General features: G+C 38.5%; 2 long non-coding RNA genes across 2 annotated transcripts; one reads left to right on the top strand and one right to left on the bottom strand.

Moving 5' to 3' along the window:
• Window positions 1–23,827: 23,827 nt before the first annotated feature.
• On the bottom strand, window positions 23,828–28,169 carry LOC112204180 (uncharacterized). Its single transcript, XR_002937682.2, has 2 exons — window positions 28,095–28,169; window positions 23,828–24,572 (listed from the first exon to the last, which is right to left on the bottom strand). It is a non-coding gene; the product is annotated as an uncharacterized LOC112204180 (long non-coding RNA).
• Window positions 28,170–45,000: 16,831 nt separating this feature from the next.
• LOC107976270 (uncharacterized) lies at window positions 45,001–70,188 on the top strand. The gene is made up of 3 exons (XR_001720104.4): window positions 45,001–45,647; window positions 67,637–67,733; window positions 70,004–70,188. It is a non-coding gene; the product is annotated as an uncharacterized LOC107976270 (long non-coding RNA).
• Window positions 70,189–72,089: the final 1,901 nt, after the last annotated feature.

Raw genomic sequence — 72,089 nt, 5'->3', positions numbered from 1 at the left:
CAAAACCCTTTGAAAGTTGCTGCCTTAGAATCAACATGGAGACAGAGCCAGGACATCCAGGCTGCAGCCCAGGAGGCTTTAGGAAGCTGCTGTGGTTGAGAAAGCAAGAGAGGCTGTGGCCTTTCCATCAAGAATCAACTTTTTCTGAGCAAACAGAGACAAGCATATGGATGGCCTCAAGAGTCTATTTTCACAAATTTACCCATAGCATCTGCATTTCCCCACTGGAATACCCAGAGCCAAGAGGAAGCCTTGTTCCCAGCACTCTCTCTCATCCATCTCCTGCCCATAAACCACATTGACTGACACTCCCATCCTTTGCCCATGCATTTCCCTTGCTAGGCTTGCTCTTCACTGCCTGGTTGAATTAATTACTATTCATTCTTTTTAAACTCAGCCCAGATATTAAGTTTCCCGACTCTGCCAGTGTTTCTATATTTCTTATATGCTTAGATTATGGTGTAATTGTTTATGTACCTATCCCTCTCATCTCTTAGACTTGATGTCCCTTGAAAACAGAAATCAGGTTTATTAATCTCCATGTCCAGGCAGTGACTACTCCAGAATTACCATATAGGATGGGATTAGGAGCAGCATTTCTGTTGAAAGAGAGGTCGGGGGTCTTACCTGGAAGCTTCATTTGTGAGGACTTTACTGCAGCACTGAATGTAAGACTGAAAATGGAGATGGCTGATGAAGATTATACAGGAGACTAAAACCCACATCCAAGACAGCCCCAGAATTGGAATAATCCCCAGCTCCTGACACTAAAAACTGAAAACTCTAATTATGTGCTCAGCATGGGGCTAGCTTCCAAGCATTAAAAAGCGATTCTTGCACTGAAAGAGTTTACAAATCAGTTGAGACACACGTGAAAGTACCAAAGCCATGGCTCTTAAAATTTCAGTTTACTTCAGAATCCCTCTGAGGGCTTGTTAAAGTGTAGATTTCTTTGCTTTGGGTGTTCGGGAATGGAAATAATCACCCAGAGTTACAGTATCCTTTGAGGGTGTTGCCCTGGACACTACATTTTAGCAAGTCATTCCCTGGGTTTTTTTTCTTTTTTTCTTTTTTTTTTTTTTTTAAAGATTTAATAAGCTTTAACCTCATTTTCAATTATTTTTGGTCATTGGCAGAATTTATGTCAAGTTGGTATGTGCCAGGGTCGGCAAACTAGTGGTTTACAGCTATTGTGGGTCTTGATTCATCCAATGTCCCTTCTGCTTGGCTGGTGACCTTGCCATTCCAGCTGTGCAGCTCCTCCCCTGGGAGTCTCTGTGCCTCCCCACAATCCAGAAAGACTACAGGATTCAAGCTTGGTGCTACAGGGCCCCCCAAACCCTCACTTCATGGTTGCCATAGTACAGTGGGTTCTTCTTGCCTGCTGCACAGATAAAGCCAATACACTGAGACAGCAGGCGTGTTGCAGCAGAGAAAAGATTTAATTATCACAAGGCAGCCCAGAAGCAGGATGGGAGATAGTTCTCAAATTCACCTCCCCAGGAGCTTGGAGGCTAGGGTTTTTTGGTGGGCAGGTGGCTAGGGAAGGGATGCTGCAAACTGGATGGGGGATGAAATCATAGGAGTGTTGGAATTGTCTTCACGCATTGAGTCAGCTTCTGGGTGGGGGGTCACAGGCCCTGTTGAGTCAGCTGTTTGGTACGAGTCTCAGGTTCAGGTTGGGGTGGTGTCTGTTGGTCTGCCTGAATGCAAAAGTCTGGAAAATGTTTCAAAGACCAGTCTTAGGTTTTACAATAGTGATGTTATCTACAGGGTCAAGTCGGGAAGTCACAAATCCTGTGACCTCCAGCTACTTGACTTCTGAGCAGTCAGCAAGCCAGGGAACAATGGCTGGTTATAACTTAACTATGCAGAGTTCAGGCTCCTATCATGATTCTAACGTTGTGGCCCTTCATTAGTTTCACAAAGGCAGTTTTGGTCCTGAACAAGGAGGGGGTTAGTTTCAGGAAGGAACTATTATCATTCTTGCTTTAAAAGTTAAACTCTAAACTGAATCCCTCCCATAGTTTGGCCTACACCCAGGGCAGTTAGCTTATGAAGTTAAAAGCAAAATGGAGTTAGCGATGATAGATTTCTCTCACTGCCGTAATCTTTGCGAAGGCAGTTTCACTATGGCGGTCATCCATTCCAATTGGTTGTTAAACATCTTATTTATATATGAACATTGGCAGATAAAATTATACATATGTATTGTGTATGACATGATGCTTTCACATAGATATACATTGTGGAATGACTAAATCTAATCACAGGTTTTTGGAGGCCCATCATGACCACAGTTTGATGAGTTCTGTACAATTAAGAACTAAGCCTTAGGCAGTGTCTCCAGGGGCAAGAGGAGGGACAGGTCAATGTCAGCTGAAATCCTTGGAGGAGGCTTAGGGGAGTAGGCAGAATCTGAACTGGGCCTTGGAGGATGAGCAGATTTTGAATAGGCACAAAGGGAGAGGCAGGGCTGGAGACGAAGGAGTGGACGTCGGAACGGGCATTAAGGCAGTGGCTGCAGCCACAGGAGTGAGTGAACTCATCATCCAGGAAGAATGTATACAGAAAAGGGCCCTTGGATTTCCCTGATGATGCAGCAGGATGAGGAATTAGGGACAATGAAGGGCAAAATAAGAGAGGCATATTTTAAATCCTTTGTTCCTACACCAGTGGCTTTCAGTGGGGGTGTAATGCTTCCCACAGGGGGCACTTTGGAAATGTGTGGCAATAATTTTGGTGGACACAAGGAGCAGGCAGGCACAGTGCTTCCAGTGAGTGGGTGGAGGCCAAGAATGCTAGATGTGCACCAAGAGAATGTCTCATGTTACTCTTCACTTCTGAATGTAAATGAGAAACCTGTTTATGATGAGCTAATCCCAGAACCTAGCTCAGTTTTACATATAAACACAAAGTTTTTCTGCAGTTTAAATATACACTGGCTTTTCCAGGAATGCAAGTCTTCAGCTCTGCTAGTCTCCGATCTTTGCTCTGATTTGGTTTATTGCTCTGTGCCCTCTCCATGGCTTGAGACCTTTTTCTCTTGGTTCACTTTCTGTCCTTGGATTTAACTCTATTCTCCTACTCAGTGCCTTCCCCCAGCAAAAAGCTACTTTGGAGTCACCCCAACAAAGCTTAAAAGTGAGCCTCGAAAGAATCAAAGTCTGTGATGGTTGATTTGGGGTGTCAAGTTGACTGGATTAAGGGATGCCCAGAGAGCTGGTAAAATATCATTTATTCTCAGTTTTTGCACTAATTATTCTCAAAGCTTCAGTAGGCACTGAACCCATCCTCTTTCTGTTGAAAGAAAAACCCAGGTGGTTTTGCTTCTGATTAGAATGATTGGGCTGCTCTGGGTGTGTCTGTGAAGCTGTTTCTGAAGGAGATTGTGTGTGAATTGGTGGACTGGGTGGGAAAGATCCACCCTGAGCATGGGTGGGCACTATTCAATTGGCTGGGTGCCTGGATAGAACAAGAGGGTGTAGGAAGGACAAATGCTTGTTCTGTCTCTTTTGGAGCCTGGATGCCTTTCTTCTCTTGCCCTGGGACATCAAAATTCTAGGTTTTCTGTTCTTTAGACTTCAGGATACATACCAGCGGGCACCTCTGCTTGCCCCACTGGCTCTCAGGCCTTTGGCATCGCACTAAGAGATACACCATCAGCTTCCTTGGTCCTAAGGCCTTTGAATTTGGACCAAGCCATGCTACAGGGATCCCTGGGTCTCCAGCTTGCAGATGGATTATCTTGGGACTTAGCCTCCATAATGGAGTGAGTCAATTCTCCTAATAAATCCCTTCTTATCTTTCTGCCTATATATGTAGCTCTGATGAATTTTGTCTCTCTGGAGGTCTGACTAGAACAAAGTCCAAATCAATGTAAAATAATCTAACAAAACCCAACACCCAACAATGTAAAAATCAGAATATCGGGCATCCAGTAAACATCTATTACATATACAAAGAAGCAGAACAATGTTACATACAATTAGGAGAAAAACCCATGGAAACAGATATAGAAATTACAGATAAAATGGAGTTTGCAGACAAAGATTCTAAAACAGCCCTTAAAAAGATGATACAACTGTTCACGGAAGTACTGGAAAACATAAAAGAAATGGAAGACATGAAAAAGAGCCAACTGGAACTTCTAGAATAAGAAATACAGTATTTGGAAGAAAGTGCACTGGATGAGATTTACAACAGGTTAGCTACCACAAAAGAAAACTTGAAGACAAAACAATAGCAATGATCCAAACAAAGCGGACAGGGAAAAAGACTACAGAAATGAAGAAGGCATAGTAGCTGCCCAGTGGGTTTACCTTACCTGCTGCACAGACAGAGCCAATTTATCGAGACAGGGGAACTGCAATAGAGAAAAAGTAATTCATGCATAGTCAACTGTGTGGGAGATGGGAGTTTTATTATTACTCAAATCAGTTTCCCCAGGCATTCGGGGATCAGAGTTTTTATGGACAATTTGGTGGGTGGGGGAAAAGTCAGAGAGCCAAGACTGCTGACTGGTTAGGTAGGAGATGAAGTCATGGGAAGTTGAAGCTGTCCTCTTGTGGTGGTCTGGGTGGTTTCAGCTGATCCATCAAGTGCAGGGTCTGCAAAATATCTCAAGTACTGATCTTAGGAGCAGTTTAGGGAGGGTCAGAATCTTGTAGCCTCCCGCTGCATGACCCCTAAACCAAGGTTTTTAATTTTGTGGCTAATTTGTTAATCCTACAAAGGCAGTCTAGTCCCCAGGCAAGAAGGAGGTTTGTTTTGGGAAAGGGCTGTTACTGTCTTTGTTTTAAACTATAAATTATAAACTAAGTTCCTCCCAAAGTTAGTTCAGCCTACACTCAGGAAGGAACAAGGACAGCTTGGAGGTTAAAAGCAAGATGGAATTGGTTAGGTTAGATCTCTTTCACTGTCTCAGTCACAATTTTGCAAAGGTGGTTTCAGCATTGGTGACCTGAGGAATAAGACAGAATGTTTTAATAGATGTGAAATTTGAGTTCCAGAGGTGAGAACCCTGGGGTGGGGGTCAGAAAAATATTTGAAGTAATGGCTTATTCAAATATTCAAAATTTACAAAAAGTATAAAGCATCAGATTTTAAAATTCTAACAAAAAGAATAAACACAGAAAAGAAAAACACAAAAAAAACCATACTAAAGAACATCCCAACCAAACTGTTGAAAAACAGTGATAAAAAGAATCCCAAAAGCAGCAAGAGAAAAAAGACATTACACAGAGGATTAAAGCTAAGAGTCACAGCACATTATTATCAGAAATAAATTGTTATAGGTTGGATGTATATCTCCAAAATGCATATGTTTAAGCCTTAACTCTCAGTACCTCAGAATGTGACTATATTTGGATGTAGGGTGTGTTAGTCCATTCTCATGCTGCTAATAAAGACATACCCGAGACTGGGTAATTTATAAAGAAAGAGGTTTGCGTGACTAAGGAGGTCATCAGGAAGGGCTAAAAAGTATCAGAACAAAGTCATCATACAAAGGGCTAAAAAGTATCAGAAATCATAAATATTCGGGCAGATATAAAAACATTTCTTCTTATTTTTTAAATGTTTAAAGTAAAGTTAATGACAATGCACAGTGGGGTTTAAAATGTACTATTATAAGGCATAAAAGGAGAAGAGGAACATATAATGTATAATTTGTGTACATATATAAATATAGCATATAACTTCCATATACTGTTGTAAAGTCTCTCACTATAGGTGAAGTGGTGCAATGTTAAAAGATAGACTGAAATAAGTTGAAGATGTATATTGCAAACGTTGGAGCAATAATGAAAACAACAATAACATCAATAAGGAAGATGAAAACAAAAACAAAAAGTTATAGTTGATAAGCCAAGACTGGAGATAAAGTGGAATACTAAAAAAATTACCCAAACCAAAACAAGGCAAGAGAAACAGTGAAATAAAAGGAAACAAAGAACAACTGGAACAAACAGAAAATTGCAAGATGGTATATTTAAATCTAACCATATTGATAATTACACTAAGTTTAAGTTGTCTAAACACTCCAATGAAAAAGGCATAGACTGTCACACTGGATAAAAAGCAAGACTCAGCTATCTGCTGGACAAGAGTTATCCATGTTACATATAAATACAAAGATTGGTTAAAAGTAAAATGATGAATAAAGATATATTATACAAGCACTAATCAAAAAAATCTGCAGTGGCAATACCCATATAAGACAAAGTAGAGTTCAGAACATGGATTATTACCGGAGATAACAAGGGACAATTTATAATGATAAAGGAATTGATTCATAAATATACGACAATTCTAAGACTATGTGCGTCCAGTAACAGAGTTTCCAAATACTGTACATGAGGCAAAACCCAATAGAACTGAAAGGAGAAATAATTGACCGACTTGATCCACTAGAACACCACACCCAACAGCAGCAGAATATACGTTCTTTTTTAAGTGCGCATGGAATATTCATCAGGAAAGATCACATTCAGGCTTGTAAAATAGTATCAAAAAATTTAAGAAGGTGGAAATCACACACATTGAGTTCTTAGATCATAATGGAATTAAACTAGAATTCGTAACAGAAAGATACTTGGAAAATCCCAGATATTTGGGAATTAAGCAACACACTCTAAATAACTCATGGGTGAAAGCATATATCACAAGGAAAATTAGAAATATTCCAAACTAAATGGAAACAAAAATAAAATACATCAAAATTTATAGGATGCAGTTAAAGAAATGCTTAGAGGGTAATTCAGATCTTTAAATGCCAAATTAGAAGAGAAGAAGATTTTAAAGCAGTAATCTGAGTTTCCGCCTTAAGAATTTAGAAAAGGAACAGCAAAGCCGGGCACAGTGGCTCAGGCCTGTAATCCCAGCACTTTGGGAGGCCGAGGCAGGTGGATCACTTTAGGTCAGGAGTTCGAGACCAGCCTGACCAATATGGTGAAACCCCACCTCTCCTAAAAATACAAAAATTAGCTGGGTATGGTGGCATGTGCCTATAGTCTCAGTTACTCAGGAGGCTGAGACAGGAGAACTGATTGAACCCGGGAGGCAGAGGTTGCAGTGAGCCAAGATCATGCCACTGAACTCCAGCCTGGGCGACAGAGTGAAACTCCACCTCAAAAACAAACAAATAAACAAACAGAAAACAGAAAAGAAACAGCAAGTTAACCCCAAAGTAGAAGGAAGGAAATAATAAAGAGCAGAAATCTATGAAATTAAAAACAGAAAGACACAGAAAAAAAAATCAATGAAAACAAAAACTGTTTCATCGAGAAGATTAATAAAATTGAGAGAATTCTGGTAGCCTGATTATGTTAACAACAGTGAAGACACAAATACCGATATCAGAAATGAGAGAGGAAATATGACCACTGACATTATTAAAAAGACAATAAGGGAATATTACGATGAACTTGATGCCAATACATAATAGATGAAATAGACAAATTCCTTGGAAAGACACAAACTACAAAAACCCTTTCAAAAAAGCAAGTTCATATAGAAAAATGGAATCTACGTATTGAATTATTTTGGATTTTCAAAAAGGTCATCCTTAAATAGTATTATTATTTCTTCCATTCCAAATTTTAATTCCTCACTTTTAATTTCTTTTAGTACAAAATAGCACTAATTTGGAGAAAAGAAGATGGGCAGATATGATATGCTTTAATTAAAAGCTGTAAAAGCCAACATGAAATCAGAATGTCAAGCTTTTTTCTTCTCATTGGAGAATCTGAAATCTGAAAAAATTTCCTTGGACTATAATTTTTAATAAGAATTCTGAGAACCTGAGAAACTTTTCAGTAGCATGTGTATTAATAAGGAAGAAATACAGCTTCAGCTTGACTGTGAGAATACTAGCCCCCAGGAATGATAGAGAATTAGGAATCTACCAAACTCGTGTACAAATGCATGCACGCACACACACTTGAGTGCACACACATACACGTGAGTGCACACACACATGCACAGTGTTCAGCAACAGGAAATCATCTCTCTTTAAATCAAAGTCTCACTCTAGTTTCAAACATAAAAGTAACTTGCTGATGGGAGGCTTGCTCCAAGCTGAAGTCATGCTGATGCCTGATCAAGTAGTTCCTGGGTATTCTTGTTTCTCATCTCGCTTTTAGCTGTAAGAGTCCATTAAAAATCTGAGGGACAATGTCCTTGACAGCCATAGCAAAGAATTATGGGTCAAGAGCTTATAGCTACACAATAAATTACCCTTAAAATCTACAAATCCAATATTAGGGTCACCAGGCAGTCTGCAGAAAGTAGGTAGAGGGCATTTGTCTTCTTACTTCCTATACAGATAGAATGTATTCTACTATCAATTATTTGATTTATCTTTGTTAGTTGCAAGCAAATGCCCACAAGCATTTTAACTATATAAACTTACATATCTGGAGACTCAAAACTATGCCATGCTAAGAATGCTAAATATCCAAAATGTAAGGAGAAATACAACATAAGTGGAAGTGCTAAAGCATAAACTATTTCATAGGGTGATTTCTCTCTTGGTCTCTTTTTAATACCATTAAGGCATAGGCCTTGAAAGATATTCATAGGACTCTGGGGTCTTCTGGAAAACCCCCCTGTCCTATTTTCTACTACTCTTTCCTTACAGAGTGTATACCCAGAAGTGGGGTTGCGGGATCCTATGGTAATTCTACTTTTAATATTTTGAGGAACTGTCACGTTGTTTTCCATAGCGACTGTAAAAATGCACATAGATTAAAAGCAAAATGAAGGCTTCTAGGAATTCCCTTGCTTATAGACAGCTAGCTTCATCTATACCTCACCTACCCTAAGGATCTGCTTTCACTATTTTTTACCGTTAAATTCACCTTGATGGGAAAGTTTCGGAAGTGCTGGTGTGGCGATTAAGACATGAGCTTTAGAGCCAGTGCAGCCTGGATTTACAAATAATACCAGATCTGCTACTAGTGACCTCTGTGACTACGTAAAGTGACGAAAGCTTTTGAAGTCTTAGTTGTCTATCTGTGAAATGAAGATTCAAAAACTCGTAACACAATGCCTGGCACACAGCAAACACTCAGTACCTAGTAGTGACTTACTCTATCATTGTTCTCAAAATCTGCTTCCTCTTCCTAATGATGGTGTTTCAAATATTTGAAAAGATCTGTCAAGTTTCTCTCATTACTTCTCTTCTTTAGGTAAATTTTCCATGTACTTTTTTTGTTTTTTTTTTTTTTTTGAGACAGAGTTCCGCTCTGTCACTCAGGCTGGAGTGCAGTGGCATGATCTTGGCTCACTGCAACCTCCGCCTTCTGGGTTCAAGTGATTCTCCTGCCTCAGCCTCCCAGGATACCAGCTGGATTACAGGCATCCAGCTCAACGCCTGGCTGATTTTTATGTTTTAAGTAGAGACGAGGTTTTACCACATTGGCCAGGATGGTCTTGAACTCCTGACCTCAAGTGATCCACACACCTCAGCCTCCCAAAGTGCCAGGATCGCAGGTGTGAACCACTGCACCCAGCCCCGTGTACCTTCAATGATTGTTTACATGTTACGCTTTACTGATTCCTCAAATTCTTTTCATTCTGTGATAGATGCTTTCTGGTTGGTCTACACCTCTTTTAAAATGAGATGCTTGCTCTTATATACTGCCTGTGTGAATCCAAATGGGTTTCGTCATTTTACTAGGTTGGTGCACAAATAATTAAGGTTTTTGCCATTACCACAATTACTTGTGCACCAACATAATAGTGAACCACTTGGCAATATATTAGGTTGGTGCAAAAGTAATTGCAGTTTTTGCTATTACTTTTGCACCAGCCTAATAAAACATAAGCCTCAAAAAGGTCCATATCCATTGACTTACTTTTTCTCTTTCTAGAAATTCTGCTTCCTAACAATCTATTCTAAATAAAATATTCTGAAACACAAATCTTTATGAACAATAAAGTTCATCAAAGTATTAAATACAATATCAAAAAATGCAACAAATGCAAATGTCCTTCAATAGCGAAAATATTCTAAAAGTATAGGACAGTGATATAATATATGTTGATAAAAAATTTTAAGACTATAAGGAGAGGTTAACTCACTTGGCTGTATAAAAATTTAAAAAGATTATTATATAATTTTAATTGGAAAAAACAGAATATCAAACTATACATTCAGTTATCCTCAGCCATATAAAATTATGCACACCAGAATGATAATTTGTTTGTTTTTTCATTCTGTTGAGATCTTATGTGTTAGGAATTGTGCAAGAGGCCTGGCACTGTGGCTCATACCTCCAATCCTAGCACTTTGGGAGGACATGGCAGGAAGATTGCTTGAGGCCAAGAGTTTGAGACCAGCCTGGGCAACATAGCAAGATAATCTCTCTACAAAAAAATTTTTAAAAACCAGCTGAGCATCGTGGTATGTGCCTGTATCCCCAGCTACTCTGGAGGCTGAGGTAGGAGGATCTCTTGAGCCCAGGAGTTTGAGGCTGCTGTGAGCCAGGATTGCGCCACTGCACTTCAGCCTGGGCAGCAGAGCAAGACCCTATCTTAAAAAAAAAAAGGAATTGTGCAAGGATCTGAGGAGGCAAATATAAACAAGGAAAAATTCTTGTTTTCAAATATCTTGCAATCAATAAGATAATTAAATAGAGTTTTAAAATAATGTGATAAGTCATATAATAAAAGCATATGTTTTATGTGAGTGGAGTGGAGGAAAGGCCTTGTTTTACAGTGGGGTGGGAGGAGGGGAGGCAGAGGAAGTTTCACAGAGGAATGATGTCTGACTGAACTGACTTTTGAAGGATAACTAGGGGAGATCAGGCAGGCAAAGAAAGACAAGGAAGGAATTAGGGGAAGGGAGTGAAGAGTCTTCCAGTTGGAGAGGGATCAGCACTTGCAAAGTGAAAGTGACAATGGCTGCTTAAAAGACAGTTTAGGGCACCAAGGGGATGTGCCGGGAACTGGAGCTGAAAGGATTGGCAGGATCCAGGATTTTCACTTGGCCAGGAGAGGTGGGAGTTAGGAGCATGAGCATGGAATTAGTCAGAGTTCTCTAGAGGAACAAAACTAATAGGATAGATGTATATATAAAGAGGAGTTTAGTAAGGATTCTTGACTCACACGATCAAAAGGTTAAGTCCCACAGTAGTCTGTCTGCAAGCTGAGGAGAAAGGAAGCCACTTCCAGTCCCAAAACCTCAAAAGTAGGGAAGCCAACAGTGCAGCCTTCAGTCTGTGGTCGAAGGTCCAAGAGTCCAAAAGCTGAAGAACTTGGAGTCCAATATTTGAGGGCAGGAACCATTGAGCATGGGAGAAAGATGAAGGCTGGAAGACTAAGCCAGTCTAGTCCTTCTGTGTTCTTTTGCCTGCTTTTATCCTAGCCATGCTGGCAGCTGATTAGATAGATGGTGCCCACCCAGATGGAGGGTGTGTCTGCCTTTCCCAGTCCACTGACTCAAATGTTAATCTCCTTTGCCAACACCCTCACGGTCACACCCAGGAACAATACTTTGCGTCCTTCAATCCAATATTAACCATCACAGGCATGATCCTGTGAGTGTTAGAGAGGATTGAAAGCAGGGGAGCAGAACACTTGTAACTGGTGGGCATTCTGACAGCAGTGAGGAGGGGCTGTGACCAGAAGCAGGAAGCCTAGTCAGGGAAGGTGTAGCAGACCAGGTAGGTGAGGACCTGAACAAACACTCTGATAATGATGGAGCAACCGAAAGGATTGGAACAGGAAGAATCAACAGAATTTGGTGATTGAATGGAGAGATTTCCAGGTTTCTGACTTGACCTGCTAGGCAGATGATGACGCTACCCTCAGGATGAGAATATGGGAGGAGGGGAAAGTTCTGGAGGAAAGTATTCAGTTGAGGGTATGATGAATTTAAGATGTGATTTCCTTAGGTAATATAACTAGGTCGAGTTCTCGATTACAATTAAGTTATATAACTCACTCATGAGTTGTTTTTCATTAACACCATCAGGGGAGTAATGGAGCTCTATGTTTAACAACCAAAGCTGGGGAGAACAATCTGCTAAAAGTAGACATATGCAATCTCAGAAGCCGTGACTGCAATAATATCCTAACACATGATCCAGTTAAATTTATGTCCTAGCTATAAATATGTATGAAAGTGTATGCTTGAAGATGAAGTAACTAATGAATGCTAAACGTATTGCACCTTAACTTGCCTTCAGCATAACGTCAAATGATTGCAAGTCATGGTGGCTGGAGGAAGTCTGGTTCAAGAGCCTGTGTTTAATTTGCATAATGAAACTGTAACGATTAAAGACTCTACATTTCCCAGCCTCCACTACTGTGAGGTATTGTCACTTTACCAATTGCTGAGCTGGAAGTGGAAACGGTATATACAACTTCCAGAAGTGTTTTTAATGTAACCTTTTTCTCTTCCCTCTCATCTGCTGGATTGAATGTTGATGTGATGGAGTCATAGTCTTGGATCCAGAGGTGAAGATGGGAGGAGAGGCATGCATGGAGGTATGAGGTGGAGGAAGCTTGGATATCTAACCCCAAGGAATCCAAATTCACTTCAGACTTGCAACCTCAGCTTTTATAAAAGGGAAAGAAACTTTTTGGAGAATTTTTTTTCTGTCAGTTACAATTTGATTTCATAGTATTGGCTATAGTTTTTTTTTCTTCTCATTAGCAAAAATCACGTAAAATTCTTGCCCTTCTCACGTCCTGAGATTGTAACAATGCATCAAAAACTCTGGGATTCTGGGTATGGGAAAAAAAAGACCCTGCCATCATGAAGCGTATACGGGCATGCCTTGTTTTATTGTGCTTCCCAGACACTGCATTTTTTATAGATTGAAGGTTTGTGGCAACTCCGTGTTGAGCAAGTCTATTGGCACCATTTTTTTCCAACAGCATGTGCTCACTTTGTGCCTCTGTGTCACATTTCGGTAATTCTCTCAATATTGCAAACATTTTCATTATTATTATATCTGTTATGGTAATCTGTGATCAGTGATTTTTTAATGTCACTATTGTAATTGTTTAGGAGTGCCACAAACTTTGTCCATATGGGATGGTGAACTTATGGATGAACATTATGTGTTCTGACTGCTCCACCAATTGGCCTTTCCCCTGTCTGTTTCCCTCTCCTTGGAACTCCCTATTCCCTGAGACATAACAATTTGAAATTAGGCCAATTAATAACCCTACAATGGCCTCTAAGTGTTCAAGGGGAAGAAAGAATTGCATGTCTCTCACTTTAAATCAAAAGCTAGAAATAATTAAGCTTAGTGAAGAAGGTATGTTGAAAGCTGAGACAGGCCAAAAGCTGGGTCTCTTTTGCCAGTTAGCCAAGTTGTAAATGCAAATAAAAGTTCTTGAATGAAATGAAAAGTGCTACTCCAGTGAACAGAAAAATGATAAGAATGTGAAACAGCCTTATTGTTAGTATTCACCATAGAAGGATCCACCATTCTAGATGCCATGAAGAACATTTGTGCTTCATACGAGGTCAAAATATGTATTTTTAAAATTTTAATATTTTTTTTTTGCCAATTGGGCAGCCTCCTGAACCAGATAGGTTCAGAGAGACTCCCTAAGGAGGTCAAGATATTAACATTAACAGGAGTTTGGAAGAAGTTGATTCCAACCCTCAGGAATGACTTTGAGGGTTTCAAGACTTCAGGGAACGAAGGAACTGCAGATGTGGTAGAAATAGCAAGAGAATTAGAATTGGAAGTGAAGCCTGAAGATGTGACTGAATCGCTGCAACCTCATGATAAAACTTGAACGAATGAGTAGTTGCTTCTTATGAATGAGCGAAGAAAGTGGTTTCTTGAGATGGAATGTACTCCTGGTGAAGGTGCTGTGAGCATTGTTGAAATGACAGCAAAAGATTGAGGATATTCCATAAACTTAGTTGATAAAGCATCACCAGGGTTTGAGAGGATTGACTCCAATTTTGAAAGAAGTCAAACATTTTTCTGTGGGTAAAATGCCATAAAAAAGCGTCACATGCTACAAAGAAATCTTTCATGGAAGAGTCGATCAATGTGTGAAACTTCATTTTTGTCCTATTTTAAGAAATTGGCCACAGCAATTTCCTAAATGCCCCAACCTTCAGCAACCAGCGTTCTGATCAGTCAGCAGCCATCCATATCAAGGCAAGACCCTTTACCATCAAAAAGATTCTCACTGAAGGCTCAGATATTCATTAGCATTTTTTAGCAATAAAGTATTTTTCAGTTAAGATATGTACATTGCTTTTTCAGACATAATGCTACTGCACACTTACTAGACTCAGTGTAGTGCAAACATAACTCTTATATGCACTGGGAAACCAAAACATTCGTGTGACTCATTTTATTGTGACATTTGTTTTATTGTGGTCGTCGGGAGCTAAACCTGCAATATCTCTGAGGTCTGCCTGTGTTCTACTGGGGAAGGCTCATATTTCGCCAACCAAAACAATGGGTGATAGGATCCATTACTTGTTGTTTTCAAGGGGCACAAAAGAGGGAATGATTAGCCTTGCCTGTGTGAGGGTGACATTCAAAATGAATCCTTAGCATTTTTATGCTATCATCGAGTAGAGAAGTGGGGTGGGTGAAGGCATCTCAAGGAGCTTATGTATGGGTAAATGCAATGGTATGCACAATTTCCAGGCAGCATTCCCTGAAAGGCTGTTGTGTTCAGGGAACAGTACATTATCCAGAGTGGCCAGAAGACCACGTACAATGGGGTTGGTAGAAGATGGGCATGGAATGAGTGGACAATTGGGAAGGACACTGAACGTCAGACTGAGAAATCTGGACTTAATCTACAGGTAATTAAAATGATTTGCAAATGATTTGCAAAGACAAGAAATCTGTTCACAGCCTGTCATTGAAATGATCACACATTTTCATATTCAGAAATTCACAGTGTGTTGCCAGCAAAGTAGTGAAGGGCATCTTTATAGAAATACAGTATAATTACAGTTTTTTTTTTCAAAGGACTATAAGTATTTTATGGGCAGGATGCAGGGGGAAGGGAGAGAGAGACAAAAACAGAAAGAAACAGAGACAGAAGGACAGAGAGACAGAGAGAATGTGTGTGCATGTTTAATAGAAGTTCCAGATGGCAGATAAGGGAGAGAAGAAAGCCTGAAGACTAATATCAGATAAGATTTCAAAGGAATAGAAGGGAAAATCAAAACAAATTTTGAAAAGTTTAATTAAGGCTGTGGAACATTTTTGCCTTAGGGAAGGAGAAAACTGTCTCTAAATTTATTTGTAATGAGACCTTCACACTTTCTCCCTTGGTCTGTACATGGCTTCTCTGTGGGTTACATTAAATGTCTTTTTGGTTGAATTCCTAATAGTATTATTTGAGTGCAATCAATTTAATTTGAGATTCATTCTTTATAAATACCACAGGAAAATTTTATAACCTTAATATTGTATTTCATACTGGAAACTGGAGAAAAAAGCAAACATAAAGTTCCCACTATGTGCCTATTCTATGGCTGGCATGAAGCCTATATTACCTCATTCAGTTTAATCACCATGAAACCCTAGGAAGTTGGCATTATTGAACCCATTTTAAAGAGCAGCTGAAGATCTCAGAGACTGAGTATAGTCATCAGATTTTTCTAAGTGGCAGAACCAGGATTTAAATTCTAATCAGCTTGACTCTAGAACCCAAGATCTTTCCAAAACACCAAGAACTTTCTGGCTGTGCCTCCTACAGGCTGAGAGAACTTGGATATGTTGTGCATACTCAATGAGGTAAACTAAGATGTGCTTCGAATACCCAAAGGAGATGCTTCTAGGAACTTTAAGATTAAGTATATGAGTCATTGCAGGCTAAGTTTCTCATGGGAAGGAAGTATAGCCTTCATATGTCTCTTCTTCTTGGTAATTTTATTTGGATTCCTTGAATCTGTAAAGAAGGGAGTCTTCTGTAGCCACTTGAAAAGCTCTGCCCTCAATGATACAGAAAGAATAACTGAGCAATGCTAAGCCCCTTTAAAAGTCACTATATCTCTTCACATATAAACCACAAGCTTCAGTGAAAGGGCAGGAGTAAAAGACCCTTACCCATATGGAAAGCTTTAAGAACATAGGAACACCATGCTATCAGGCTACTTTTAGTTAGTTTCAGAAATCTTGAATATCTCAAATAAAACAGGATATTAATCTTTTTAAATTTCTAATATTCAAGAAAAGTATTTGAACACTCATGGTAATGTGCACTTAATTTTCTTACCTTCTTTCTTCCTTGGTTATTTCAGGGAATTGTTATGTACTTGGAGGTAGAAATATAGTACTATGAGCATAAACCCTTGTTGTCAGGTTATGGGACTCTAGAGAATAGAGATAGAGATGGATTGGAATAGAAAATGATTGGAAAATGGAACATCCTGCATTGCCCTACAGTCTGGATTCAAGAGTTCACACATTCCTGCATTTATCTCACCAATCCTAACTTTCAATATTCCCTTTTGCAAAGCTCTTTTTCCTACAGCATAATCTACTTACAATCTGTCTCTTGTGAAATACGTATTCCCAATTTTTTGTCTGTCCTCATGCTTGGAGTGTGCTCCTCTTTCATCTACCTGCCTATTCCCTGCTTTTCTTTCATAGAACAGCTCAGATCTCATCTCCACTGTGAAGCCTTTGTAGTTTTAAAGTCTGCCTTTCCCTTGGAATTTACAATTCTGCTACTTTGTGTTGTTTTTAATCTCTTAATTTATTTGCCTCTAATTAAATTATTTGAGAACAATATTTGTGGTTTCTTCTTTTTATTCTTAGCATCCAGTGTTTATTGGGTGCTGAATAAATGATTATTGATGAATGACAGGTCCTGGGACAGCTTAGATAATGCCCCTGGGAAAGATTCTTTTTTCAGCTGCATAGAAGGTAAAAGGAAGTGCAGTAGAACCACTCAAGAAGAGTAGAACCTCTTCTCTGTAATGATCTCCTTCTAACCCAGCTCTCTTCTGAATTTTCTTATTTTTGATCTCTCCTATCTTAATTCCTGGCAGTCATCCATTCCATTTGCTCACACATTGCCAACCATCGTCTTTCTCCTGATGCTGATCTTTCAGATCCCAGTGACTCTTGACACTGTATCCTTGCCTTCCAACCTGGTATGTCATGGATTTAATCTTTGAAATACCTGCACATGCAGCTTCTCTGGTTCTCAAAAAGGTGAACAATTTTAATGCCTGCATCTTTTCTGTAAAATGGAGATACTAATACTTCAGAGGGGCATGAGAAGTTACTGATGCCCCCTGGAATGCTTTATTATAGTACAAGAAACATAGTAAACACTTAAGATGTTAGTGTTAGATATTATTATTAGCTTCCTTTATATTCCTATGTTTCCTCACACCTGGGATTACTTATGCTAAACCTCATAGTTTATTTCTGGCCTCTTTTTTCTTTACTCAGTCTGGATCTAAAGAAGGAAGTATTGTGGTACTTTAAAAATCTCTCTCCATTGTCTTCTCATCTGCATATTTTCTAATGAGAAGTCTGCTGTTAGTCTTACTCTGTTTCTTTGTATGCGATGTGTCTTTCTTCTCTGGCTGCCTTCGAAAGTTTTCCTTTATGTTTGGTTTTTGGCAGTTGTGTCAAAGTGTGTGACGACTTTTTGGAGAGAGGAATTATTTTTCAGTTTTGGGTTCTCTGAGCTTCCTGAATCTGCAATTTGAGGTTTTCCATTATATTTTAAAAAACTTCAGTTATTGTCTCTTCACTATGTATACTGCCTACAATAAACACTTTTTAAATATAAAGACACAAAAAGGTTTAAAGTAAAAGGGTGAAAAAGACATATCATGTTAGTGCAAATCTAAATAAAGCTGGACTGGCTTTCTTATAGGTAGCATGTAGCTGAGTCTGACATTTTTTACCCAATCTGATTATCTCTGTATTTTAATTGGGAGTGTTTAGATGATTTTATATTTTAAATAACAGATTTTTTGAGTATAATTGGCCCACAATAAAACTGCACATATCTAAAGTATATAATTTGATAAGTTTTGACACATATGTACATGTATAAATTTATATCCACAACTTTCCAAAGTTTCCTGTGGCCCTTTATACTCCTTTCTTCCCACCAATTTCCTCCTCCTCATGCCCAGGTAAGCACTGATCTTCTTTCTGTAACTACAGATTAGCTTGAATTTTCTAAACTTAATAGGAATCATATAGTATGTACTCTTTATTTGGTCTGGCTTCTTTCATTAAGCATAATTATTTTGTTTCATATATGTTGTTCCATATGTCAATAGTTCATTGCTTTATTTTATTTCATTTGTTTGTCTATTTGTTACTAAGTAATATTTAATTGAATGGATTTACCAAAGTTTACCTGTTTACTGGTTAATGAATATGTGGGTTGTTTCCAGTTTTGGGAAATAAAAATAAGCTGTTATGAGCATTCATGGACAAGTCTTTGTGTGGACATATGCTTCCTTATCTCTTGGTTTTATACCCAGGAATAGCATAGCTAGGCCATATGGTTAGGCATATGTTTGACTTCTTAAGAAACTGTTCAACTGTTTTCCAAAGTTGTTATAACATTTTACATCACTATTAGCAATGTATGAGAATTCCAGTTCATCCACATCCTCACTGGCACTTGGTATGGTTAGTCCTTTTAATTGCAGCCACCCTAATAGGTATGCAATGGTATCTCATTGTTGCTTTTAATTTGCATTCTCCTCATCATTAATAATGTTGAGCATCTTTCCCCATGCTTACTTCTCAATTGTATGTCTTCTTTGGTGAAGTCTCTGTTTACATCTTTTGCCCTTTTTTAAACTGGATTTCTTGTTTTCTTATTGTTGAATTTTTAGCATTCTCACTATATTCTGGATACAAGTAAATTAGCACATTTTTTCACATATTTTCTCTCAGTCTGTGGCTTGTTTTTCTATTTTCTTAATGGTTTCTTTCAAAGTTTTTAATGTCAGTGAAGTCCGTTTGATCAGTTTTTTTTTTCTCTCATAGATTGTGCTTTTAGTGTCACAGCTAAGAAATTTTCACCTAATTGGAGGTCACAAATATTTTTCTCCAATGTCTTCTAGACATTTTATAGCTTTAGGTTTAAATTAAGTCTACGGTCCATTTTGAGTTAAATTTTTTTATATATCCTCTGAGTATACATTGATGCTCATTTTTTGCATATATATATTCCATTGTTCCAACACCTTTTGGTGAAAAGACTATCATTTCTCCACTTATATTTATACTTTTTGTAATTGTCTCACAGTTCTTGGATATTCTAGTCTGTGTTTTTAATATATATTTTTAATCTTAGCATTCAGTTTTAGAAGTTTCTATTGAACTTTCTTCAAACTCACTGATGTTTTCCCTTTGCAGTGTTCAGTCAATTTATGAGCCCATCAAAGGATTTATTAATTTATGTTACAGCGTTTTTTTTTATCTCTAGCATTTCCTTGTGATTATTTGTCAGATTTTTCCATTTCTCTGATTACATTGCCCACCTTTTCTTTTATCTTTCCCAATTTCTCCATTAGAACACTTAGTATATTAGCCATAGTTGTTTTAAATTCTTGGTCTAACAATTCCAATATATTTGCCACATTTGAATCTGGTTATGATGATTGCTCTGTCTTCAGAATGTGTTTTTGGTATTGTAGCATACTTTGTCATGATACTTTGTCATGACTGTAGTATACTTTGCTTGATATGATTTATTGGGTAAAAGAAACTGTGGTAAACAGGCTTTTAATGTGAGACTTTATCTGTCTAGGAGTAACACTGTGTTTACTGTTTGCTGTAGTTGTAGGTCTCACAGGCTAAATTTCTTCTCGCATCCTTGTTTTCTCTCCCCTGCTGTCTTTAGGTTTCCCTAGAGTCTTCTTCTTAAATAAGGTCTGAGATATGCATTTCTTCCAGTTGTATCCCCCTGTTATTAAACAGGAGCTCTATTGATATATTAGTGAGGTGTGGAGGAAAGGGGAGTGCTTGTAGTCTTATTATTATAATTCAGTCATTTAGTGAGCCTGTACCCTGGGCTGTGACCTATACAAGTGCTTCTCAGTCCTCTCCTCCTTAGGTGAGACAGGAAGGATAGAGATGTCTAAACTTTGGTATTTCCCTTTCCCCAGATTGGTTAGGCCTTAGTAAAACCCCAGTCAGTTAGGATCTGGTAAAATAGTTTATTTTGAGAGTAGGACTTGTTATGAAGAACAAAATTCTCTGGGCATACTTCAAAATTGCTATTTTACCTTTCCCTGCTGGAAGCAAGAGAGGATTTTTCTCTGACCTTCACTATGAGAAGCTGGTAGAGATCCTGGAGGAAAAATTCACAAAACATGGGGGCTCCACTAAGACTGGCCTCTCCTGGAGTTTTAAACCCTAAGACTTGTTCTTGCTGAGCCCCCAGCAATCTTTCAGCTACAAGTTTAGATTTTACTGCTCCAATACTGGTTCCTACAGAGGTTTCTGCTCTGGTAAGTTGTGATTCTCTGTATCAGTCTGTTTCTTTAATTTTGGGGACAGTGATTTGCCCCATGACCTCAATTCTCTGATGGATCTATGAAGAGTTGCTGATTTTCAGTTTGTTCAGTGTTTTTTTTTGTTATGAGCATAGCCAACAACTTTCAATTCTTTATATGCTGAACCAGAAACTGGGAGTCTGTCCTGACTAGCTATTTGGCAGTTGCATTGTTGCTTAATATAATCAACATTTCAGTTTGTTTGAGTTCAATAGGCTCTGGCTATAAAAATATCCTGCTTGGGTTTCATAACAAAGAGAGCCAGGCTATTTTAATTTCCATACTTTATGGAATTGTATGTGGGCATCAGATAAATAATTTGTTTAAAAGTATTTTCTAAGATTTTTTTCTAAGTATTTTCTAACTATTTTTCTAAGATATTTTCTAAGTATTTTCTAATATTTTTGTTTAAAAGTATTTTCTAGAATTACTTTTTTCCTTTTTCCTTCCTTTCCCTCCCTCCCTCCCTCCCTCCCTCCCTCCCTCCCTTCCTTCCTGTTTTCTTCACTACATCAATCTGACACTAAAGTTACTTCTTTGTGATAAGAATAATGGATGTTATTGCCAAAATTTTATGAATACGTGAATCTAGATTTCAAATGACTTGCCTCAGGCCATCTCACTGGTCCCTGGCTGAGAGAAGAGTGGAAAAGTTAACTTCCTTCTTCAGTTGTCTTTAAGCTTTTTTCAGGATGAACACAGAACCTATTGTGGGGAGAAAGAGCTAAGAGATATTTTAAAGGACACATCACTCTTTCATATTTTTATCCCATGCCCTCACCATGTCTCCAAAGTAGGTGCTAAATATAATATTGTAAGTAACAATAGCTATGATTTATAACAGAACAGGTATTTCTTTTTTTTTTTGCTTTATATAAATTATTTTTATTCCCCCCATTCTAGGAATGTTGGGTTCAAAATACACATTCAATTAACTTTAAATATCCATATAATCATCACAAGGCTAATAATAATCAATAAACTATCGGTTTTAAGATATTTTTATTTTTCAAAACTAAATACTTTCAGATGATTGGTTATTTAAAGATAATGCCTTATTTAATACCAAATACCAAATAAAACAAGAAGATGGTCCAGAATTCTTGGTGTGAAAAGTAAATATTTTCAAAAGTTAACCTTATGAAATACAAAATAGATACTGAACTAGGATTTTAAATTAATGTCTTTTTACCTAAAACAATGATTTTTCAAATTTAAAAATTGCATAGAACACAATTCAAAATGTCATTTTCCCCAGTTTAAACATAATAGAAAAAGAAAAGAGTTAATTTTGTCTACTAATTTTATATAATACATAATGTAAAACACATATATAATGTATGTATTTTATTTATTTATTTATTTATTTTATTTTACTTTCAGTTCTGGGATACATGTGCAGAATGTGCAGGTTTGTTACATAGGTATATATGTGCCATGGTGGTTTGCTGCACTCATCAACCCATCATCTAGGTTTTAAGCCCTGCATACATTAGCTATTTGTCCTAATGTGCTCCCTCCCCTTGCTTCCCAACCCCGACAGGTCCCAGTGTGTGATGTTCCCCTCCCTGTGTCCATGTGCAGAACGGGTATTTCAAATATACAATTTGTATTGATCCTCCTAAAAATAAAAGGAGGTAGACATATTTCCACTTTATTACTAGTGAGAAAACTAGAGGTAACTTGCTCAGGGGTGTGCGGAAGTATACAGGATGGCCGTTCATTAAGTGCTCATCAGATTCTAATGTTGTTCTTCTTTTAGCTGTACAAAACTGCCAAGCTCTGGGGTCACTGCCATACTTATTTACCTGCTCACTAAGGGGAAAATACAAAATTAAAACTCAGATTCCCATGTAGAAACAAGAAGCATACATGCAGTCTGCTTGGGAGGGAGCCCCAAACCCTGAATTCTATGACTGCTGCAACTGGATGTTTGAGAGAAATGTTTCTCAATGCTCTCTGGTTACAAGCAAGTATCCAGTATAAGCAATTTTTTCTTCAGGCAAATCTGATATATGAAAATCCCCGTTTGCAGAAAAGATAAATTAGAGGATATTTGCTTTGCCCAAGAATTTCTTTGAATCACAGATCCCGTTGCCTTAAAATGTAACACAATGGAAACAAATCATTCCATAATTCATTTAGCAGCACCGGGACCCTTTTGCTTACAGCAATTCTCCAAAATATTTTACGCTCTGTTGATATGCCAACAAAAACATTCTGACTTCAGTGAGGATGAAGTAGCATTTTTACACTGAGTTTCCGTATTAAGGCACGGTACTGGGTATCAGCATGAACTCTCACAAGAAGTATGAGCGCGGTTGCAGTATGATAGTTCTCATTTTATAGATGAACAAACCAGGACTCAGGGAATTTTAAGTAATTCACCCAAAATTATACCGTCAAGGGTATGAAGAACAGGCATCCCTCGGTGGTATCCATGGGGGATTGGCTCCAGGATCCCTGAAGATATCAAAACCCAAGGATGCTCAAGTCCCTGATAGAAAATGCTGTAGTATTTGCATGTAAACTGTGTAAGACCAGGCCCGGTGGCCCACGCTTGTAATTTCAGCACTTTGGGAGGTTGAGGCGAGCGGATCATCTGAGGTCAGGAGTTCAAGACCAGCCTGGCCAACATGGCAAAACTCCATCTCTATTAAAAATACAAAAATGAGCCAGGCCCGGTGGCACACACCTGTAATCCCAGCTACTTCGGAGGCTGAGGCAGGAGAATCACTTGAACCCGGGAGGCGAAGGTTGCAGTGAGCCGAGATCTTGCCGCTGCACTCCAGCCTAGGTGACAGAGGCTCTGTCTCAAAAAAAAAAAGAAACATACAAAAACCCCAAGAAACCCCCCAAACAAAAAACTGCACAGTCTCCAATATATTTTACATCGTTTCTAGATTACTTATGATACCTAATACCACGTAAATGCTATGTAAGTAGTTGTTAGACTGTATTGTTTAGGGAATAATGACAAGAGAAAAATCTGCACATGTTCGGTATAGATTCAACCATCCTTTTTAAAAAATATATATTTGATCTACAGTTGAATTTACGGATACAGAATCTGTGGATGCAGAGGGGTGGCTGTAATTGCTAGCTTTAAGGAGCAGCTACTCTAACCTAGGCATTGTCCTAAGCACATTATGTGTTAACTCACGAAAGCCTCAGAACAGCTCTTCTGGTAAATACCAGTAATAGCCTCCTTAGATCCCCAAATTAGTAAGTGGTGGATGTGAGTTTTAAATTTAGGTGATCTGATCAAAATCCATGCTCATAATCATATTGCTTCCTGAATGGATGTGTTAAATAAGAACACAGTGTAACCACTAATTTTAAAGCATATTTACTTTAATAGACCCCCAAATTTTGTTGGTCTGCACAACACTGAGAGGAAATCCAAACAACCAACAAAGGCCCTATGTAGTTTGATAGCAAGAGGTAAACCAGCTGGAGTGAATGTACCCTATGCTAGAAAAGCGGGCTACAAGCATCTCGGATACAGAATTCCCAGTTGTTTTTGTTTTTTTCATTCTGAGGAAGGTAGTTTCAAGCTTGGTTTGAAGAGCTTAATAAGATCATTAAAAATCTGTATTAAACAAATTTTGTTCTGCCTTCCTTACCACATTGGCTTCCATTTGGGTTGGTTACCTCGTGGTCACAAAGTGGCTGCTGTTGTTGCTTTGGGAATTATATCCTTGCACAACTGCATCCACAAGCAGGAAGAAGTTTCTCCTGCCCACCTCTTCTTCTTTGGGAAGAAAACCCAAATCTGTTCACTTCTCTTCAGGTCTTTTGGACTCATGTGGTCATGTTCTGTGTTCAGGTTGCCAGGCTGGTAGAGGGTAGGGAAGACTTCCTCCAAAAAGGCCAGGCTGCAGTGGTAGGCTGCAGGTGTGTCACATCTGTTCTAACACTGCTGCTCATCCCTTGTCATTCTGTGCTGATTACAACACATGGCAGAGGCAGAGCTTAAACTGGAAAAGGACTTTGCAATGTCTCCAAAGAGCTGTTGTCACCAGATAGAAGATCTCTTAGATTTGTGGCATTCCAGATCAAAGGTTTGGGTAGGTGGCTAAAAGAGAAGACCAAAGAGGTGTTTAGCGGATTGGGGAAAAGAAGGAGGAGATGGGTTGAGAAAAATAGGTGGTGGATTTTTATCTGACATGGGTTAGGCTGGAGATGGCAAAATATTTTCATTTCTTATGCCAGCTTCAATCTCTGGAGCTATCTGTAGGCTCTGGGACCCTGTTTTGGGAAGAATTCTCCTGGTAGAGGGAACATTGACACTTCTAGTCTCTATATTGAGAATGAAGTAGGAGGTCAGGCTGTCAGTAAGGAAGATGCATGGAACAGCTATTGGGTAGGAAGGCAATATAATGCCTCCCCCACCAAGAAAGCTTCCAGGTCTCATATTCAGGACTAGACTGTGACTGAACCTATCCCTGCTAATTGGCAATTCTGAAGCAGTTATTATTCCAGATATTGCTGATTAAATGGGGAGCCCAGAATGTTCATCATTCTCCAGTCAAAACTATAGTAGGCCAGGCATGGTGGCTCATGCCTGTAATCCCAGGACTTTGAGATCCGTCTGAGGCGGGTGTATCACCTGAGGTCAGGAGTTCGAGACCAGCCTGGCCAACCCCATCTTTACTAAAATACAAAAATTAGTTGGGCATGGTGGTGCATGCCTGTAGTCCCAGCTACTCCAGAGGCTGAGGCAGGAGTATTGCTTGAACCCAGGAGGTGGAGGTTGCAGTTAGCCAAGATCGTGCCACTGCACTCCAGCCTGGGTGACAGAGTGAGACTCCATCACAAACAAACAAACAAAAAAACTATAGTGGCATAATATCCTGACATGTTCTTGACAAATCTATTGACTTAATGTTTCCTTCATTTAATCACAGACTTTTGGGCTGGACAATCCCTTAGAGACCATTAGTCCATATCCTTCATTTGCCAGACGAGGAAATTCATGCTTAGAGAGAGAACATGACTCTTCCAAGATCATACAGGTCACACAGTGGTAAGGGCAACATTTCAGTTCAAATCTCTTAATTCAAAAGTTATTTCAGATTGCCCAGGCTGCATCTTCAAACAGCAAAGCAGGCAACTTAAACCATGAAGAAATACATTAGAGATGGTAAATCAACAGGATTGAAGGAGCACGGTGTCTGGTAACTGTAGGCTCTGACATCCTCCTCTCTTCAACAGAGCCACTCAGGTACAGCCTCTGCAACTTGTTCTTCCACTGCTCCCCCTCCCATAATTGGTGCTATGTAACCTCTAATAATTCAGGTGTCTGACTGATGACGTATTAATGAAAAGCCAAAGACATCCAGCAAAGCCTAGATCCTTCTGTGCTTATGCAAATGGTATTACTGAATGCCACGAGCTCACTAGGGAAAAATTGCATGGTGGGTGGGAAGAGTATCTCAGTATACAGGGAAACCAAACAATGTTTTGAGTGCCTGTTCTAGACATTGTGCTAGGTGCTGAGAGACAACGCTGGGTAAATACAGTTGTGGCCTTTGTTCATGGAGCAAAGAGACTGGAGGGGAAGACAGAAAAAATACCTGAAAATTAGGCTGGAATAAAAATGATAAGTTCTCTGTAGGGAAGGACATGATGCTAAGAGGATGTGCACCTGGGAGACCTGACCTAGTCTGGGAGGGTAGGAAAAGCTTCCTCCAAAAAGGCCAGACTGCAGTGGTAGGCTGATGTGTCACATCTGTTCTAACCCTGCTGCTCACCCCCTGTCGTTCTGTGCTGAATACAACACATGGGAGAGGCAGAGCTTAAACCGGCAAAGGACTTTGATATGTCTCCAAAGGGCTGTTGTCGCTGGATAGAAGATCTTTTAGATTTGTGGCATTCCAGGTCAAAGGTTTGGGTAAGTGGTTAAAAAAGAAGACCAAAGAGGTGTTTAGCGAATTGGGGAAGGAAAGGAGGAGATGGGTAGAGAAAAACAGGTGGTGGATTTTTATCTGACGTGGATTAGTCTGGAGATGGGAAAATATTTTCATTTCTTATGCCAGCTTCAATCACTGGAGCTAACTGTAGGCTTTGGGACCCTGTTTTGGGAAGGATTCTGAGACCCCATCTGGACTCATTGCAAAAGAGCCCTGTGATTGATGGGAGCCGTCTGATGTGAGTACAGGAGGAGAAGAAAGTGGTGAAACACCTGCCATGTACTTGACATTTCTGACATGGGCAACTTAGCACTGTTGAAAAAAGATGGGTTTTGAACTTGCATTAGATCTTAGCTCTAAAAATGTGTAGCTGTGTGATATCATGCAAATTAATATCTCCGAGCTTTACTCTTCTGTAACATGGAAATACTATCTTAATGCATTTTTGCTACATCTCATGCTGATAGAACCAGATTGAAGGCAGGCACTGAGGGTTGACTTGAAGCTCCCTTCCCAAGAAAAGCTGCACAATCTCAACTCAAGAGAGCAGAGGGGATTCTAGAAGTAGCCCACGAATACATCCTGTATTCATTTTCTCTTGCCGCTGTAACTCAGCAGCTTAAATCTCTACCCATTTATCAGCTGTGGTTCTGTGGGTAAGGATTCTAGCCTGGGCTCTGTTGATCTCTCAGGGTCTCATGACATTGAAACCAAGGGGTTGGCTGGGCTAGACTCCTATCTGGAAATTATGGGAAAGGTCTAGTTCCAAGCTCATTCATGTTGGCAGATTCCAGTTCCTCCTGGTCATAGGTCTGAGGTCCTCGGTTCCTTGCAGGCTGCAGCTGGGACCTGCTCTGTGCAGCTGGAGGTCAGTAACATTCCTGCTCATGTGGAATCTGCATTTTCAAGCCAGCAAGGACCCATCTAATCCTTATGCTTCAAATTCTCTGCCTCTCTTTTCTGCTTTAAAGGGCTCCTGTCCTTAAATTAGCTCCACCTGTATAATCTCTGTGGCACTGCTCTAAGGACACGGCTTATCTCTGATAGCTTTGGGTCAATTGATTTGGGAGTTCAATGACACCTGCAAAATCTCTTCACAGCAGCAGCCAGACTGGTGTTTGGTTGAAGAACCCCATTTCCATAGAATGGGCATCTTGGGGGCCATCTTTGAGGTTCTGTGCACCACACACCCTAACTTGATGAGTCAGGGGAGAAAGATGGTGGCAGGTTCAGGAACACAAGGAAACACATGCTTCTTGAAATTCCTCCTGCCAGTGAGGAGCAATCTAATCTGAAAGCAATGGGAGGAACTGGAGGCTGGGGTCCCGCAGGGCTCTTTCAGGCAGAAAACCAGAGCAGCTCCCCGTCCACTGCCCTAGGAGAACAGTGGCTCCAGAAACAAAGCCAGGAAAAAAGCCAGGCACAGCCATCTGGGAACCTTGTAGTGAAGTCAAACCAAAGACGAGATTTGATAGGGAAAACTTATGTAAAATATGCAAAAGAGACTGCACAGGGGTAGATTTTCCCTCCTGGGGCTCCTCAAGGATTTTTCTTTTCAGTCACCTCCAGCTGCTGTGTCACTGAATGGTAATGTAGATGATTACCAGCCAGTCCTTTAGCTTATGCTCTGGAATAAGGACTCTACAGAAAATAGAGAGACATAAAATGGGCAGAAAGAGACTCACCAATGCCAGGGTCATGTAGAATTGTCCTTGTTCAAGGATGTGTCAACAGGGAAAATGCAATCAGACTGAAAAGAGACAAAAGCACAAAACAAGGCTTTCATAGCACTAAGTTGCATAGGAATGGTTGGTATTGCTTTGAGAAATATTTATTAGCATAGAAATATTTTAAATAGCATTTGCTTTGTCTCTATAAAATTCCAGAAGATATGGACCAAAGTAATGATGAAAGATGAGAAAATAGACTTATGTGAAATGGGCTGAGAAGAGAAAGAAAAAAATAAAATGAGATCCCTATGATATTGGGAAGTATTTCAGGAAAATAAAATGTGTACCAGAATTGAGACATGCATTAGAATTGGTTATATATATATATATATATTTTTTAATTTATAAGTAAGTGAGTAAATAAATAAATAAATAAATAAACTCACCATGAATAAAGTATTCAAGCCAAGGTGGAAAATTCTCTTAGAATCCAGAGGAAAAAGACAAATGAAAACGTTAAAAATGAACAAGACATGAACAAAATGTATGATGTATTAATAAGTACTCTTCTGGTATAGATGCTAGAAACTCATCTATCAAATCAAATGAATTTAAATATTAAAGGGACTTTATGGGGTCACATAACCAGGAGGGCTCAGGGTGCTTTGACTTCAAGGGTATTGCTAGACTGCTGTTTCATAATTGGCCATCTTAAACTATTTTAATGTTTATATTGATCAACTTTTATCCCTTGTGGCATGGGGCAAAACATTCATTTTAAAGGGTATGTTTATCTACTTATTTCCTCACTATTCATTGTGTACTAAAGTAGATAAAGTGGATCTCATTAAACAGTCCATGAGGGATATTTATTTTCCAGATCAAATGCATTTCTTTTTTAAAAAATTTGGTTTTATTTTAAGTTCTGGGATACATGTACAGGACGTGCAGATTTGTTATATAGATATAAATGTGTGCCATGGTGACTTGCACCTCTTAACCCATCACCTAGGTATGAAGCCCCGCATACATTAGCTATTTATCCTGATGCTCTTCCTCCCCTCTCCCTCAAATCCATTTCTTGAAGACCAAATTTATGCTTCTATTTCTACTTTCTCCTTCCTACTTTTCTGTCTTGGCTTCCTATTACGTATTGAGAATTTTCCACTAGGCTTGGGAATTGTTTTCCATTGAGATAAGCATGGACATTTATTTCTGTGCAAATTCTGTGTAGTCATGCTCTTTCTGAGAATGGGGAGGATCTGTGCAGCAAGGAAGCCTTGGTATTCTGAGTGCCTGGCATTGCCCCTCAAAGTGGTCTGGGAGCTTGCAGGAGAGAGTTATGGCCACCAGGTGGTGCTCTGGCTGTTTTCTTTCTGGGAGCTTGAGCAGAACTATTGTTCTGCAAAAACGTACACTTTCACGAGACAGGCTGTTACCACTGGTAATTGGGATAGGGTTGCTATGGTGATGAGAGGGTGTTGGGATGTTTATGGCTTTGGAAGACCCAACGCCTGTGAGCTATCAGATTATATCCTTTGATAATCATGGCTGGCATAGCAAGGTCATGAAAATCCGCCAAGATGGTGCAAACCGCAGTGGTCGCTATTCTTTGCATGTTCTTCTGTGATTTATGAGCTGTAACTGGAGTGTTGAGAGTGACAGAAAGTATTTCTTTCAACATGCTTATCTTACTCCACAGTGGATTTTTGCCATTTTCTGTTCATGTTTTATCTCCACCACCACCATTTCTCAGTGTAGTTTTCATAAAAATGCTCCATGAAGAAAGGTTCCATTGGTCCAACACATGTGGGAAAGATTGCCTGCTAATGCTCTTGGAGATTGACCATGTACAACAGCATATTAAAATAAATGAGAATCCTGTTACATTCCCAAAATTCACATGACAATCAAACCCTTCCAATGGAATAGTCACTAACACATAGGGAATCTATCTTCATTTTCTTCCTTTAAGGTTAATAAATATTACATTAAATACGGGTTCAATTGTAATTTAATATGTTCATGTAGATCTCCCCAGCAAGGTGTTGAGTTCTTTTTTTTTTGTTTCCAGAGTCTTGCTTGTCACCCAGGCTGGAGTGCAGTGGCAAGATCTCAGCTCACCGCAACCTCCACCTCCAGGGTTCAAGAAATTCTCCTGCCTCAGCCTCCTGAGTAGCTGAGATTACAGGCACCCACTACCATGCCCGGCTAATTTTTGTATTTTTAGTAGAGATGAGGCTTCGCCATGTTGGCCAGGCTGGTCTTGAACTCCTGATCTCAGGTGATCCACCTGCCTCAGCCTCCCAAAGTGCTGGGATTACAGGTGCGAGCCATGGTGCCCGGCCGAGTTCTTTTTCTTTGGCACTAATCAACAAAGGCTTAGTGCATAACAGAGGCTCAATAAATATTAATTGTTGTTTTGGGGCATCTAAGAAATATTTTCCAATTGAATTATCTATTCATGAATGCCACTGATTACAATTATTCCTATAAATGATCTTTAATGATAAATTTTATTGGATGAATGAATCTAGCATCCAAGACATGGCTAACAACATTAGCAATAAGTCATTTGTACCTTAGCTCGGGATTATTACCATATTCTCAAAAGACTGAAACGCTTTCACTTCTCTACTCTCCATTAATTTTCTACTTCATCACATTTTCCCTGAAGTGTTCAGATCAATATGTTCCTAGCTATTTTTCAGAAAAACACGTTTCTTCTTGTGAATAATCAATTTATGATTGATGATAAAATGTAACCCATAAAAATCCCATGAAAATGCAAGAACACTGAGTGTTTGCTTATATATATCTTGTCTCCCCAAGTAGTCATCCTCAGTAATGGGTTATTGTGTGTATGTCACCATGTCTCCTGCATTTTTTGGGAAAGTGTCATATATGTCTGAACCTCCTCCTGATGGCCAAAGAAGAACAATAGAATGGCACCCGAGGGTGGTGCTCTTTGTCAAAGCCTGTGACAGGGCACTAGATCGAAGGTATCTGACTCCTTTCCTCAGGGTAACATTATGCTATTTCCACTGATGGGCATCCTCAAATATGGCAGCCTCTGTTTGATTTTGGATTTAAACATATCTAGGCTCAAACATGTTTTCCTACAACTTACAAGTTGCACGAGATGAGGGAAGATATGTCTAAGTCTTCATTTTCTCATTTCTGAAATGGGGATGATAAAACTCACCGAATGGGGTACTTTGAGAATCAAGTGTAATAATGTATGTAATAAAACAGCAAAGTGCCTGATACGCAGCTAGGTTCTCAATAAATGTTACTTCTCCATTTACCTACTTTTTCCATTGCTTGCCTTTCTCCCAATGTCACTGCAACAGACAATAGCGGAATTCTGGGGTGCAGGGCGGGGAGAAAATAACAGGGAAAGACACCAACATCTAGAGTGGGATTTAAACAACTTCACTTTTAAATCTCTACTCTTTTCAAGCTCCACTTGATGAATCTGGAGCTGACAAATCCTCCCACCTTTCCCTCTCTGCTTTATATTCTTTTATTTCCAGCACATACAAGTATTGGTATTTTAGGCTCACAAACTATATAAATCTAGCAAAGGTGTTTTGGCTGGCAGTGCTCTTAGGGTCATAGGTAGAAGCGTACTTCATTGTAGAATAGAAGCTTTCACAATTTTACCTTGTTGTTCATGCTCAATGGCCACTTTTTGTTAGGTGATTAAGGTTCACGTTCACCTGTTTTTCTGAGCTCACTTCTCTTGTCCGATTCCTTAGCATCCATTGGCTCAGCTACCATCTTGTCTTGCTCCTATAACATGGGCTTTTTCCTTGGTGCTTATCTATCTATATTTTTTTAAACTCTCCAGTTGATGCTAAATTGACAGATTCCTTTTGATCAAGCCTACAAGTTATTTTATCCAAAGGTGGACAATTGACTTCTACTCAGGATATTTTAGATACAAATTAATATTTGTCCTAGATTTCATTGGTAATCAATGAATTATTCCTTTTCAAACCTAGTAGATCAACTTAATGACTTTAATTATCAGCCTAAATAAGAATCAATGATCCACACATTTAGCTATTCCAATAGATTATTTGACTGCAGGGAGGGTTGCATAATGATAATTTTTTTCAAAATCATTAATTCTTAGTTTTACAATACACAATCTTAAAGACATATATTTTGGCTTTTATACTAATAATCCCCATTATAAATCAGGCAGACATATATCTGAGATCTTTCTCAGTTAGCTGTTTCAACTTCACCAATTTATTGCAGTTTGAAAGAATTTGTGGATAAAGATTATAAAGAAGTTTCATGTATACAGATTGACAGTATTCAGCTGAGAGTTACCTTAAATATTTCTTTGTGAAATTTAGGCCTATTTTATTTCATTTCCCAGTTGTGTGGGTTATTGGAACCATATCTCATTTAGTAACATGGCGTCCAGCCAATGTTGCTGCATTTGTAGGGAATAGTAATTGAATGAACCATGTGTCCATCTGTTACATGTTCAAGTTCACTTTTACTTTCTCCAGTCTAAGACTGGGGACCTTTGGTCCCTGGGGAGGAAAAGGCCTTTCTTTCTATATGTAGCTTATTACTTCATTGTGCTTCAAAACAGTGATGGATTCCCAAACTCAGTGGTACTTGGGGTCTGCTGACTGATTCTGAGAGCACATCTCTGATCCCTGGCTGCACAGTGCCCATTCAGTTACTATCAGTTGTGGCTTCTCTTCACTCTTCTTCCCCTAAAATCTTCCCAGGTCCTCCAAATTTCTAAGATCTTTCATGTTCTTCTTCCCAGGGTTTACCAACTAACCATCATTGCTGAATGACCGCATGCCTTATCAGGGAATAATTTATTCATACATCACCTTCTCGTCATTACCCGGGCCTTGAACAAACATTACCTTGGCATCAACAAAATTATCTTCTTTGTCTGAGACACAGTTGCTTCCGCTATAATGTGGTGATAATAGAAAATACTTCTTTTTAAGATTGTAATGAGCATTAATCACATAACCTATGCGAAGTTCCTAGCACATTTTGGGAAGGATTATGGGCATTCCAGGAATGTTAGTTTCCTGTTCCATCCTTATTTTCTTTCTTCCTCTTTCCATTATTTGCTTTCTCCCTCCTTCCCTTTCTGTCTCTCTTTTTTCTTCCCTGCCTTCTTTCTTTTGTTTTTCTCCCTTTGAACTATACATGAATCTTTTTGGTATCTCTGAAGAATATGCTTCTCTTGTTCCTCTTTCCATTCACTCAGAAGAAGAGAAAGAGGAGAAGGGAAGAAGTTACACAAAGATTGTCTTTTATCAGAAAAAGTCCCATAAAATGATTGCCTTAAGTCGCATTAGGGGGAGCTCCAGGCTTTCTCCTGGGTTCCACCCTCCCTTTCGTTCCGGGAGCTGTGCGCCTGCATCAGGCACCCAGGGACACATTTAGGACTTTGGGTTAGGAGTTGGTGCTCTCAAGGGAGAAAACCAAGAAATCAAAAGTTCCTCCCACTTGAGATTGCCTCCTTGTTTTTCTTGAGTCAATTCCCCTTTTTGGACTGTTTCTCTTTGTAATTCTTTTCTAATTTGGCTGATGTAGGATGGCGTGGAACTTTCTCCTACTTTCAAGAAGGCAGCACTCCATGGTGCCGTCCATCTCTCAGAAGACAAAGTGGTAACCAAGTTGGGGCCCAGAAAAAAGGGTCTTGAGGCAGACAATTTAAGCCTGTCTATAAACTGGATGAAAAAGAATTCTCCCAGTAAAAGTATCCCAAGTTATCTCAGCAGAGTGTAGAAATACAAAAAGTAGTTTAGCCAAAGTCCCAACATGGATTATACTGTTCCTTTTAATCAAATATCCCCAAGAAAAAGAATATATATATATACACACACACATATATACACATATATATACACACATATATATACACATATATATACACACATATATACACACACACACACATATATATATATACACACACACATATATATATATACCTTAGGGTGCTAGTGGGTGAATATAGTTATGAAGGATGCTGATTCAGAGCTGGGTTCAGGGTTCTCTTCTGCCGGATGCGAGAGGAACTCTTACTTGAGAAAAGACTTTAGCAGATTGAAGGGCCTGTTATGAAAATAGAAGGCTGATCATTTGGAAGAAGAATCACATAGGTGACTGAAACTGTGAAAATAACTGCAAATCATGTGCACAAAGTCCCAAATGAGCAAACATGGCACGTGCATTAAGGGAGTTTCTCAAGCAGTTATCTGATACCGGTGGGAAAAAGATACATTTAATTCTCTTATTCAACTGGTCTCTAGCTGTGGGAATGTGTTGGGAAACTTTGGAACTGGTGGATATGCCGGGATTGTGTGATGGTAATGAAGATTACAATGTGAGTAATACTTATGATGATAAGATATATGGAAATGGATGAAGAGGAAGGATAGGAGATAAAAATAAAACATATCATATAAAGAAAATAAGATTATTGATATAAAAAATTATTTTAATAAAACCTGTTTAAAATACAGGGGAAAAGTGAGGCTACATAACAATCAAGAGATTAGTGTTTAAGAGGAAAAATGTGATTGCCATTGTCATAAAGGCTATGTGCTGAGAAAGATACCAGAGACAGAACCTATGGGACCGCTAAAACTCTTGGCTATATATACCTCAAGAGATGGGAGGTCAAGGTGGGAAGTTCATTTAAGGCCAGGAGTTCAAGACCAGCCTGGGCAACATAGTGGGACTCCAAGTCTACAAAAAATAAAAATAAAAAAACTTAGCCAGGTGTCGTGGCATGTACCTTTCGTCTCAGCTATTTGGGAAGGTGAGGTGAGAGGATTGCTTCTACCCAGGAGTTCGGGGCTGCAGTGAGATTTGTTTGTGCCACTGCAATGCAGCCTGGGTGCCAGAGCAAGAACCTCTCTCTCTCTCAAAAAAAAAAAAAAAAAAAGGAAAAAAGAGAACTCAGAAGAAAATATATAGATAAAAGTAATTTTAGGAGAGTTATGTCATGGCAGGAACTAAGCAGTTATACCTAGTAAGAACAAGGGGAGATTAATATCATGGTGAGTGAGATAGGAAACTTCAAAACCAGGATAAACCTTCCCAGTAAAAACAATTAGAATGGCTGCACTATACTATATATATGAAGGCATGGGTGGTGAGCTGACTACATAGTGAGGACTTCTGCTTTTAGCCAGATTGGAGAAACTAATATCAGATTTATCCTCCTGCCTTGAAACAACTAAAAAATTGGACCTATATGAAACAGGACAGCAGGCAGCACAAGATAACGGTGCCTGAGAAAGGAGAAAAAGATGATCCCAACGATGTCCCTAGTCTTTTTATTACAGTGTTTTCAGGTTGCAGTGAAGAGAGGAAAAACTCAGTCAATGCCTAGAGGTCTCTCCAGGTTGATGAAAGAGCTCGGGGTGTGAAGATGCCAAGGCAGAGTTTGCCTGACAAAGTACTGAAGAAGAGAGAGATGTGAATGGAGAGATACGGAGACCTTCAGAAGGTCCCTTTTGTATCTACAGCTGAATACTGATCTGCTTATGCAAGTGAGTAAATTGCCCAATACCAGGAAAAGATCTACACAAAGGAAATACAGGGACCAATCACTGGCACTCTGAAAGGGCTGAAAGTAATTTGTGTTCCCATGAGCCAGAATGGAAACCCTAGCAATTCATAGGGTATGCCATATAACATACAGGAAGGTATTGGCTCAACAGTGGGGCAAAATTAGCCCTGGAAAAAAGGTCACTCTCGTCCTATATAACAACACATAAAGTCTTGAAAAGATCAATCTATTACCAAGTTACTTGACTGTGTCCCAAAATAAAGGTAAGAATATTTATAGGAATACAAAAATATCCAGCAAAGGCCAGGTGCAGCGGCTCACGCCTGTAATCCCAGCATTTTGGGAGGCTGAGGCGGGTGGATCACATGAGGTCAGGAGTTCAAGACCAGCCTGGCCAAAGTGGTGAAACCCCATCTCTACTAAAAATACAAAAAAATTAACCAGGCATGGTGATGTGTGCCTGGAATCCCAGCTACTCAGGGGGCTGAGGCAAGAGAATCACTTGAACCTGGGAGACGGAGGTTGCAGTGAGCTGAGATCATGCCATTGCACTTCAGCCTGGTGACAAGAGTGAAACTCCATCTCAAAAAAAAAAAAAAAAAAAAAAAATCCAGCGCATGCTACATGACAAAATTCACAAGGGCTAACATCTATTAAAGAATCACTAGGCATGCAAAAGAGTGGAAGGAAAAAATCAATCAATAGAAGAGACTCAGAAATGCTAGCAATGATAGAATTAGTAGATAAGTATATTAAAACAGTTATTAAAACCTATACATATATTGAAACCTACATGTTCAAAAAGGTAAGGAAAACTCGAACATGTTAAGTAGAGACATGGGAGATATATTTTTAAAAAAGACACAAACGTCGATACATGAAAAATCCAATGTCCAAGATAAAAAAATACAATACCTGTTATAAAAAATTCAGGAGATGGAATTAAACACTGCTGAAGAAAAGATTAGAGAACTTAAAGTCATGGAAATCAAAACTAAAATAAAACACATGAAGGAACATTTTTTGAAAAAAACAAAACAAACAAACATTAGTAAGTTGTGGAATAGCTTTAAGCACCCTAATATACAGGTAATAGGAGTCCCTGAAGGAGGAAGTTGGGGAGAAATACACTTTAAGAAATACTGTCTGAAAAAATTCCAAATTTGATGAAAGCTATAAACACTCAGATTGCAAAGCTCAGATAATCTCAAACACAAGAATCAACTCCCTTAAGACCAGTGATCAAGAGAGTCTTAAAAGCAGCCAAACTTTTAAGGGAAAAAAAGCCAAGCAGTACGGGATTGCAACAGCTATTGTAGCCTGGCTGGCAGTCTCCTGTCTTTGTAACCAATTTAGCTATTTTTGTACCTCACTTTTGTTTTCTGTCCCTAAATACTGCCTGATAACATTGTAGATTAGAGATTTTTGAACCTGTTCTGGTTCTGAGGCTGTTCAAATGATGAATTTTTCTTTTCTCTTTTCCTTACTGAAATAAGTTCTACTAAATATAACTTGTCTAAGGGTTTTTGCTTCTAATAGTAACCACGGGAACCAAACTAAAAGTTGATTAAATTTAATATAATTATGGGCCAGTGACATTTCTTTTATGTTTATAATCTATTTACATTTTTAAGAAATCTAACAGTTTAAAGAAAATGATGTTTTTATTTAAAAAACAATGGTAAGATAATTAAAAAAAATTTTTTTTGAGACAGTCTCTCTCTGTTGCCCAGGCTGGAGTGCAGTGGAGTGATCTTGGCTCACTGTAACCTCTGCCTCCCGAGTTCATGCGATCCTCCTGCCTCAGCCTCCTGAGTAGCTGGGACTACAGGCATGTATCACCATGCCTGGCTAATTCTTGTATTGTTAGTAGAGACACGGGTTTCCCTATGTTGGCCAGGCTGGTCTTAAACTCCTGACCTCAAGTGATCCACCCACCTTGGCCTCCCAAAGTGTTCAGTTTACAGACGTGAGCCACTGCGCCTGGCCGAGAAATATTTTTAAAAATACATGTTCTCACTCATAGGTGGGAATTGAACAATGAGAACGCCTGGACACAGGGCGGGGAACATCACACACTGGGGCCTGTCAGTGGTTAGAGGGCTGGGGGAGGGACAGCATTAGGAGAAATACCTAATATAAATGATGAGTTGATGGGTGCAGCAAACCAACATGGCACATGTATACCTATGTATCAAACCCGCACCTTGTGCACATGTATCCTAGAACTTAAAGTATATATATATATACACATACACACATATATAGTATATATATAAAGTATGTATATAGTATATATATATAAATTCTGTCAATGTTTGTATATCTCTCTCTCTATATATAGACATACAAAGGTTGACAGAATTTACCACTAGCAGACCATTACTACAAGAAATGTTGAAGTAAATTCTTCAGGGAAAGGAAAAATGATACTAGATGGGAATCTGGGTTTACACAGAAAATTAAAAGCATCAGAAATGATAAGTATGTAGGTAAATATAAGACTTTAAAATAATATCTTAAATCTCTGTAAGTCTTTAAAATACAATTGACTGTTTAAAGCCAAATGATTTTTGAGTTTATAACATGTATATTATGGGGTTTATACTATGTGTAGAAGTAAAATGTATGAGAATAATGACATGAAGCCTGGGATGGGGAAAGTGGAGATATACTGTTGTAAGATTCTTATACTCTGAATAAAGCCCATCTTTACTTGAAAGTAGAGAGTGATAAATTAACGGCACATGTTATAAACCTTAACACAACCACTAAACTAATAAAAGATACATCTATGTGTGTTTATGTGTCTCTCTCTATATAAAACCACTATACACACATACAATACACTTGATGTATATATACTTGTATAGCTATATATTATATACGATGTATACTTCATATCTCTACATTATATTTAATGTATATTTTGTATATATACATTAAATATAATGTATACTTTGTATATATACTATATATAATGTATAGTTTATATATAATTCAATGAAGTATATAAAATGGAATCATGAAAATATTCAATTTGTATGAAAGAAAGCAAAAACAAGAAAAAAAAGAGCAGGTAGAACATGTAGAAAACAAATGGCAAGATATGGGCTTATATCTAACCACATAAATAGTCATATTAATGTAAATAGTCTAAACACCTCCAATTAAAAATTAGAGATTGTCAGATTGCATAAAAAAGCAGGACACAATGATATGCTATTGACAAGAAACCCACTTTAAATATAAATATGCAAATAAGGTAAAGGAAAAAGGATGGATAAATATATACCATGACAACAATGATTAAATAAAAGCTATATTAATATCAGAATAAGTAGATTTTAGAGAAAAGACTAATGAAGAAAGTCATTTCATAATGATAAGGAGATAAAATTACCAAGAAAACATAGCAATTCTAAATGCTTAGGTATACTTAATAACATAGCTTTAAAGTATATAAAGCAGAAACTGAAAGAACTGCACGGAGAAATAAACAAATCTGCAATTTGTCAGAGACTTCAATATCCCGTCTCAATAAATGATAGAAAAGTAAAGAGAAAATCAGTAAGAATATAGAAGATATAAACAACCCTATTAACAAAGCAGTGAAAAACGGTGAAGCCAACCAAAATCTGGAATAAGAAGGAAATCTAGAGGTGAACTCCCGTGGACTCTTTTCTGTTAGGGGAATCTATCAATTCAAGAAGAAATGGCTGAGTGTCTAAGAATTTGACCAGAGTTTTTGACAGCATCCTGTGCCTGTGGGTACAAAACTTACAGTTCAATATGTACTAAATATGGAAGCCCCAAGAAACACGCTGGATTGAAACTTCAAGAAGCTATACCTTAGAAACAATGCTACATAAGAAATGGATCAGGATTAACAGCTTCACATCATTTTATTTGTGAAATTATCTTTAATCCAGAATTGCTGGTGTTCCTGGCTGTTTGCAAAAAGCAAAGATAAATAATTTATAGAGGAATATATCAACATCCAGAACTTTAAATGTCTAGTAAACAATAAACAACTAGGCTTGGGAGAAGACAAGACAATACATTAAGTACCAGAATTTAAAAACAGATAACAGAAACAGATCCATGGCTCTAGATAATGGAGTTATCAGAGGCAGAAAATCTTTATTATATTTAAGGAGATTTATAAAAAAGATTTTTATATCCTCAGAGAACTAAACATTATGCAAAATGAACAAAAATTCTATATGTATAAAAATGATATTAAGAACTCAATGGCTTGTAATTATATAGTTACAAGACTATATACATATAGTTACAAGACTATATATAGTTACAAGACTATATATATAGGTACAAGACTATATATATAGGTACAAGACTATATATATAGTTAAAGACTGTATATATATAGTTAAAGACTGTATATATAGTTAAAGACTATGTAGTTAAAGACTATATATAGTTAAAGACTGTATATATATAGTTAAAGGCTATATATATAGTTAAAAACTATATATATAGTTAAAGGCTATATATATATATAGTTAAAGACTATATATATAGTTAAAGGCTATATATATAGTTAATGACTATATATATAGTTAATGACTATATATATAGTTAATGACTATATATATAGTTAAAGACTATATATATAGTTAAAGACTATATATATAAAGACTATATATATAGTTAAAGACTATATATATAAAGACTATATATATAGTTAAAGACTATATATATAAAGACTATATATATAGTTAAAGACTATATATATAGTTAAAGACTATATATATAGTTAAAGACTATATATATAGTTAAAGACTATATATATAGTTAAAGACTATATATATAGTTAAAGACTATATATAATAAAGAAAGAATTAGTAAACTGGAAGGCAGATCTGAAAAAATAGCAAGACCGAAAAACAGAGAGAAAAAAGGATAGAAAACAGAGAAGAGAGTGTAAGAGACATAGGGAGTGCACTTTGGACTCTCAGAAGGAAAGTATAGAAAGAATGAGTTATAAACATATTTGAAGAGACCAAGACTGAACAACTTTGCCAAGTAGGAAAAATGTATCAATCAATTGATAAATATCAGTTGATTGATTCAAGAATTAAGTTGCGGCCGGGCGCGGTGTCTCACGCCTGTAATCCCAGCACTTTGGGAGGCCGAGGCGGACGGATCACGAGGTCAGGAGATCGAGACCATCCTGGCTAACACAGTGAAACCCCGTCTCTACTAAAAATACAAAAAATTAGCTGGGCGTGGTGGGCGCCTGTGGTTCCAGCTACTCGGGAGGCTGAGGCAGGAGAATGGCGTGAACCTGGGAGGCGGAGCTTGCAGTGAGCCGAGATTGCGCCACTGCACTCCAGCCTGGGTGACAGAGTGAGACTCCGTCTCAAAAAAAAAAAAAAAAAAAAAAAAAAAGAATTAAGTTGCAAGCCATGTAGACATACCCAAAAAAGCACACTTAGGCACATCATGGGAAAACCAGTGAAAACTAGGCAGATGAAATAGTTATCTTCCCAACAAATGAAAGATGTTGGAAGATAAAAAAAAAAATAATGCTTTCAGATGCTGAGTATAGCAGCAGCTCAATTTTCATACCTTCCAGAAAATGAAGATGAATGAAGAAATTTCCAGAAAAAAACCAAAAACTGCCAGATGAGAACAACATTTGAGGAGAGAGCAATGATAGGGAGCTGTAAGGAGAACCCTTTCCAGAGCTCACACAGAGCTGAGAATCATCCAAGTTTCCCAAGCCAGAGTGGACAGAACACACCGAATACACAGAGCATTTGGTAGGGACGTCAGAAGGGTCATGTTAGCTTTTTATCTCCATTTGAATTTCTGCTACAGGCACCTCAAAATTAATTGTCACAAATTAAATAGCCAATTCCCACTCTACCTTTCTAAAATTCGTCTTTCCCATCTCAGTGAGTAAAAAGAAACATCCGCTTGTGGCTTAAGTCAGAAATCTGGTTGAATTCCTGATTCCTCATGCTCTCACCAACTTCATCAGCAAGTTCTATTGTTTGTTCCTCCCAGATGTATGCATTTAAGACCTTCAATTTTCTCCATTTCCACTGCCAACCTCCTCATCTCTCATATCTCCCATCTTGATTATCATTTCTCAGCTGGGCTACCATTAATTGGTATTTTCCTAGCCTACTTCCAATTCCTTCTCCACATAGTAGCCATAGGAACCTTTCATACACCTTAAATCATACTGAGCCATTCTCCTGAGCTTAAATTCTCTAGTAGTTTTCTATGGAATATGGAAGAAAATTTTATTCTTTGCCATAGTCTTGTCTCTGCAAACTTCACTCACCATAGCTTTATGCCTCCCCCTCACTACTTACCATTCATGACAGCTGATTTTAGATTTCTTAAACATGTTGGTAAGTTTCCTGCTGCGCAAGTTTTGCTCATGCTATTCTGTTAACTTGTATCCAGAAGTGATATTCAAACATTTCAGTATGGTAGAGGCCCTCCAATTTGGCATGAACTTCAGCCAATCATAATGGACATCTGGCAGCACAAGGAAAGGACTAGGCATGCATTGGCCAACAGCAGCCCAGCCTGCATGCCCTCATCACAGATTATATTCTTTCTCACCCTTTGGGTCCCAGCTGAGATGCTACCTCCTCAGAGAGGCAAGCCTTCTTTTTCTGTTTAAATAAATCTCTTTTTTTCTATTTTGCTCCATCACTATATTAGCTATGTTGGCATTTATCACAATGTTTAAGAATTTGTTCGTTCATTTGATATCTCCTTCAATAGAGTATACACTCTGCAAAAGAGAAACCCCATCGGCTTTCTTTCACAATGTCTACTTAGTGCCTAGTGTAGTGTCCAGGAGAAAGTAAGTGCTCAGTAGATATTTATTGAATGAATAAGCGAGTGAATGGCCAGGACAGGCTCACTTAAGGTGCAAACGTAACTGTGCATCTGGAGTAGATCATCATAGGAGAAGGATGTAGGATGAGGTGTGGTTGATCCTTTTCTAACTTGGTGGTGGAGTCACCCCTAAACACACAGAATTTTGAACTGGAGAACTTTGATTTTAAGGGGTTGATACTTTCTCCAAATTATCATGCAGATTTAAGGGACTGATATGATACTCCGGGGAAATCAAGTCATGTTCTACTGTAGCTGGATTAAAGGGTCTTAGAGGATATTTGTGCTGTAATAAGTGCAGGTAAGGTGTCTAAGGCTCTGGGGAGTACTGGAAGGTTGCAACTAGGAACATTTGGCAGAGGAAACACTGTTCTTATGAATCTCAGAAGCATCAACAGTAGCTACACAGGGACAGAGAGAGCCTTGGGGTGGAGAGCTATTTAAAAAACGAGCTTTGAAGAGTGGGAATGTATGCTCACTAATTTCCTTGGAATGCTAACTTTTAAAAGTGTGGATGTCAGAGTCACAGGACAGAATTGTGGACAAACTCATATTCAGTTTATGCTTGGAACACAGCAACCCAAGGAAAACCTAAAGGAAAATCATGAGTTTAAAATATAGGAGTTAGGGATGGAGGTTGCACAAAAATGACCTGGAGACTGGGAGTCCCATTTTTAAAAAAATGTCCCCCTAGGTTTTTTTCCCCTAGGTTTTCCCATGGGACAAAAATGTAAATTCCATATGCTAAGAGAAATCAGTTTGGACAAATGGTGGACTTTGCCCCTCTTCCTTCCTGCTTGGATGCTGTTATTGTCACAGATATTATCTATAGGAAAGACACTTTTCAAGTGAATTAAAAATTTTAATGTAACTTTTACTGGCTTTTTAGAAAAGCAACACATGTTTATTATATGAAATTTGGCAAGTATAGATAAGCAAAAAGAAAAAACTAAAAATAATCCTACCACTTAGGTAAAAACAGCATTTTATTCGATAGCTTTCCAATCTTTGTTCTATGCATGCGTACCTGTCTTTGCATATATATTCTAAAGTATTTCTAAAATTGAATCATTTGGCGTATACTTTTTGTAATCTGCTTTTTCCATTTGAAATTGTGTCATTAACATTTTTTCATGTTATTAATTTTTCTCTTACAACAGTGTATTTCAATGGTTGTATTAATATTCATTTGTAAGCACATATCATAACTAATCAAATTAATATTTTTTGGCAGTGAGTATTTTGACTGTTTCTTTCTCAAAATGTGTGTACTGACTTACAAAAACAGTGAGGGGGTGTTTACCCATGAGGACAAGTTTTTTGCATACATTCATATTTAATCCCCTAGGATACATTCCAAGAATTGTTAGCTCAAAAAGGATATAAAAATCTAAGACTTTTGAAATATACTGCCAAACAACCTCGCATAAAGTTAATCCACTTCACACTTTACACCAACGCTATACCATTTTCTCTACCCTCACCATTCCAGGATAGCATCATCTTTTCAAACATAGATTCCAATAATTGAATTTCATTGGTTTTATTTGTATTTCTTTCATTATTAGTAAGATTAAACACATTAAAAATAATTTTTTTGTGTCTATATTTCTTACTTTGTGAATTCTCTGCTAACATCCCTTATTTATTTGCTCTATTGGAATGTTTACCTTTTTCTTATTAATTTACACTTGCTCTTCATATCAGGAGGTTATTTAACTTTTGAAATAGTTTGGGGCATATTTATCCCAATTAGTTATATTTATTTATTTTTGTTTTGTCATTTTCTGATACACAGATATTTAAAAATTTTATTTAGTTAAATCTAGTATTTTTTTTTCCTTTAAGGCCTCTGTTTTTGGTTTAATGTTTGGAAAATTTTCCCCTACCACACAGTTATATAAATATTTATCTTTTGCTTCTTCTGATACTCTTGAATTTTATTTCCTGCCCTAAGTTTAACTACTCCATCTGGAATTCATTTGGATGTATGGATTGAGGTAAGATTCTGATTTTAAATTATTACAAACCAGCTATTTGTTAGTATTTTTGTGTAATCCTTCTTTTTTCCACATTGAATGTTCTAAATTTCTTTAACACATAATACATCCTTGTGCATATATTACAGTTTTCTGTGATTTTCTTTTCTGTCCCACTAATCTATATATTCATACCTGTTCCAGTATTATTTTAATAAATATACTTTTATACTTTAAAATAAAATAGAATAACTCTTCTAAAATAATTTTATTTTGGCTCAAATTTATCATGGCCAACCATGAAGTTAGCAATCCAGAACAAAAGAAAAACTTGAAAAACAATTTTCTAGGTCATTTCCAAATTCTATTGGATATTTTATAGAATTGTGTAATCCAAATTGAGGAGGAGTGAAATGTTGACTCATTGAATATTTTCATGTAGGAGTAGAATGGCATTTTTCTACAATTATTCAAGTCTCCTTTATGTCCCTGAAGTGCTATGTTCTAAATCCAATAGTGTCCAAGCTGAGGCCAGGCTTCCCGCAGGTGCTCCCAGCGATGACAGAGCAAAGCAGGGATTCTAAAGCAGTCCAGGTTCTGAGATGCCAGGGGCTCCTCTAGTGGGTACTCTCTTTCCCTTGAGGACTCCCATCAGCCTTGCCCAGACTATCTTATAACTGCATTACAGTCTAAGGCTCATTCTGTTCCAGTTTCCTTCCTTCCTTTCTTCCTTCTTTCCTTCCTTCCTTCCTCCCTTCCTCCCTCCCTCCTTTCTTTCCTGCCTTCCTTTCTCCCTCCCTCCCTCTCTCTCTCCCTTCCCCTTCCCCTTCGCCTTTTCCTTCCTTCCTTCCTTCCTTCCTTCCTTCCTTCCTTCCTTCCTTCCTTCCTTCCTTCCTTCCTTCCTTCCCTTTCTCCTCCACAAGAGTCAACTCTGCCCCTCCACGTGATGACTTTCCTGGACTTTTTCAACACTCTTCCATTAGCCTCTCACAGGTGTTCTCCCTCAATAAATCCCTTGTATATTTAATCCCACCTGCAATGTCACTGGGCTTTTGAAAACCAAGTGAGAAGACAAGTGTCTGTTGATAGAAACCCTTCGGTAAATGTTAACATGTGAAAGCAGTGAGTATTATATTTTATTGTAATGTCTAATTTTTCTATATAGATATATCCACTTTCCCTTTCCTACGTTATATAACTGTGGACTTTTGCTTTTACTTTTTCTCTTGGGTAGACTAGCCAGAAATTTTTCCATGTTATTTTCTTTTTCAAAGATCTAACACTTGTGTATATTTATAAATATATTTATTTCAACTCATTAATAGAATAATTTTTAAAAATATTTAAAAAATTAAAATTTATCAATATAATCTCACTTTGTTGAAGTTTGTTTTGGGGTTCACTTTCTAATTTCCTCAACTGAATGTTGAGTTCATTTATTTCATTCTTACTGATTTAGGAATGAAAATGTTAAGGCATTCAATTTTCCTATGAGTATATCTTTGGTGGAAATTCACCCATTTTGATATGTCATGTTCTCATGGTTTCATTTTGTAAATAATTGGTAATTGCAGTTTTGATATACTCTTTGATTCAGTAATTATTTGGAAGAGGTTATTTTTACTTCTCCATTGGTTATTAATTTCCATTTTTATTATAATAATTTTACAAACACATCCTGTACAAACTCTCCTTGAAAAACGCATTGAAATTATTTTGTGGCCTAATATATGATAAGTTAATGTAAATGTTCCATGTTTGCTTAAAAATACACATGTATGATTTAAAGTTTGATACATAGTATAGCTATTGAGTCAACCTTAGTTACATTACTTAGCCTCTGTAATCTTTTTAAGTTTTTATTTTTTTGCTATTTTAAATTCCTCCTCACTACTGTTTTCTATAAAATTCTCTTTCTATTTCTAATACAATATAACTTATTCATTCCACCATTGAAGGCTCTTTATTAACTACCCAATATGTGCTAGGAACTCTACTAGTTCTTAGTCTAGTAATAGAATAGATAAATAATCCCTGGGACTTTTCATTCTGCTGGAGGCAAACAGACAATAAATAATATAAGTAAGTAAAACAACTTGTATGCTAGCTGCAGATAAGGATTATAAGGAATAATAAGACAGGGAAGTAGAACAGGTTGTTGGCAGGGGAAGGGAGTTACAACTTTAAATAGGGCGGTCAGTGAAGACCTCACTGTCAGACAATAGCTGAGCAAAGATCTGAGGAGGTCAAGGTGTCAGGCTGCAGCTCTCTGAGGCTAGAGCAATCCATGCAACAGGAACAGCAAGTGCTAAGGCCCTGAGGCAGGAGCACTCCTGGTGTGTTCACACAAGAAGTAAACCAGTGTGCTTGGAGCAGACGCAGCTAGAAAAAGAGCAGTTGGAGATGAGAGATCCAGCACATAACATTCACAACACGTGTTCATTGTGAATTGTACCTTTTACCAGTTTAAAGTGGCCTTCCTGGCTTATTTCACATTGTTTGCATTAAACTCAACTATGATATTAATAATATAACCTTCATTTTTTTAGCTTATCTTGCACAAATGACATTTATATGATCCATAAGTGTTAAATATTTGATGTCACTATCTTTAAATATACCTCTTAAAAACATGATAGGTACATTTTATTTTTGATAGAATTTAGCTGTTTACTTTTAATTTCCCCCAATGTTTTGTTAATTGGCAGAGGTGAGTGAAATGGTAACTTTTGGGCACCACGCCCCTTCAAAACAAGGAATTAAGTTCAGCTATATTCTCACTTCTCTTCTAAGAGCATAAATAAGCATATAAATAAGGGTTTTATATTTAGATGATATTGTGTATGTATATCTGTGTATCTTATAATTATAGTTGTTGTTAGATCAGAAATGGCTTTCACATTTGTCCCACTCTGGGCTCTTATATCTTGATGATGCCTGTAACTGTTTCCAGCGTGGCCCAGACTTGGTGATATACGAAATACACTCCCCTGCTTCTCTCCCCTTTCACTCCTCTGATGCCTCTGTCCTCAGAGATATTCCCCCAACCACTAACTCTAACATATCAAATTCGAATCAGGAGGTATTGGCTCAATTTATCAAATGCTTTATTATGCATTCCTCACATTAGTAGGTTTCCAGAAGTTTCAAAGTCAGACCTATCTGACTTGGTGGTCTAGTTTGAATAGCTATTTCCACTCTCGGGGTATTTGCCTAATCTCACGTTTTAAAACTCACTTGTTATACTAGGTGAATGCTGATCAGGCAGCCCTTGTACAGCCTTGCTGCGATTATTAATTTTCCAAAACTATCTGGTTTACTCATCATTCTACACATGCACCATTCCCTAGTTATGTAGACAGGAAGGAATATGTATGTATATGTGTGTGTGTGTGTGTATAATATGTATATAATATATACACACACATATACATATACCTGTTGTTCACACACACACACACACACACACACACACACACAATACATATGTAATATAGGCTTGATAGAAAAAACATTGCCAGGCACAGTGGCTCATGCCTGTAATCCCAACACTTTGGGAAGCTGAGGCAGAAGGATTTCTTGAGCCCAAGAGTTTGAGACCAACCTGGGCAACATAGTGAGACCTTGTCTCTACAAAAAGTTAAAAAAATTAGCTGGGCATTGTTGTTTATGTCTGTAGTCCCAGCTCCTAGGGAGGCTAAGGTGGGAGGATCACTTGAGAGCAGAAGTTCAAGGCTGCAGTGAGTTATGATCACACCATTGCACTACAGCCCAGGTGACAGAGCAAGACCCTGTCTCAAAAAAAAAAATTAATATCCATCTACAGAGAAGTATATGGCTACACTCTACAGACAGTTTGAACTTGATAGACCTAAACAACTGTATATTTAAAATGCCGTCTCATGGAGCTTATAATTTAGTTGGGGAAATAAGATATAAAAAATTAAAAAGGTTAGGAGCTACTGGATGGAGTTTAAAACAGTAATAAGGCAGACAACACTAGGCAATGCCTAGCATAAAGAGCATAAAATTTGGTGTGAAAGAGACTTGGATTTGAGTCTTGGCTTTGTTATTAACTGCGTAATCTTAGATGTGTTATTTAATATTTCTAAAATTTAATTTCCTCAAATTATTGCGGTAATAGTAATATTCCCTTACAGAGCTGCTATGAGGATGAAATTTAATGGAGTGGGCATCTTATACTGCTGACATTGCAGTTTTTGACTGTGGTGATGCACTTTGTAAAAGCCTATCTTTTTGCCCTTGTTGGGTAACATAGTGACAAAATTTGAGGATGGAAATAGATTGTAGATGGATTTCTTAGTCTAGGGTATAATATGATTTGGGGGTTAATTTAAGTGAAACGGTAATTACAATCTTAAAAGAGCTTCTGGGAAATGAGCAAAAAATGTCAACAGACACTTCACAGAAGAGGAAATGAACATGGTGTTTAACATATGGCCAAAAAATGCTCAGCTTTGTTCATTGGCAAGCTGTGGGAAATGGGCAGTCTAACACATTGCTGACGGGAAGTCAGAATGGTGTAACATTTGCAGAGATGAATTTGGCAGTATCATAGTATCAAAATATCATAGTCACTGATCATTTGACCCTGCAATTCCACTTCTAAGGCTCTATCCCAAAAACATTATGGGAAAAGCTATTAAATAGCTAATATTCAAGGTTGTACACTACAACAATTGTGACACCATAAAAATGTAGCATAAAGGACTTGATGTTGGATGGCACATTCATAAAGTGGAAAATTATCCAGTTATAGATGAAACAGGAAAATGCGTGGGGTAGATTTGGAGGTGAAATGTCTCTGAATATACATTTTGTTACGTAATTTTGGCTTCCAAAACCTATAAATGTATTACATACTTAAAAACTATACCTAAAAATGAAAAACAACCTAAAGTGAACACTAACAACTACTTTTTAAATAAACCACAGATAGAAAAAAATTATTTCTGTCTTAATATTTAAAACAGTATTTTGACTATACATTTCTAGTGAAATACATAGTAAGGAAACATAAAAAAGCAAAATTATATTAAGTTCGATTCCATAGTTTGTTAGGGGTAACATTGGAATTATTATTTTGAATCTCTTTTAAGCATATGATAAGATATTACCAACAAATAATTATATTACGAATGTTTGAAAGCCAAATTTTCAGTGTAAAACGGGAAGTATAAGTGAAAAATTAGAGAATGTAAGTAAAGCTCTATAATACCTGAATAGGAAATATTAGTATGAACCTTTGAAATTTTTATTTCAAAATTACATATTTTCTAGATTTGTCCATTGAAAAGGCTAAAAAGAAATGACAGCCCATAATCGACGGGTACATTCCATTGACTGAGACTGTGATCTTAAATATTATTGCTATTGGAGAACACCAAGAACCCTGGAGAATAACTGAATGCAGTTGTGAGAAAAGAAATATATATTAAGACCCTGGAATGTTCCATTGGGCCTAAAAGTAAGCTAAAAAAGATGCATAGTACATGTTCAAAACACACAGGGGCCAAAAAAGAAGGGGCTCCCATTGGCCAAAGATGAGATATATGAATATTAAAAAGAATAATGAATGCAACTGGTTGAAACATACTTGCTGTATAGAAAGCCAGGAGTTCAAAATGATACTTAAAAAAAAGCTCATTGAACACCACTGGAAGGAACAAAAGTAAAAGCAACTTGTCTCAAAAGCCAGGAACTAAAAGTAAAGAATTAGGCATTTATTCCATCTTTTCATATGACCTATATTTCAGAGTTATCACAAAGCCTGATAAGATAAGAGTTATCTTATCTAGATGATGAGATAAAGAGTCCATTATTAGAGAAGAGCTCCAGCTAAAGCTGTGAAGGCAATCATGAAATGAAGACTCACCATTTTGCAGCAGTTAATGATCACCAATAGATGAAGCACTAGGTGAAAGGTTGATGGGAAGCTTTATAGTGGGGGAGGAGAGGAGATCAGACTGCCACCTTCTGAATTCATTGATCGGTCATGCATCACTAACCACGGGATGTCTAGAGATTGTATACCTCCTGGTGTGATGTGATATGAAGCTCACAGCACTACTGATGAAGGATTCCTGCAAAAAAAAATAATTGAACCTAAATCTAATAAAACGTGCAGGGTTAACTACCATTTACGGGAAACACAAAGAAGATGGAGAAACAAGCAAACACCATAAGGAAACAATTACAGAACATGGAACATTTTATATGCGGTTAACAGTTTCTGCAACATGTCAATGACTGGCACACGAAAAACTAAGAAAGAAAACCTCTAGATTAAAAGAGAATTCAGACATAACCATTAAAGGTAATGAATGGACCTTGTTTGGATTCTGATTTGAATCAATGAAATGTAATTGACATTTTTGAGACACATGGGAGCATTTTTTATGGACTGGGTATTACAGGAAACAAAGGAATGACTGTTAACTTTATTACATGTGATAATGGCATCTTGGTTACATAAGTAATGTTTTTAGAAATGCCTTTTGAATTATGTACAGTGAAATGACTTGATGTCTGGAATTTGCTTTAAAATACTTCAATGAAGAAGAAGAAAAAAGAAAGTAAAAAAGAAATAACTGAAGCAAATGTGGGCAAAATTTTAATAATTGTTGATCTAGGTAAAGACTATATGGAGGTTCTTTATTTTCTTAACTGCTGTTAAAAGAAAAATTTAGGCACATTAAAATCTCAGTGAATTTATTTGGGCATTCAGTGATTCATGAAACAGGCAGCACCAGACTTCAAGTGGTTCAGTGCTCCACTGTAGGAGTGTGAAGGGGGAACTTTTATAGGGTGTTCCTGGAAGAAAGATAAAGGAAATATTTGATTGGCTAAACTGGAAAATACCTAATTAGAGGTTAGTTGGAGGTTCCTGATTGGTAAAGTCTCCAGTTAGAGGTGAGTTGGCAGTTTCTGATTGGTTAAGCTCAAGTTTCCCTTCACTGTTTACATTGAGTTCGGTTTTGGTGTGCTTATGTGGGAACCCAAGGTGCTGGAGCTGTCTTAGCCTAATGCCCACCCACCCCCCAATTAATCATTTTAACACTTCTAAGTATGTTTGAAAATATGCCTAATACAATTTTAAAACCAAAAGTTACTTTGGAAAATAAAATATTAAAACAACTTCTGGGGAAAGCATCAAAGAGTCATTTGAAAACCATCTTGAGATACTGATCTTAGGACAAAGGGAAAAGATAAGAAACAGTCTCACTTAGATGCAGGTCTTTTTTTGGAATTTTGCTGATTACTTCCCTAATGGAAGTACTAGAACCTTTGGTAGACTTTGGATCTCGCTCCTTATATTAAGAATAAATGTGTTTTTTTTTCTTTTAAAGAAGTGCAGGGAATGAAATTTTCATGCTATAGCTGTTGGGAGCCAGGGAGGTGCTCTAGATTTCTCTGTCAATTACTCTTGTACCAGGAAGGATATGGCTGTACCAGTCAGCAGTCGAGGAACACCTGCTTATTATGGGCTTTCTGGGAGAGGAGTCAAATGGTTAAGTGTTCTTTCTTCTATATGGCTTGCTTTCTTGGTTCATACAATCTCTTTCCCCATTTAGACAGCTATTTCTTGTTTTGGAATTTGTTTCATATGGCTAGGGAATAGAAAAACATTTCTTTTCCTCCATTTAAGCCACATTGGGAACCAAGGTGAGATACAGGTGGAGGGGCATGGGGCAGCCCTTAGACCAACCTTTCATATAAACCAGTGCTTTTCAAAGTGTAGTCTACAGAACCTTGTTGGTGGGTGGACTTTCTGAAACCCTTTCAGAAGGATCTGTTAAATAAAACTATTTTCAGTATATACCAAGAAATTTTTTATCTTTTCCAATGTGTTGACACATGCACGGAATGGATTTGTTGCCAATGATGCAATTCAAACTATCAACAGAATATTTAGACATTAGAAAAATGGAATTTTGAAAACCTTACATCCATCACTGTTAGCTTGACAGCTGCCCAACATTAAACACATTTCTGATGAGACCAGAAGTGATAATAACAAATGTGATTTTTTGTTACTGTAATATGGAAATGTGTCAACATTTGGAAGACATGCATAACTTAGTGAATCAATATTTTCCAAACAACTACTGTGTGATGGTCTGAAATCAAGCATGAGTAAAAGATCCATGCAAAATGCAGGATAGACCATGGATGTTAAGCCACATTAATGAGCAAAAAGTTAATTGACACAATTTTATATCTTTTTTTGCCTTAAGGAATTACTATTTGTTGAACTTTTGTGTAGCAGTAATAATATCCAGAATTATCTAAAAAAAATTTATAAACTTCTTTATTTTCCAATTAAATATATGAGTTTTTTTTCACATAGCTTAACTAAAACAACATATTGCAACAGATTGAATGCAGAAGCAAATATGAGATTCTAGGTGTCTTCCAGCCAGACATTAGAAAGATTTGCAAAAATGTTAAACAATGCCATTGTCCTCACTAATTATTTTTGTTTTAGAATCTGTTCTCATATTTGATAAAAATGTGTTATGTATGTTTATATATGTGATGGGTTTATTGTTATTTTTAAATGAATCACTACATATTAAGAATGTTATTAGTTCTAATTTCTAGTATGGTAAATATTGACAAATATAGCTCTCATAAACAAAAGCTTTTAGGGGCTGTGAATCAATTGTTAAGAATGCAGAGAGGTCCCGAGGCCAAAAAGTTTTATAAGCCACTGATCTAGGTTATGGATACTGGTCCATCATGGCTTGGGGCTGATCCTGGGGTTTGGGCCCCAAAGAGGATTTCTTTGCTTGTAATGTCCCCTGTATAGGTAACCGTGTGTCAGTAAATACCAGTTAGGACACCAAAATAGTTCATGACCTTTCAGAACCATCTGTTGGTTCAAGGTACATGGCCTTGAATTCAGAAGCATCTGTTTAGAAGCACCAGGTAAATCAAAACTTGCCACAACTCTGCGGGAGTTTAACTGGGGCTCAATCCCTTGCTTTTTTTTTTTTTTTTTTTTTTTTTTTTTTAAATAACCAGGGTTTTGGTTAATTCCCTCATGGGCTCCTGAACCAAAGGACCTGAAACGAAATATATTTGCAGGCTGAAGATGGTTTCTTCTCATGAAGAGCTGGAATTAGGACTAAATTTGATATGTGAAATTGGGTTGAAACATTTAATTACTGCCTCTAATTGTTTTAACAAATTCAACAAAGGGTAACTTTTGTTCCTATGCAAGTGCCTTTCAAAAGTCAGATGGTAAGTTCCGAATTTAGACTTGACCCCCTATCTTGGCTTGACAATCTGTCAAGGGTTCATGAAATCCACTCCCTTGAAATCCAGAGGGCACTTAAGCTTCCAAAGCACAATATCCACAGGCACTTGCTGACATGTTTTTCCGCAGTCTCCCTTGTTGGGGTGAAGTTTGCAAAACAAGTATTTCAGTTTGCCCTGTCACATGATAGCCCCCCCCAAAGGGAATCATCATGTAACTTCAGAGGGCTGGAAAAAAGCAGTCATCCCTGCCGTGCACGATATGAAGGTGGACTCCCTGCTGGGAAGGACTGAGGCACTCTCGGCATAGGGTGGGGGCTCTCTGAAGGCTGTGCTTGTTTAAGTTTAAACTGTCCCCTCTTTTGGGTGGTTTCTCCTTTGACTTGCATCATCTCCACTGCTTGCAGTTGCTGAAGTTTCCTGAGAAAGTGCATAATGGCGTTTTCTGGGCTTACCCTTACTCCAGAGAGGCACTTGTGTCTCCAAACTCACATCTTGGGCAAGAGGCTCTGTGGAGTCCTCCTGGGTCCTTCAGGTCCCCAAGTGACAGCTGGGCTATTCCTGGAGATCTCGGGATGATGAAGAAGGATCTTGAGGGATGAACTGCCCAGGATTTTGACAGATCCTATGAGCACCACACACCCAGACCACTAGGTTGGTGCCACTGTGCCTCCATTTGGAAGGCTGAATCATTCAGATCTAGCCCCAGATCACGGTGAAATAGAAAAAAGTATTAAAGTGAGTGGCTAGGGTCTACGCTCACTTTTGCTGTAACAGCTGAGTGATGTTGGGCAACTCATACCACCTCTCTGAGCACATTGTCTCATCTGCAAATGGGTGAATTGGGCTCACATCCTTAAAATTCCTTCTGGCTTGGGCATTCATGAGACCATTTCCCAGCTACAATGGAGAATGGCCCTCAAGAGAATAAATAAGCACAAGAAATCACTTTTCTGGCTTCTTCCAATAGCCCTAGTCCTGGTGTGTTTTCCTATGAGGAAGGAAAAGCCATCACTCCCAGCAGCCCCAACATGGGTATCTAGTGGGCAATGTGTTGGAGTACATAGGGAGAGCAGCTGGTAGCAGATTTTCCTGGTGGAATAATAAAGCTCCAGGGATTTCTGTGCGCCTGACACCCTTCAATGTGCTTTGGGTGAGTAACTCAATAAAGCCTCACATGAAGCCTTTGGGGTAGAGACTGTCTACCATCCCCATTTTACAGACGGAAAAAGTGAGGCACAGACATGTTAAGTGGCTTCTCCGGCATTACACAATGAGAGATGGGAAGAGCTAAAATTCAAAGCCAACCAGTCTAGCTTCTGAGTCTAGACTCTTAACCACAACTACCCCAATCTCCTGTTTCTCATCTGTCTTCTCAAGTCACTCCTGCTTTGGCTGCATGTTTAGAATCTCCTAGGCCTAGCCCTCATACATGTGGATGCCATTTGAATGTCTTCCCAAATTGGAACCCCATCACTGGTCTTTGCCCTCCCCATGTCACAGCCCATGGGTGACAAATGTTCTGCCAACACATGTATCTACACATCATCTATTGCTCAGGTCTTTTGTCATTTAGGATAAGAATTAGCCACTGGCCTACATGTAGGGATAGCTTTGACTCCACCCTTAGCCCCACCCAACTTACAGCATCAATTTTGGGCAGAATGGGGTTATCCCTTTCAAATAAAACATTTTTTTGTGTGTGTGATGAAAAAATGTAACTCCAAAGCCTAAGAGAGGATGGTAATCAGCATGTACAGAGATTAAAGGGCTGTGATTAATATATTAAGTCCTATGCGCTGGCTGTCATTCCTACAGGCCAGTATAATAACACAGTCATACTCAGGTAGTTTCTGGCTCTCACTCTCTCACTCACTAAATCATCACATAATTCATTGGTCTGACTTTTCTTATTCCACGTTTGACCTCTTTTTGTTACATAAGCATTGATGATGTTGAGCTGAGATCATTCCTTCTAATCTTTCACTCCATATTCACCCTCTTCTCTGCCTGTATGATTGTCAATATATTTTCTCTCAATTAGATTACTCTTTACTGGAGAGCTGTGGAAGCACTGTGTCACAGACACTCTTACAGGCTGTCAGAAATCATTTCCTATCTAGATTATGGGTTTGAAAACACCCCCATTTCAGAGATTGAAATGTTTGGCTATTTTGGAAATGAAAGTAGCCTCAGAAAAATTAACGTGAGATTGCTGCCAGTGTCACAATGCCAGTGCATTGAAAGAATGCATTTTGAAAGGAAATGAATTTTGAAAATGTCACAATGCATTTTTGAAAGAAACATGTAGGATGGTTTAAAGGAAGGTTCATTTTATTTTTCCTGATTGTAGACTCTCCTGTAGTTTAGAGAAAAAACAGTGGAGAAGACTTTTGTTTTCGTCGTTGCATGAGTACCTGATGGCAAGAGCCTTGGGCATCCCCATTGTGCTCGTTCATCACCTCATTCAGCATTATTATTATTTTTATTTTTGTTTTGTTTTTGTTTTTGTTTTTTTGTTGTTGTTGTTGCTGTTTGTTTTTTGAGATGGAGGCTTGCTCTGTCACCCAGGCTGGAGTGCAGTGGCACAATCTCGGTTCACTACAACCTCTGCCTCCCAGGTTCAAGCGATTCTCCTGCCGCAGCCTCCCAAGTAGCTGGGACTACAGGTACCTGCCACCACGCCTGGCTACTTTTTGTATTTTTAGTAGAGATGGGGTTTCACCATCTGTAGAACTTCTGACCTCAGGTGATCCACCCACTTCGGCCTCCCAAAGTGCTGGGATTACAGGTGTGAGCCACCACACCCGGCCTCAGCATTATTCTTTTCCAGTGATTCTCAATAGGGGGGAAGTGCATTCCCTCAATCAGGGGGAATTTAGAAATTTCTGTGCTGTTTTAGTGGTTTGTCACAATGACAGAAGGAGTGCTACTGGCATTTAGAGTTGAGGTGGGTGGTGAGGGATCAGTTCTATAATGTCCCAGGAAGTCTTTGTTTTTTTTTTTAAAGGCTTTATTGAGATATAATCCACATACCATACAATTCACACACTTCAAGTGTACAATTCAATGGCTTTTAGTTGTGCAGCCAATCAATCAATTTTAGAACATTTTCAGTATCACAAGAAGAATAACCATTATTATGCCCCATTTCTCCCCTTATTCCCAGCTCTAGGTGACCACAGATCTACTGTCTTTTTCTATAGATTTGTCTTTTTGTACATTTCACATAAATGGAGTCATACAATAGGTGGTCTTTTGTGACTGGCTTCTTTCACTTAGTGTAATGTTTTCAAAATTCATCCATGTTGTAGCATGTATCAGCATTGTATTTCTTTTTATTGCAGAATAATATTCTATTGCATGGATATACCACATTTTTTTAATCCAATCTTCAGTTAATGGACTTCTGGATAGTTTCCATTTTTTGACTCTCTTTAATGCTATGTATATTATGAACATGCATGTGAAGTTTTTGTGTAGACACATGGTTTCATTTCTCTGGGGTATGTTCCTAGGAGGAGAATTGCTAGGTCATGTGGTAACTCTATGTTTAACATTTTGAGGAGCTGCCAGGCTGTTTTCTAAAGCAGCTACACTGTTTTGCATGCCCACCAGCAGTCCACGAGGGTTCTGATTTCTCCATATTCTCTCCGACACTTGTTATTGTGTTTCTTTTACTATAGCCATCCTAGTGGATATAAAGTGGTATCTCATTGTGGTTTTGATTTGCATTTCCCAGATGGCTCATGATGTTGAATGTCTTTTCATGTGAAAATTGGCCATTTGTGTATATTCTTTAAAGAAAAATCTATTTAGGTCCTGTGTCCATTTCTAAATTTGGGTTATTTGCCTTTTTGTTATTAAATAGTAAGACACCTTTATACATTCTAGATACAAGCCCCTTATCAGATATATAGTTTATACAATTTTTCTGTCATTCTGTTTTTTTTTTGTTTTTACTTTCTTGATGGTATCCTTTGAAGTATAAAAGTTTTTAATTTTTGATGATACAAAGGCAGTCTGAACAATAAATTCTCCCCCCAGAACCCCAATAGCACAAGCACTATAAATGGTCAGGCTAAAGGTAGATGATTTATGTTAGTTTCAAACCGATGGTTTTGATGCTTACTGATTTCTGTATATCCACAAAAGTCTATTTTGCCTTTTCCTTTTTAAAAATATAACTCATATTTGGAGTGAGACTTTTCTACTAAAATATTTTGTTTATATTACTCAGCAGAGAACAGCTCAGATATAAGTGAACTTGTTTTTTGCCCCCTTGCCATATTTTATTTCTTACTAAACATCAGGCTTGAAATGGATGAGATTGATGTTTAGCTGGGAAGTATTACATTATGATTATATCCTAACATTTTTGGATCACATGGTGTGCTTGTCTATGTATGTACCAAAGTCCAGAGACATGAAAAAAACATGGTATTTAGAGAAAGTAAGAAATTCAACATTCCTAAGCATTGCCCATTTGAGTAGTGGGGGCAGGTAGTAAAATGGAGGTCTGAGTAGGGGAGGAGAGGAAAAACTATGAGAAGAGAAAAGGGAAAGTGAAAGAGAATGAATAAATATGGAGAAGAAGAAAAGAAAGAAGGAAGTGGGAGGAAAAAGAAATGGTAGGACAGGAAGAAACAGAAAAATAGAAAAGACAGAAAGACCTCTCAGGCATGGTCTAGGGGCATCTTGGGCACCTTCCTCAATCTCTGCTCACTGCCTACCTTCCCATCGCTGGGAGAGGATCCACAGTACCCTGTGGAAATCTCTAACCAGTATTTACCATCCAGCATGATATAGCGAGGATGCTGTATTAATCCATTTTCACACTGCTGATAAAGACATACCAGAGACTGGGTACTTTATAAAGAAAAAGAGGTTTAATGGGCTCACAGTTCCACGTGGCTCAGGAGGCCTCACAATCATGGCGGAAGGTGGAAGTCATGTCATACATGGTGGCAGACAAGAGAGAATGAGGGCCAAGTGAAACAGGTTTCCCATCACAAAACCGTCAGATCTAGTGAGACTTATTCACTACCATGATAACAATATGGGGGAAACTGCCCCCATGATTCAATTACCTCCCACCAATTACAATTTCCTTGTGTGTGACCCAATCGCAGTATGCATGAGTGCAATCATACAATACGTTAGTGATCTCTGGTCAACACAACCAACTAATCAAAAAATAAAAAGGAAAGAATGAGAGGACTTGTTCCTTAACAGCTTTACCTGTATTCCAAGTTTTAAGCCACTGTTACAGGCCACCTGACACCCCTGATGGGTTTGTAATTATCTTGTGAAGTCTTCAAAGTCTTTCTTTAGACAATTCTATAGCCACTTCTTTCTTTAGACACTTCTTATTGTGAAATGATGATGTCAAAATAAATCCAGCAACCATAATCCCCCAGGAACGGAGTCCTGGGAAAGATGCTGACATCTCCATTTCAAAGAAAGTAAGAATGTGGGAAGTCCATCCATGGAAATGTTCCCACAAGAGATTAGTCACTGGATATGCATTTCTTATTTGGTTATTTATACTAATATTTCCCATCAACACAAAATGTAACTGCTTCTGGTTATTATTGCTACTTTCAGATATCATTTCCTACAAAGGAGCCTAATTTAGATAAAGCCAGGCAAGGCATGAATGCATCTGTTCAGGCAGGCCAGCATGGAGGATGTGGGAAGTGACAGCCCAGCTGTTATCCAGTGGAGCTTAATTATTGCCATTTATGCACATGCTGTGTGAGCAGCCTAATCAGCTTCGGGCATGGACTTGCCACAACTCTATGTCTAGATTCTTCTCCATCTATGCAGCAAGAAGCAGTTATCATCCCTCACAGGACGGCCTCTTACTGGTTGCTCGTGTCCTTGCTTCATTGCTCTGTTGATTGTAAGACTGTCGATCAGTGTTTGGAATCACCGCTCCATTCAACAGAGCTGCTTAGAAGTCAATCAAGAGCATATTTTCAATTTAATTACACCTGCCCTTGCCCAATGTGTAAAAAGGGTGGTGGATTAGTTCTTTCCTCTTTAGTAAAGAATTTTTCATAAAAATGACACCAGTATCATGGTATGTATGTGTATGTGTGTGTATAAATGTGTGTGTGAGTGTGTGTGTGTGTGTGTGTCAGGGTTTTCCAGAGAAACAGAACCATCTCTCTCCAGAGAGAGAGAGAGGGAGAGAGAGACAGGGCGGGGGAGACTTATTATAGGAATTTGCTCATGTGATTTTGGAGGCTGCGAAGTCCCAAGATCTGCCACCTGCAAACAGGTGAATGAGGAAGCTGGTGGTGTAATTCAGACTGAGTCTGAAGGCCCAGGACCAAGGAGCCCTTGGTCAACGGTGGGCATCCCATTGTCCCAGTGCAAGGCCTGAGGGCTGAAGAAGAGGGAGGAGAAGAGGAGGAGGAGGTTTGTGATGTTGCAAGTCTCTGAAGGGCTGGAAAACAGGATCTCAGATGTCAGAGGGCAGGAGAAGGTGGATGCCCCAGCTCAAGGAGAGAGAGGCCAAATTTCTAATTCACCCTGCCTCCACCTTTTTGCTCTATTTGGGTCCTCATCAGACTAGGTGATGTCCACCCACGTTGGTGGGGATGATCTTCTTTACTTAGTTTACCAATTCCAATGCTAATCTCTTCCAGAAACACCATCACAGACACATCCAGAAATTATGTTTTACCTGGGTTATCTGGGTATCCCTTAGCCCAGTCACACTGACACAAAAAGGTAACCATCAATATATATATGTGTGTGTACATATATTGGTAAACATATATATGTGTATATATGCATATACATATGTGTGTGTGTATGTGTGTGTGTATATATATATATATTTGATCTCAGCAAGTCATACTTCCATTATTATTGCAACTTATTACTTTGCTTATTTAAGCCCAAGTGGAGGGAAAACATAACAGAGAGCTCAGAACAACTAGGATCCCTCAACTCAAGGCATTTAACAAATTTCCAGCATGTGGGAAATGTGGGCAGTGAGTTGGGCAGTCTTAGATGAAGAGAGTAGGTCCCCATGAATGGGCTGGGATCCCTCTTAGATCTTCTATTTCTGCATCAGTAAAAGCATTTCAATTGTCAAAAGAATATAAGTGTGATACCTCATAGTAATAGAGACACATGATATGCAATCTCTCTTTTATCTTTTATAGGATTATTATGTTAAACTCCAAGTTCTTTTTCTGTCACTTGAGAAACAGTGGCACAGCTAGTAATTTCAGTGCCCTGGCTAATTTAATTTGTATCCCATAACCTGCAGCTCTTACCTTTGAGTCTTTTACTCCCTTCACCCATATAATCTATCTCAGTAAAAAGCACATAATATACACACTTAACTCGTGGGAATTTAATTACCCACTTGTGGAGGGAAACCTGCAATGGTAATTTCCATTGTCATGCTCCTCAGTGAGCTGATGCCCACAACACCTCCCTTGCCAAATATACAATGAGAGGTGTAATCTACTCTTCCCTAAATGGTTTCAGCTCCTATTTGTCTCTTGTAGCATCAATGTGATTTTAGTGTTTAGATGTACATTTTAAAATATAATATTACCTCTAAAGCCAGGCATGGTGGCTCGTACCTGTAATCCTAGCACTTTGGGAGACTGTGGTGGGAAAATAGCTTGAGCCCAGGAGTTTGAGACTAGCCTGGGCAACATGACAAAACCTTATCTCTACAAAAACTACAAAAAGTTAGCAGGGCATGGTGGCATATGCCTGTAGTCCCAGCTACTTGGGAGGCTAAGGTGGGAGGATCACCAGAGCCTGGGGAGGTCAAGGCTGCAGTGAGCCATGATCTCGCCACTGCACTCCAGCCTGGGCAACACAGTGAGACCCCTTCTCAATAACTAGCTAACTAACTAAATAAAATATGATATAACCTTTAAATAGAAACCAAATACTTTGGTGGTCAACTTAAGTTCTATTGTTGAAAGAAAAATGGACTTTTTTGGACCTATGAAGAATTGGAAAATCAGTCTCCTCCCTAGTTATGCATACTCTCCTTTTTAGCTACTTAAGGGCTCTTCAAGAATATTTTTCTACAGCCTACCAGCCTACGTGTTATCTTTTGCTGTAGACTTTGGAACGTGACCCTGTGTAATGTGTAACTGTGGCATGGACAGTTGAGCCAAGATCCTTTCATTCCTTGCTTTCAGTCATGCCTGTAACTTTATCAGATAACAAGTCTTGATAGAATTCTCTTTTTTTATTTTTTTAATTTTAATTTTTTTATTTTTTGAGACGGAGTCTTGCTCTCTTACCCAGGCTGGAGTGCAGTGGTGTGATCTTGGCTCACTGCAACCTCCGCCTCCTGGGTTGAAGCGATTTTCCTGTCTCAGCCTCCCGAGTAGCTGGGACTATAGGCGTATGTCACCAAGCCCAGCTAATTTTTGTATTTTTAGTAGAGACGGGGTTTCACCATGTTATCCACGCTGGCCTATGCTTTGGAAAAATATGAATGTTTGCTGTTGCTAACCTTTTTATGTTCGGTCTAAATTTACTCACCACAACAAGATTTTCCTCTGGTGTGCGCCATGAGGGTCGTGGAGTTACGAAGTGTGAGCGAGAGGACACCAAGCCCTTTTTACAATCCCTGTAGGATGGTGACTCGTCCAGTGTCCCACAGCAAAGTGCAGGCAGATCAAAGACCTTTGTTAAAACAGATAGATTATACATTAGCCACATTCCACTGAATAGGATTGAATTCCATGTCATACCATTGAAAAAGTAGTTTTTGAAATTAAACTAACGTTACTACTCAAGGGAGAGCGTCTCATAAAGAATGAGCTGGGACAGCAAGGCTCTGATGAAGGCAGAAAAGTCCAGAACAACAAAACGCACAAAGAGAAAAGGTCTTCGCGAAGGGCCGCACGGAGGGATCTGGTCTTTGGGAATGGCAGGGGGTCAGGGTCTTCTCCAGAGACAAAGACACTAGACATTCAGGACCTGTCCAGAGAAGGCTATGTCCCAGGGGAAAGGGCAAATGGGGGGACAGGCTAGTGTTCACAAAGACTGAAGAACAGCCTGGTATCATCCCAGCTCCTGATTGGATAAAGGTAAAATTTCTCATCCTACCTGCCTGCTGGAAGAAAGATAAACCCTCCTCGAAGTAAGATAATATATTACCATCCAGAGCCTCTATAGTTTTTCACACATAATGCCCAGCACTCAAAAAAAAATTTACCTGGCATGCCAAGACACAGAACAATATATTAGAAAAAAAGGAGAGAAAAGGCAATATGTACAAACCCATAGGTGATCTAGATATTGGAAAGATCAGAAGTAGATTTTGTAATAACCATGATTAACATATTCAAGGAAAAGATGGCAAGATGGAAAATTTCACCGCAGACCTTGAACCTATAAAATAATCTAGAACTTAAAAATACTATAACTAAAATTAGAAATTCAATCGTGGGTTTAAAAGCAGATTAGACATTGCTGAAAAGAGAACTAGAGGAATGGTCAGTAGAAAACAAACAGACTGAAACTCTGAGAAAGTCGAAAGGATATAAAATAGAAAGAGGGTGTAAGAGACACATGGAACCCAAAGAACGTGCTTGTGTGATTTTAATACCAGATGGAGAGAGAGCACATAGGGCAGAAGCAATATTTGAAGACAATTAGCTGAGATGTTCCCCAAATTGATGACAGACTCAAGTCACAGATTTGATAAGTGCAACAAATCCAAAGAAGTGTGACAGAGGAAATCCATACCTGGGCCCCAAGCAGTAAAATGGTTAAAGTTGAAAGACAAAAAAAGTCTTAACAGGAGACAGAGAGAAAATGACCTATAAACCTCAAAGTGCAGGTGACTTTTCAACACCAACAACTCAAGCCAGGACACCATGGAATGACATCTTAAGCATTGAAAGAAGTCACTGCCTATGCAGAATTATATCCAGTTAAAATTCTTTTCAAAATGAAGAAAAAATAGAGAAGACATTCCAGATGAACAAAAACTAAAAGAATTTGTCACTAGCAGAAGTGCATGGAAAGAAAAACTAAAGGTTGTCTTCATGCTTTCCAGGTAGGCAGCATGGAAATTTAGGAAGATATAAAGAGCAATAAAATATGTAAGTATATACAAATGAATATTTACTATATAAGACACTGACAACAATATCTTGTGGGGTTTAAATACATGCAGAATAAAGACACATTATCAATAGCACAAAAAGTTTAGGTTGTGGTAAATAAAGAATTCTATGATCCTTTAATTCAGAGAGGTGATAAATGCATGAATTTATACTATAATATATAAGTCAGAGATGTATGTTGCATCCTCTAGGGTACAGGTTAAAATAACATAGAATTAATGAGTGAATGGAGAAAAAATAATAAAAATAATTAAGCAAAAAAGGATAAGAAAGAAATAAAAAACAAAGGAACAAAGAAAAAATGGGAACAAAGTAAGATGACAGATTTTTTTACTCCAAATATTAATTGCCTTAAGTTTAACTGACAAAATACTCTCATTATAGATAAACAAAAATCAAAGATTGTCAGACTAGATTTTAAAAAACTATCTAAATGCTGCTTACAAGAAGCTCTCTTTAAATATGAGAATATGGAAGGCAAGGAAGTTCAAAGTGTTGGTAAGAAAGATTCAAATGATAGGTTATAGAATTTAAGCAAAATAAAGGACGGATTAAACACAAAAAAGCCTACAAATAGGGAGGAAATAGATCAGACGTTCTGCCTTGGCCACACATTAAAATTACATGGGACAGCTTTGGTGGTTTGTTTGTTTTTAACTAAACTTATTTTGACATAATTGTAGGGTCATATGCAGTTATAAGAAATAATACAGAGAGTTCTTGTGTACCCTTTACCCAATTTCCCTAATAGTAACATCTTACAACACTGATGTTGCACAGAACATTTCTATCAGCTCAGTAATCCCTCAAGCTGTCCTTTTATGGCCATTCTCATTTCCTTCCTGCCCCCATCATCTCTTTGACCCTGAGCAATCTGTTCTCCATTTCTGTAATTTATCATTTCAATAATGCTATGTAAATAGAACCATATATTTTTTAAATTGGTTTTTGCATTCCGTGTAATTCCCCGGAGATTCTTCTGGGTTGTTGCGTGTGTCTACAGTAGCTCCTTCTATTGCTAAGTGGTAGTCCATATGGGTGTGCCACATGGACTGTTCACCCACTAAGGGACATCTTAGTTGTTTCCAATTCTTCCTTATTAAGAATAAAACTGTTATAAACATCTGTGTATGGGTTTTTTTTGTGAACAAGACTTTTTATTTTTCAGGGGAAAATGGAAGAGTACCACTGCTTAGTTATATGGTAGTTGCATGTATTTAAAGAAATTGTTAAACTGTTTTCCAGTGTTGCTGTATCATTTTATATTCCCATAATATGTTAAGAAATATATTCCCAATGTTTCTTACATTTCTTTACATCCTAGGAACAAATTATCATAGACTAATGAATTGGTGCTCTGAGTGGCCAATCTTGGGTTATGTATGTGCGTGACCCTGGGAGGAGGAAGTTCAGTTCCATCCCAGCCACATGGCCTAAGGCTCCTCAATATAAAAATAACAGCTACGAAAATTCATACTTGATTACCTACAAGATACCAGGTAGTGTTTTAAGCACTTATAGATGATATGGTTTGGCTCTGTGTCCCCACCCAAATCTCATCTCGAATTGTAATCCCCACAAGTAGAGGGAGGGCGTGGTGGGAGCTGATTGGATCATGGGGGAAGTTTCCCCCATGCTGTTCTCATGACAGTGAGTGAGTTCTCATGAGATCTGATGGTTTAGAAGTATGGCACTTCCCCCACGCTGTTCTCATGACAGTGAGTGAGTTCTCATGAGATCTGATGGTTTAGAAGTGTGGCACTTCCCCCACCTCCGCCATCTTGTGAAGAAGGTGCTTGCTTTTCTTTCTTATTCTGCCATGATTATAAGTTTCCTGAGTGAGGCCTCCCCAGCCATGCAGAACTGTGAGTCAATTAAACCTCCTTTCCTGATAAATTACCCAGCCTCAGGTGGTTTTTTTTTTCTTTTTTTTTTTTTTTAGAGGGAGTCTCGCTCTTTCACCCAGGCTGGAGTGCAGTGGTGCGATCTTGGCTCACTGCAACCTCTGCCTCCTGGGTTCAAGTGATTCTCCTGCCTCAGCCTCCCAAGTAGCTGGGATTACAAGTGTGTGCCACCACGCCCAGCTAATTTTTGTATTTTTAGTAGAGATGAGGTTTCATCATATTGGCCAGGGTGGTCTCGATCTTCTGACCTCGTGATCCGCCCACCTCAGCCTCCCAAAGCGCCGGGATTACAGGCGTGAGACCCCGCGCCCAGCCTCAGGCAGTTCTTTATAGCAGTGTAAAAACAGACTAAAGCAATCGAATTGCTCCTTTCATCCTCAGCAATATAGGTGCTATAGCTCTATTGTACAGATGAAGCACCTGAGTCCCCAGGATTAACTAACTTGCCTAAAGTTGCACTTTAGTACCGGCAGACAAAATTCCAAGTCCGCTAGCCCAGCTGCAGAACTGTGTTCTTCTCCACTCCACTGTGCCTCCCCAAACAAGGGAGAACGGTGGCTGGGCAGGTAAAATTAATAAATTCATAAGAAGGTCCTTCTTGTTTGGGGGTTGTCATCCCTTTGTCAACTATTTTTACTTTTCCTTTGAAACATGTTCCTTTCAAGCATTTCTCCCACCCTCCACCCATTAGAATTTCACATAATCTCCTTGCATGAGCCTAGAAATGCTGTTGCCCTCACCCTTGCAGGGATGGTGGTGGGAAAGCAGATGCTGACACAAGACGGATTCCCTACCCCTTATTAGGTCACTTTCATAAAGAAAAAGGAGGACATTTTGGGAGGCTGAGGCAGCAGGATTGCTTGTGGCCAGGAGTTTGAGACCAGCCTGGGTAACATAGCCAGATATTGTCTCTACAAAAGAAATAAAAATAAACTAGACAAGCATGGTGGCACATACCTGTAGTCTCAGCCACTCAAGAGGCTGACATGGGAGGATTGCTTGAGCCCAGGAGTTTGAGGCTGCAGTGAGCTATGATTGTGTCACTGCACTCCAGCCTGGGAGACAGAGAGAGACCTTATCTCTAAAAATAAAATAAAACAAGAAGAAGGAGGAGGAGACCTCAAAGCAGAAGGCAGGCTCTGCAGTCTCTCTGGATTCTCTACATTAATATAGCCTCTCAGATTTCAGTGAGAACGAATATTCTCTTCCAGTGGGACAGCAGCTGTCTAGCAAGGCGGCTGCTCTCTCACTCCCAGCATGTGCTGGCTCAGGCTCGGATGGAACAGCATTATTTTCTGCTTGACTTTCAGATGACCCATGCACAGCGCACTGTCAACACCTCTTGGAGGGCTGGCATAAGCTTTATTCATTCATTCCATTGACTTTGCTTTGCTTGGGTGCCAGCACAATTCAGTTCCAAGGAGCAGCATAAAGCATTCACCAAGCATGGACTGGAATCAATGATTTGAATGTTTAAATTTTCCAAAAATCAATAAAGACATTCATCTTCACATAAGGGTAACAAAACTTCCCTCCAGGAGCTATACAGGGGGGCCTGGAGAAAGGAAGTAAGGGGTCCAGAGTGATCTTCAGCCTTCTCAAATCTCCCTTGCAGGGGCATTGGAGTTGGGAGGAGGCTTTAAGAGAGGAGGAAGGTGATGGACAGATAAAGGTGGAAAAAAAGGAACACTAGAGAAGAGAATTCAAGTAGGGCATGGTTGGCTGAAGACAGACAGGGAAGTCCGCTAATTCTGATCTTTTTGTTCTCTCCTTTCACTGTCAAACCTCATCACAGGCACGTTTTCTGAGCTGATAATTTGGACATAAATTCATACCCATGATCTGACAGTGGAATGGGCTATTTGAGCTTGGGTTTCTTTTGGAAATAGAGGGTAGGTATATGGTTGACATGCTCATGACCCCCCATTTGTGTTTTCTTTACTCTCTTCTTATGAGGGACAAATTGTGTGTAAATTATTTATGTTTGTTACTATAGATGCAGATATGGCAACAGCTAAAATGTGCCCACTGGCGAGGTTCTTATAGAAAGAGGTTTTTCACATTTTACAGGCTGAAATAGCATTTCATTATCACATCACAGATCCATCTAACTGTTCTTTATTATAACTCTGAAGCATCATTTTAGTGACTAAAATGCACACTTATTAGATTTCAGTCCCATCGTACATGATTCTAACCAATATTCAGCACTAGTCCTTTTTTGTTTTCCTGGCAGTATTTTTTTGGAGGGAGAACCCAAAGAATCAATTGACTTCACAAAAGGCAATGTCAGAGCACAATGATTTTTTTTACCTCCTGCAATTAAGGTAAATTTAACCCCTTCCTGAATATAAACCATTTAAAAAGTATGCTGCATCTAGGCTGAAGATTGGAAATAATGTAGGAGGCGGGATTTGACTCCAGAGGCTTGGCTCGGACACCAGAACGGATTGAGGACTAGCTAAAACAAGGCCAGGGCAAAGCAGCTTTCAATCAGACATGCCCATCAGTGTGCCATGTCAATTTACCATTGCCATGGCAACACTGGGGCGTTACAGCCCCTTTGCATGGCAATGACCCAATGACCCAAAAGTTATTACCCTTTCCCTAGATATTTCTACATAAACCACCTTTTAGTCTGCATGCAATTAAAAGTCAGCATAAATACGACTGCAAAAGTGCTCTGAGCTGCTACTCTCTGCCCATGGGGTAACCCTGCTCTGCGGAAGTAGTCACCAAGCTGTAACACTTCAATAAGGCTGTTTTCTTCTGCCTCTGCCTTGCCCTTGAATTCTTTCCTGGGCCAAGCCAGAAACCCAGTGGGCTAAGCTCCACTTTGGGGTTTGCCTGACCTGCATCAGAAATACCTGATGGAAGTGGGACTCTATTCTTATTTTAAAAAAATATTTATTTATTTTTATCAAACGAATACATGTACATTTTTTTTTTTGAGGTGGAGTTTCACTCTTGTTGCCCAGGCTGGAGTGCAATGGCGCGATCTTGGCTCACTGCAACCTCTGCCTCCGAGGTTCAAGTGATTCTCCTGCCTCAGCCTCCCGAGTAGCTGAGATTACAGGCATGCCCCACCACGCCGGGCTAATTTTTTTTTTTTTTTTTTTTTTTAAATAGAGACAGGGTTTCTCCATGTTGGTCAGGCTGGTCTCGAATTCCTGACCTTAGGTGATCTGCCGGCCTCAGCCTCCCAAAGTGCTGGGATTACAGGCATGAACCACTGTGCCCAGCCTACATGTACATATTTTTGTAAGCTGAATAGTAGCAAAGTGTTTACAATGACAAAAGAGCAGCCTCCTAAGCCTTTCTTTCCCGCCCTAGATGTCTACTTCCTAGAGGCAACCACTGTATATACATTTTCTCTTGCTATTTAGTTTGATTAATCTAAATACACACTTAAATTAGTATTTCTTGTCTTTTCAGTTTTCTATCATCAAAACTATCTGGTGACTTCTAATGATGGAAGTCAAGGATTTCAAATTTTTACACCATTTCACACACACACATGCACAGATATCCTCACAGCGGAATTCTAGCACATTTCTGCTTAGATCAAGACTCGGCATATGCAATATTGTGAAAATGTAAATATTGCTCCCTGATGAGCTAAGTAGGATATTTTGTTCACATTTCTGTGTCAACTTCTTATTTCCCAAAGCAGATTTCTTTGGATTTTTTTTTCTTGGCTTTGTTAGAATTTCTTGCTGTTTGTATATCCTCCATCAACAATGCAAAATACTACTTGATCCAGTTTTTCACACAATGTCACCAGTTCCCACCCATCCCCATCTTTTTTCCCCCCGATGTCATCCCTCCTGGAGCCCTCTGCCTTCATTTCTAATGTGGACTAGCTTTGCTCTCTTGACCACTTCCCAGTTGTAGTCCTGGGACCTCCCTTTGCAATTCATCTGGGAATTCCCATTGCCCTTCCCCTGCATTGGATCACCTATTTTATGCATCCCTTGGCTTATCTTGGTTTAAGGTGATACTAACTGCTATTTAATATAACAAATATATCTCAAAATGTATTGGCTGAATGCAGTAGAAGTTTATTCCCATCTAACAGCCTGATGCAAGAATTGAGTGTGTCTTTCACAAAGTGGCTGATGTGCAGCAACTCTCTTCATCTTGTCGTTCTCCTGTCCTTTAGGGTCTTGATGTATTTTGCTTTCAGCGTGTAGAAAGAGAAGACAGGATTGTATCTGGGAGGATTTTATTCCATTGGCTAGAGCTCAATCGATCAAAACAGAGAATTTTCCAGAATTGAAGAAAGACATGAATCTTCAAGTTGAAAATGTTATTTTGAATTCTGAATCCTCTGTAATACAAATGAAAATAAATCCACACTTAGACTCATTATGGTGAAAATGAAGGTCTTTGTGATATTGGTTTATGACTCACAGCCCCGTTCTCTTTTGTCTCCATACTTGATTTTGATTCATGATTCAGTTGGCTGCAATATATTCTTAAGTAATTTTTCCCCTTTAAGACTGGTGTATCTTACATGTCTTGAAATCTGAACATGGCAGTGGCCTTCACATATGAATGACAACTTGGTGGCTGTATCCTTTTTGTTCTCAAAACTGTAGACCAGTGTTTTTCTAAAGGAGGCAAATCCCCCATTCCCTATACTCCAGAGGGATATTTGACCAGATTTGAAGACATTTTTGGTTGTAACAACTGTTGGGGTTTGGGGGTGCTATTGACCTCTAGTGGGTAGAGGCCAGGGATGATGCTGATCAACACCCTACAATGCATGGGGCAGCCCCCCACAGGCCCCAAAGTCAACAGTGCTGAGATTAAGGAAACCTGTCCTAGACATTGCCTCATTGTTTTTGTTGTTTTCTGATACTGAAATATGTGGCATGTCTGACATCAATCACATTTTTTTAAATTTGTGAGGTTTAAAAAAATTTTATAATTGAAACGTAACCAGATTTTATAACGTGAAGTCCAAGTGTAGTTTTTTTACTTTGCGATTCAACTTTGTTTTTGGCCCAGGGGAATTTTCAGTGGTTTGTGCCCTGCTACTGATGAAGAGGCTGGATGGATGGGATCCTGTAAGTGATCTGACTTAACTTTGCCTACAACACACTCATCTAACTGCACACCCAGTCCTGCTTGCTACCAGAATTAGAACCTTAATTTGTGTAACACATATTTATAATATTTATCCAATGCCCAGTGTGCCAGGTATGGATTTAGACTTGGGATGCAGAAGTGAGCAAAACAAAACAAAATCCTTACTTTAATGTAGTTTATATTTTTTGGAAAAAATGTGCATGGTCATGTGACTGCTTTTTTCTGTGCCAACCTCTGAAGTTGGGGTGATATCCCACAGCTTTTACTCCATTTGGTTCAGACATTTTCATCTCTCTGCTAGCTCCAAGCTGCTGAGGTCTTAGCATGCCTTGCCAAAGTAAATAGTGAGTAAAAATCAGCACAGATAGAAAAAGAAGCATTATCAGAAATTATATGTCTGCAGCTGGGCTGGGGCTAAGTGGATTAGGGTGAAGGTTAGAATTCTAGTGTAGACAAGTCTATATCCTGTCCCCAGTGGTAATAAGTTTATCGGGGTCTTGTTCAACAGCTTGCAAGCTGATGATAAGCTCCCAAGAGTATTGTAGTTTCACAGTTTAAGATCCAGCAGTATGGTTTCCGTTTGCTTAGCTCAGGATACAACAGGGAGACAGCATGCAGGTTTGCACACAGTCTCTGATCTAAGAGGCCACCAAGGGCCTGTTCCAGGCACTCTGTCCTTTTATTCCCAGACATCTATTGCCACCCACGAACATCTTTTAGGAACTAGACAACAGCAGTTCTGGTTAGCCTAAGAGGACTTATTTAATTATGTTTAGCCTAATAGAATATGTATGTAACAGATTCAACATATTTATATTTGAATGACAAATTTTCTGGGTTTTATGATCTGAGCTTATCTTCTAGGTCAGCACTCCCCAACTTTTTGGCACCAAGGACCAGTTTCATGGAAGACAATTTTTCCACATCTGGGAGGATTGGATGGGGGGTTGTTTAATGTGCATAACCCATTGTTATGCACATTATCTAATCCATTGTTATCCAGCCTTCTTCCCTTACTTATCTGTAACCTTCTACTCCAACAGTGAGAAACCTAGCTTGCATCATCTGTCATCCATTTTTCTAATCCTTCAGTTTCACTATACATGTGTAATGGTATCAGAATTACTTACCTATGCTCCCGTGGGAAACACTTT

Source organism: Pan troglodytes, chromosome 7, assembly GCF_028858775.2.
Source record: "Pan troglodytes isolate AG18354 chromosome 7, NHGRI_mPanTro3-v2.0_pri, whole genome shotgun sequence".
Taxonomy (NCBI): domain Eukaryota; kingdom Metazoa; phylum Chordata; class Mammalia; order Primates; family Hominidae; genus Pan; species Pan troglodytes.
Note: the sequence above shows the minus strand (reverse complement) of the source record. Positions and strands in the feature narration are given on the sequence as shown.